At 43.2% G+C, this 71,775-nt stretch overlaps 1 protein-coding gene across 1 annotated transcript; it reads left to right on the top strand.

Annotated features, from left to right (window-relative positions):
* The first annotated feature begins 11,116 nt into the window (after positions 1-11,116).
* KDR (kinase insert domain receptor) lies at positions 11,117-59,430 on the top strand. The gene is made up of 30 exons (XM_082238022.1): positions 11,117-11,455; positions 18,229-18,319; positions 18,857-19,053; positions 20,232-20,374; positions 20,808-20,976; positions 23,209-23,363; positions 24,350-24,524; positions 25,672-25,783; positions 26,384-26,547; positions 28,668-28,824; positions 32,577-32,700; positions 33,997-34,105; positions 35,704-36,048; positions 36,393-36,539; positions 37,916-38,047; positions 41,043-41,149; positions 41,593-41,728; positions 43,327-43,431; positions 45,413-45,526; positions 46,651-46,739; positions 47,984-48,128; positions 48,545-48,645; positions 50,072-50,194; positions 50,313-50,424; positions 51,715-51,814; positions 52,664-52,769; positions 52,888-53,039; positions 56,855-56,954; positions 57,036-57,124; positions 57,921-59,430. Exons 1-30 carry the CDS (start codon positions 11,383-11,385, stop codon positions 58,132-58,134), a joined length of 4,086 nt encoding a protein of 1,361 aa, XP_082094148.1. The 5' UTR covers positions 11,117-11,382; the 3' UTR covers positions 58,135-59,430.
* Positions 59,431-71,775: the final 12,345 nt, after the last annotated feature.

Below are 71,775 nucleotides of genomic sequence, written 5' to 3'. Positions count from 1 at the left end.
GCTTCTGCGTACAGAAATATGTCACCCAAACCTTACAGGATATGAAGTAAGAGCTTTGGATGTTTCTCACACAAGCCCTAACTTCCTATATTGTATCCCTAGGGCGGAAACTCACAAAGCAATAGTTAGTTCCTTCTCTAGTGCATTCATGTGACCAGGTTAAGCAAATTTCTCAGCAACAAAAAATCCACTGTTTCATATTTCTTCTTAAAAATGGGAATATCTTGTGCTGAAGTATGAGTCTGTTCATAAAACTGTGATTATAAAAAGGGTACCAGCCCTAATGTACTTTGATTGGGAAGTCTAAATCCACTTTCTGTAGGTGCATCTCAGAAAGACCAGATTTCAAATAGTATTTCTCTGTGCAACTCTGCCTTGAGAGGCACATTTTAGACATTTTTTTAAAAAAAGATTGTCCTGAATTTTAACTGATTTTATATCTACTACTTTTTGAATTTTTTATGTTGCTATGATAATTGCTTTTGTTTCTCATGTTTTTGATCTGTTTTATATTTGTTTTTTTGATTCTCTTTTGTAGACTGCCTTGAAAATCTAGATTAATAAAACTATGTTCCAAAAAACCAACAACAACCCATTTATCTAAATAGCCTCTGGCCAATCCACAGTTTGTCTCAAGACAAAAATGTCTCAAAATGATTGCTGTTCAATCTAACCTAACACAGGGGTTGAGCTACCTTGACTCACCTCCTTTCTGTTTTCCTTAACACACTGCTCTTTGCTGCAAGGCAGTAGGAAAAAGCTACTCTTGGTTGGATAGAAAAACAACAACACAGTTTATGATCTTCTGAAAGTTTTCATTGATACTGAGGTCCACACACACACACACACACACACAGAGAGAGAGAGAGAAAGATAGAGATTTGTGAAAGCATTCCATGTTCTAGCAAACATCCCGGAGTCAACAAAAATTAACCATGCTGCTTTTGAACAACTGATATTCCAACCTTCAAGCGTTCATTGACGACAAAAGTTCTCTATGGGTTCTGAACATCCTAAAGTGGTTCTTTGATGTATTTTCATCCCTTAGTTCAACAGATCTATTTTTCCTCTCATGAAAGTAAACATAACCTTGTTTCCCTGCATTTGGAAAGTCAAGTCTTGTTTTTCTCTTAAGGAATCCTTTTAGAATACTAAAAGAATCAGAGTCACTAAATTCAAATGATAAATATAGGACTTCGTTTATAAGTTTCTTTCAGATGAACAAACGTTTACAATTTGGCAAATGATTTGTTGGTTGCAAACAGCTTTGGTGACCTTTCATTCACACAAAGCAAATACTTGGAGGCTACAGAGAACTACAAACAGAACATATATTATAAGTGGAAGAATGTGTTCTACCTTGCCACTTCAGGTTTGTTGTTGTTTTTAGCTGTAAAATTTTAGGCAGTTTTTTTCTTTCTTTCTTTTTGCTGGCCTCTGCTCCACTCCCCAATTTGCCAACAAAACGTGTGCCCCATTCCCAACTCCACCCTTTGATCTACTCCGGATCCCAGAATTTCTGGTTTTGTGATCTGGCAGCTGTAGGATCCACCTGGAAACAACAGTTCCACATCCTTAGCATGACACCATGTTGTATTTGGGGTGGTGGGGGAGTTTCATAGCAAAGTTTCCAGATTTTGTTGTGTCTGCAGGGACCTTTCGAAGTTCTACTGCTATGTTCTACTCGCTGTTTTCAGCAGCCTACCTGTTAAAGTTACCCTGACTCAGACCGCTGGAGTTCAAAATGATTGTGGTCAAAGAGCATCACACAGCACAGGATGACACCTTTAGAGTCAGTTCTCCAGCTGTTGCCTTCCCTTGGAAAAAAAAGGCCTCCATCAGCTCTTATAAACTTGCTGAGGTTACCGAATTTTCACTCAACAGGACAGGAAACACCCATACCATCCCCTCCTCTTCCTGTGTTCAAATATCTATTCAAAGGCTTTGCTGTGGTTTGGGCAGCACTGGCTATTCTCAGTTTCTCAGGTTTCTCAGTTCTCCACATCTCCACATCGGTTTGCTTTTTTAAAAAAAATGTCCTCATGAATATTCATCAATATTTTAGTGTGTTCTGATTTTGTGTGTAATTTGCTCTAAAGCAACATACCCTAATACAGTGGATTTTTGTATGCTGCTTCCTCTCATATATGCATTTCTACACATAATTTACATGTATGCATTCTTGGAGAACTGCACTGCAAAATTCAGAGAAGTGTGAATTTTGAAGGATGCTTGTGCTTCAGTTCTGATACTGTTTTACAAAATGTAAAACATGTGGATTTGCCTTTAAATGAGAGCTGAATAATGTTCCCTGCCCCGGTTTTGTATATTGTATTTCAAATTTCACAGGCAATTCAAGTACATTCTGATTTTATGAGTGTGAGAGAATGAGAGTAGCTTGCCAGGTTAAATCCTCATGTAACTTGTATTTGAGCTTTGTTGGGAAACAGAAATGTTCATTTGGGGGGTTATTCTTAAATACTGATCTACATTTTCTGCTCGGATTTTAGGATCATACAGATATACTTGCTCTAGCCACAATGATACTGTAGATTGCTTCATGGAGGTGCCTTTTAATGCAGCAGCTTTTATCACATTTGAGGTGGTCCCAAGTAAATTTGGGACGCGGGTGGCGCTGTGGGTTAAACCACAGAGCCTAGGACTTGCCAATCAGAAGGTCGGCGGTTCAAATCCCCATGACGAGGTGAGCTCCCGTTGCTCGGTCCCTGATCCTGCCAACCTAGCAGTTAGAAAGCACGTCAAAGTGTAAGTAGATAAATAGGTACTGCTCTGGCGGGAAGGTAAACGGCGTTTCCGTGTGCCGCTCTGGTTCACCAGAAGCAGCTTAGTCATGCTGGCCACATGACCCGGAAGCTGTATGCCGGCTCCCTTGGCCAATAAAGTGAGATGAGCGCTGCAACCGCAGAGTCGGTCACGACTGGACCTAATGGTCAGGGGTCCCTTTACCTTTAGTCCCTTTACCTTCCAATCGGCAAGTCCTAGGCTCTGTGGTTTAACCCACAGCGCCACCTGCGTCCCTCCCTTTACCTTTACCTTACAGGTAAATTTATCTTAACCTGGCGATACTCTACAGCTGTTCATCTCTTTAGTAACAGATCAGGATAGATTTCTACCTTTATCTCAGTATGGAGAAGTTAAATCAAATATTGTTTCTTTAAAAGATTGAAGACAGAATGCAGTTCAAAGTCTTCAGTCAATATGTTTGCAATTCTTCTCCCTGGGGTGAACAGCTAATAATGGTGTCCAAGAGAATGGGACTGGTTTTCTAATCAATGTTTTTGGTTTTGAAAAAGTACCCTTCCAACATTTCATTCAATATTAGTTGTTTTCAGTAGCTTCTCATTAAAGAGGAGGAGGAGAAGGGGAATCCAGGAAACAAAAGTGAAACAGAAATATCTTCAGATAAGCAGAAGGATTTAAGACTCCTTTGTCACAGGGTTTCTTTTATGCCTTGTGATATATTTATTAGACCTTGCCTGCTCACTGTGTGAAGGAGCCATTTGAATTGGCGCTCCCTTTAGGGAAATGAGAAAGAGGAGGGAAAGTCGTGTTTACAGAGAAAATGGTGCTTAATCTCTAGGAATGACAGGGAAAGATTATGCAAGCTATAGATAACTCACCTTATCATAAAAAGTAAACATGCTGAACGTAATGTAAAATAAATACACATTTGTCAATTAAACACTTTCTGCATCAAAGTCCCTTGGAATCCCCAGCGACAGGCATACAATTTTAAACTACATCCAAATTATTCTAGTCAAGGGGTGTGTGTGTGTGTCACTTACTCAATCAGGTGAATTTGTGTTTTCCTGGATTTTTTCCTGGTATTTTCAGTGTGGTTAAAGCAGAACCTTAAAGATCTCAATCTTCAAAATACTTTTGTGGATGTTTCTACAATGGAGTTGCGCACATGGGGCTGCCATGTGCAGTAAACTCTCATGCATTGGACAATGTTTGGATATGGTCTCCATACCCAGAGTTCAGCACATATAAGCCTGATCTTTGGAACTGTTGACTATAGTACAGACCCACACTACCATATCTATGTGCATATATATATATATGTTTTTAAACAAATACAAGAACCATGAAACACCTATCCACCAGTACAGCTAATGGAGTTTGTCCTATTCATTGACATTAGACATAAATTTGCATATTCAATGTTCAAACATATTACTTAATGTAACCTCTCCACTGAGAATATTGGTATAGCAAGGTCTTGATTTGTGTCATTAACATGGTTCAAGTGCACTGGCTTGCCCCTATGATTCAGGGGCTGGGGGGTGTCTGGCGCTGTGCGACACGTGTGTGTAAATAGCGCCCCTGACATAGTTAAAGTAAGAGGTCTATGTTTCTTGGAGGTTGTCTCTATTTGTTATGGCTTTATTTGCCCTCTTGTGTCTGGTGAGAAGCTCAGACACTGCTGTATCCCAGATACAATTTTGCCATATATTCATTTCCACACAACCACCCACTTCTTATAAAGTTCCAACTGGTATTCTTTCCTGCAGACATTGGCACATGAGGAAAGAACACTAATGGTTGTTCCACAATTATACAACTCTTCTCCTGGAGATTCCTGGGTTCATAAAGGTAAAGTGACCCCTGATCATTAGGTCCAGTCGTGACCGACTCTGGGGTTGTGGTGCTCATCTCGCTTTATTGGCCAAAGGAGCCGGCATACAGCTTCCGGGTCATGTGGCCAGCTTGACTAAGCTGCTTCTGGTGAACCAGAGCAGCACACAGAAAGGCCATTTACCTTCCCGCCAAAGCAGTACCTCTTTATCTACTTACACTTTGACATGCTTTCAAACAGCTAGGTTGGCAGGAGCAGGGACCGAGCAACGGGAGCTCACCCCGTCACGGGGATTCAAACTGCTGACCTTCTGATTGGCAAGTCCTAGGCTCTGTGGTTTAACCCACAGCGCCACCCGCGTCCCTCATGGGTTCATACCTGACCATATATGCAGTAGCCGTCAGTGGGGCAGGGCAGGTGATACCTATATAAACTGGCTAAGCTTTAGCACTACAGTGGTACTTCGGGTAAAGTACTTAATTCATTCCGGAGGTCCGTACTTAACCTGAAACTGTTCTTAACCTGAAGCACCACTTTAGCTAATGGGGCGTCCTCCTGCTGCTGCGCCGCCGGAGCACAATTTCTGTTCTCATCCTGAAGCAAAGTTCTTAACCTGAAGCACTATTTCTGGGTTAGCAGAGTCTGTAACCTGAAGCGTATGTAACATGAAGCGTATGTAACCCGACGTACCACTATATGCACCTTGTGTTTAGGGGTTGTTGCTGTTTTTGTTTTGAAGGAGGGGGATTCGTAGTTCAACATAAGGCAAAAGAAAAAAGGGATGATTCTAAACATGTGCTAGATTTGCTGAGAGAAGATCATTTTTTTCCAGGCCACTGAAAACCCCAATTGAACTACGTACTTTCAGTTTCTGGACCCTCCCCCCACTTTTTTTTCCTGGCTGCTGACCTTCCTATTTTAAGTCCCCCCCCCCCCCATTTCAACCATGAAGGCTAAATGTCTGTTGCTTCTGGGGGAAAAAATAAACTAAACCAAGGCACAAGATGCTGAAAAAGTCCACCAGATGCTGTGTTATAAAATGCAAGCGTATGATTTGTGACGTGCCCATAGACCTAGACCTGCAGATTACAGCTAATCCGCTATCTGGCTGTCTTATCTTAAACCTCTACTTTCTGCTACTGCTCTCCCTCTATGTAAACACAATTAGGGTTTTGCAGATTATATAGTTTTAAATAAATAAATAAATAAAGGGTTTGGGTTTTTTTTTACTGCAGAGCTGGTACGCTCTTGACGTAGAGGACATCCTTGGACCATACGCCATGTCTGGCCAACCTAATCATAATGGGCTTCCACCTATCGAGCTGTGCACATTGTACTTGGAAAGCAATAAATCAGTGTCAGTCTTCAAACAGGGGGTTTATTACAATTTCAGGGGATTTGTCATTTGCAGGCTAAGGAGTCTTGAGCATTAGGGTCTGCTGGGTGGCGGGAGACAGGCTTCTTACCAGATATGCACCCTCACCAAAGCTAGCAGGCAGCCGGCACCTTAGCGTCCGAGCTTTGTCTGAGATCCAGTTCTCACATTCAATCGCTTGTATGATAACGGGTTTCCTTCTGCAATACAGTGGATGCTGGCCCGAACTGTGTCTCCGCACATGCAAAAGCGTTTGTGTGCAAGAAAGCACACAATTATAGCTCAGCCGTTGTGTGCCCAGATTTTACACTTATTAAAGGTTATGAGTATGAGCTTGCAGCTCGATTACGTGTGGGCACAGGTAAAGATCCCTCACTCACAAAGTGGTTTGAGGAGGGTAGTGTAAAAAGGATGCCATGTGCCCTTTGACCCCAACCTTGCCCTCAATGGGCTGGGGTCAAAGGGCACATGGCTGTTGCGTGCTTCTCACACCACCCTCCACGAGCTGCTTTGCAAGGCTGGGATCGGATCAGATCCCCACCTCACAAAGCGGCAGCACCAAAGGCTGGGCTGTGTTCACCCTCTGCACCCGGCACCTTGCGCCCCCTCCGGTGCATGTGTGTGTGCCCCAGGCACTATGTAAACACACAATGCTGCTGGTTTCACATCTTACGCAGGGGTGGAGAACCTCAGTCTGGGTTAGGGGGCTAATTCCTCTCTATCTGGCTCTCAGAAGTCTTCCCCTCTCGGTCCCTGCTTCACAGCCCAAGTGTTTTTACCTAGCTGGAATGTGTCCTTGAACTCCGACCCTGACCCTTGCTTCCCTGGATGGTGGACAGAGAGGGGTGTGCAACTGTGTGTAGAAACTAAAAGTGGGACGTGGGTGGCGCTGTGGTCTGAACCACTGAGGCTCTTGGGCTTGCCGATTGGAGGGTCGGTGGTTCGATCCCCGTGACGGAGTGAGCTCCCGTTGCTCTGTCCTAGCTCCTGCCAACCTAGCAATTTGAAAGCACACCAATGCAAGTAGATAAACAGGTACTGCCATGGCGGGAAGGGAAACGGAATTTGCGTGTGCTCTGGTTTCCGTCACAGTGTCCCGTTGCACCAGTAGTGGTTTAGTCATGCTGGCCACATGACCCGGAAAGCTGTCTGCAGACAAACGCTGGCACCCTCAGCCTGAAAGCGAGATGAGCGCTCAGTGGCGTAGCGTGGGGGGTGCAGGGGGGCCGGCCGCACCTGGCGCAACATCTGGGGGTTAGGGTTAGGGGGCGCAAATCCACGGGTTAGGGGGCGCAAATCCACGGGTTAGGGGGCGCAAATTACTTGCCTTGCCCCGGGTGCTGACAACCCACGCTACGCCACTGTGAGCGCTTAACCCTCCAGGAGTCCTTCACCTTTTTATCTAGAAATTATGCTACTGCAGAAAGGTAGAATGCCCATTTTTTTTGCTCCTCCCCCCCTTTTCCCCTCTAGTCTCACCCACCAATTGGAAGGCTGTCAAGAGGGGAATGTGGTCTTCTGGGTGGAAAAGGTCTCCCACCTCTGTGCCAAGCCATTTGCATGAGAAGTTGCTTCACAGGAAAAGTTTGCCATGTGAGACTGCCTTCCTTACACTTCAGGTAGCTGCCACACCATTATTCACTTACATGAACGGACCTTAACTTTATTGTCACTTGTCCTGCCCAGCTTTCCCTAGTTATGGCACAGAGTTCACCTTTTGCCTGAGCCATGTCCTGTTGGTGCCAATGTTACTAGTCAGTGTGCCAAAAATGATTATGCAAATCGAGCTCCAGAACTCAATTTCACAGGGGCAATGAAAATTTGCACATACGAATGGAGACTGAAATAAAAATGTCCCTGGATTGAAAAAGAAGACCAGTCTGAAACTGCCGGATTCATTTTTTTATTCCTAAAACGCGAAAGCAAACTCATTTTTTTGGCCCGGATATTTAGTCCGTTTGCATGGGAAGGGCACCACGAGCATCGAGCCCAAGGTGAAGGAACCAGAAATCCAATAAATGCCCGCCTGCTGAATAACTAGAGTAGTCCTGCGTGGTCATTTTTGTTGAAATAACAATTTCTGGACATGTGACAGGTACAGGACGTTGTAGTGTTGACAGATTTGAAGCGCAGGTGGCAAGCTTCCCTGCTGAAAAAGCCAACAGGTCAGGACACATGTGGATCTGATGGGGAGGAAGTGAAAGGAGTGATTCCCAGCTCATTTTCCTGATGACAGGCCTGTTTAAAAGGGGCATTGGAAAATGACTTTCACTGGTTCTGGACATTACACAGCCAAGATGAAACTTTAGTTCATTCATGTTTCGGCAGCGGTGGTCTAACCTCAGTTTTCTTCTGTGGTTTATTTCTTTCCTCTCCTTTCCTCTAGAAACCCCGTGAGCCACTGATACATGTTAAATTCACAAAGCAAGGGAGTATACTCATGATCATTTAATTGTTAAAGCATAAGTAATCACTATTAAGTGATACTATATAATCTTAAGAGTGCATAAGCGGCAAGATGCTTGGGGAAATGTCTAAACTTACCTCATACAGTGTAATCCTAAACATGTTTACTCAGATGTAAGTCTTACTGTATTGAAAGGGGCTTACATTCAGGTCAGTGCATATAGAATTGTAGCCCCAATTGCCCCATAGCAAACAAACTGCTATCACATCCGAAGGTTACTTGCTATTATGTGAAACCCACCTGCTATATTTCCATTTAATAAACCTGTTTATCCATAGCAGTACAGAAATAACATTCCCCAAACAGTTTTTAGGGCTCATTCCCTTGGGTTGCATAAATTTGTTTTTATTTTTTGCACCATCCTCCAAAGTCAAAATATTTTTGCTGGTTGGACCAGGGGAAAAATAATTACAGTATCTCCCTTGAATATTATCGCTGGAGGTTGCAAAGCAGCAGAGAAAATATGCATATGTATACTTTAACCTACGAGCAGCACAGATGTAATCCAGGTGGAAGATATGTCAGCACCCGGATAGTGTATGAATCAAACATGTTTCATGTTCTTTTGCAACACCACTTCTCCCTATACAGTGGTACCTCGGGTTACATACGCTTCAGGTTACAGACTCTGCTAACCCAGAAATAGTACCTCGGGTTAAGAACTTTGCTTCAGGATGAGAACAGAAATCGTGTGGCGGTAGCGGGAGGCCTCATTAGATAAAGTGGTGGTTCAGGTTAAGAAGAGTTTCAGGTTAAGAACAGACCTCCGGAACGAATTAAGTACTTAACCCAAGGTACCACTGTATGTAGTTATCTGGAAGCTGAAGCAAGCAAGCCAAAGTCTTCAAGGCAAAGGGGGGGGGGGATGATCCTATTTCCTGGGGTGAGTGGATGACTAATATGGCCAAAAGCAAATCTCAAAGCCCAAGCAAAACTCAAGCCCTATTGAGTTCCAAGGGGTTTACCCCAAGGAAATGTAAGATGCCAGTTTCAGTGGCTTTCACGTTCCTCATGCCTCAACAGTTCTGTAACTTTATTAAGTAGGACAGTTATAAGCACAGTACAGAGGAAAGGGAATGGCTCTACCTTCTTTTCTGGGTTCAGAGGGCTAAACAGGAAGCTGTTCATGTTGCCCGCAGATGCCAGAAATGATAACGCAGACGGCAAGCTAGGATCTTCTCCGCCTGGATCTCACTTCTGAACTTGTTGTTTTCAACAATCAAGGAAACAAAAGTCAGCTTGTTGTCCTGGGCTCCTGCTGCCTCCTGTCCTGTCCAGACTCCTTCAACCAGACCCTCCTGCCTGTCTGCAGGAGGTGTTTGTGGCAGGTCTGAGGAAGAGAAATCGTGACTGATGCAGAGGAACAGCAGGAGCGGAAGAAGGGCACTGGGAATGGCTGGGAGGGGTCCACTCTCCCCTCATTCCCTACAGAGCCTTCAGAGCAGAGCTTTTGCAAGTTGCGTCTAATGAGATTTGGGCCACCAGAGTAGCAGAGATTGAGTTTCCAGTGTTAATGGGAGATGTGCAGGTCTTTCAATTCTTTTTTTTAAAACAGACTTAAGTCAAGCTAGAGATCTTGGAAATGAGTTTTACATAACAAATCTTAACGCACAGGAAGTCAATCCTGATTCTGAGAGCAGGATTGAGATGGTCTCCTCATGCTCAACCAGAGTACAACACGTCATGCATTTGATGAGCTGGGCTCTAGTCCACAAAACATTATTTATTATTTTTATTTATTCATTAAAATATTTGTATGCCACTATTTCATTTAAAATATCAAAGCAGGTTACAAGAATCCATACATATATGCAATAAAAAGCAGGCAAAACATTTAAGCCAGATGTCATCCACTGACTAATGTGCCACAATAATTCTGTTGGGCTCCTCTAGATGAGGAATGTTTATTTAGCATTCATCCTAATTCCCTTGCATAAAATGCGCTGGTTAGACTATGTCCGGTCTATATGGAACATTTGTTTTGATTTGCTTGTGGGTGTTTATACATCTTCCCATGAATTCATCCCGTACTTTTCAGAATGATTCCCCATCACTTTCTTAACTGCAAAGAGTCCTTTAAAAAATAATAATAATATGTGCGCTTTATAGGGTTACCATATTTCAAAAGTGAATATCTGGACACACAAAAGTTGTTGCAGGTTCCACTTGTAGTCATTCATATATAGAAACATGCTTTTACTGATACTAGTTTCAGTCTTACTCAGGAAGGTATCAAAACTGCCAGGGTACAACCTATCAACCAGACTTTGGCCACACAGTTGCTTGAAAACTTTTAAAATAGGTCCGTTTCACACCTCTCTATCCATCACAACGGGGCAGATGTTTGCAGAAACGTGGTTGAACTGCAAGCCAATAACTTTCGATTTAGTTAGAAAGCAGAACTTTGACACACGTGTAGTCCCAGTGGGAGCTAGAAAAGCGTGGAAGTGAACCTCAGAAGTACACCTCCCAAAAAGGATTTTTATTTTATTTTATTTTTGCCTCTGGGTTTTGTGACTGAAGCTCCAAGAAATGCACCCCAGAAGAAGAGTAGAAACATCAGGGTCGGAGGCGGGGCTAGCGTGTCAAGCCCCTCCTCCAAAGGAGCGCTGGGCCCGGGGATTGGTCGGCACGGATTTGCAAAACCCCGCCTGGCGGGGAAGACTCTTGCCAGGCCTGCTGGGGCATCGGAGCGCCTCGAGGAGAATCCGCAGAAATATTGTTTCTCTGCCCCGCCTAAGGAAGTGCGCTTGTCGCGCCTGCTCCGCGGATCTGCTGGCTAGCTGAAGCGGTCGGATCGAAGGCAAAGCGGCTGAGGCTTTGGCCCCGCAGCTGATGTCTGGGCTATAATAGAGATCACCCGGGGTTGGGCAGCTTCCCCTGGACTTGACCTGCTCTGCCACCCGCGTTTTGTTGTGGTTCTTGTTGCTCCGAGGAGACATGGAGCTGGCGGCGGGACTGGGACTGATCCTGGCGCTGTGGGCTGCCGCGGAGCCCGGGCTGGTTGAGGCGGGTAAGAGAAGCGCACGAGTGTGTGTGGGGTGTTGTTGTTGTTTATTGTTGGGTTGGTTGGTGGATAACTTAGCCGATCTCCTAGGGGCTCCCCTTCCCCAGGATCCAGGGAATCAGCTCAGCCAAGCTAGATTGGCACAGATCACACTCACACACACACCCCACCCGCCGCCTCCCCAGGTGCCGAGGAATTAGGAAGAAATAGCCTGTCGAAGGATAGATGAATTTGGCGCGCGCGGGTGGGGTGGGGTGGGCTTTTTGCACAAAGAAAGGTGGAAAGAACCAGCTGCAAGCGTAGCCCCTTTCACTGGAACGGAGCCCCACCGAATTCAGCTGCATTTACTTCCGAGTAGCCGTGGCCGGGATCGCTCTGCCGAGTGCCGATGTTCCGCGTTGTCTTGCGCAGCGCCTGGCGCACGGAGCGAGCCGCATCCAAAATGCGCAGGTGATCTTGGCGACGCGTGACCCTTCCGCAGCATGTTGGCTTCTCTGGTCATAGAATCATAGAATTGGAAGGGGTCCCGAGGATCATCTAGTCCAAGCCCCTGCAGTGCAGGGTATATGCCGCTGTCCCTGACGCGGGGATCGAACCTGCAACCTTGGCGTTGTCAGCACCGCGCTCTAGCCAGCGACGGCTAAGGCGGCGACGCCCGGTACCTGGGAATAAGCCCCACTGAATTCAGGACGAGTGATTTCCGAGCAGGCAAGGCTTAGCCTTGTGCCGTATGCACCAGGCTGAGAGAGCTGACCTGAAGCTACTTTGGTTATCTGGATGAGCTGGAGTGGCCCAGCCTTGGGGGCTTTCTCTGTCTCCTTCTCTCCCCGCTCCCCTCCGTATTTCAGCTGAGCAAGGATGTGGCTGGCTGAAGGGCTCAAACTTCTTGTTGGGTCTCTTTTAGCAGCAGGGAGAGAGGCTGAGGTTGGAGAGTAAGGAAGAGAGGATTTAGGGCTCTGGCTTCAAATCTCCTCCTCCCCCTCCAGAAGGATCACCATGGGTTCTCCAAGAAACCCACTTTCAGGTCCATTTCACACAAGCGCCCCCCCCAATCCATTTTTGTGTAAGGGTTAAAAAAAATTGTAATCGGTGCTTAGATTCTGTGAACCGCCCTGAGACGTGCAGTATTGGCCAGTATATAAATCCAACAGATAAATAAATCTATTTTAATATTTTTAATAGATTTTAACTTTTCTGGGACAGGAGCCCGCCCTCTTTGTCCTCCCTAAAGTACCACTCACACTGATGCTGCAATATTGACCATGGCACTATGCCATCATTTGCAAATAATGTGCATGTCTGCACATGTTCGTGTTGGTATGTTAAAAAAAAAAAGGACCACAAGGAACCACTCTGTCAATTACAGGGGCAGGGATGGACATGTGTGCAGTCTTCACATCATCCTTAGTAATACTACTATTGATGTTATTATCACAGGGTTGCCATAGTTCAAAAAGTGAAAATCCAGACACAAAAGTTGTTGACTGTTTTTTGGCTAAGTTGGTGAGCTTTTTCGTTGTTGTTATTATTATCATCATCAGTGTGTATGATGTGCTGCTTTTTATACATCTTTTCCCTGGCTCAGAGGTGACATTCATTTTGTGAAATACCCCCTAAAATCCTTGCCAGTCTTGCTTTACCTAACCCTTTGGGATTATTAACCCATTGACACTGCAACCAGTGATACCAGTAGTGATACCACTGGGACTGGGGGTGGGGAGCGTGCAAAAGGCAGGGAGCTCCTCTGTAGTAGAGTGAACGATGCAATGATAAATGGAGCCAGAACCAACGACAGGCTGAGACAATAAATTCTAGATTCACCACCATCCATCTCCCATCTTTAGTTCCACAAAGGGCATCACTGAGACTAAGGATGACAGCAACTGAAACTGATGGAATACGCAGAGATGGCGAAACTTGCCGGAGGAATAAGTGATCAAGTTGAGAAACTTTTTTAAAAAAACAGAAAATGTGTTGAATATATGAAGACAAATGGTAAACAATTAAAAGCATTAGCAGGATTGACATAAACCCAAGCAGTAAGAAATAACTTAAAGGAAGTACAAAGGATACATTTGTGAACAGGTTTGAATTGGTGATGCAGTAAAAAATAGGATATAAAATAAGAAACTGCAGAGAGGGAGGGAAGTCACAGAAAAGGTAAGGGAATAATTTCTATTGTTGAAACATTGTAAAATGCGAAAGCGCAAAATAAAATTTAAGAAGAGACTTAAGGATGAGGATGTTGACAGGTTGTGCCAGTCTCTGAGCTGGTAAGAAGGCAGGCAGGTGGGGCAGGCTCAGGGCAGGCTGAGGTTTGTGGCACAACACCCCATTTGCCCTAATGGGCCAGTCTCCACTGAGCGCTACATCCTATAGCAGAGCACTACAGCCCATGACAAAGGGCATGCACTTGCATGTTCTAAACCATTAGCGCCATGCACATGCAAAGGTGACAATGGTGTGAGTTAAAAAACAAAAGCGAATGCAACAAGGGGAAAATCCAGCCAAACAGCCGTACACTACCTGGGATAGCTCAGTCGGGAGAGCATGAGACTCTTAATTTGAAGATCGTGGGTTCGAGCCCCATGTTGAGTGAAAGATTCCTGCTTTGCAAGGGGGGTTGACTATAGAAGACCCTTGTGGTCAGGGCTGGATTTAGGTTTGATGAGGCCCTAAGCTACTGAAAGTAATGGGGCCCTTTATATAGCAGGTGGGGCCCATTACTTACATCATAGGAGCCTACGCAATAAAAAACATTGTTGCTGTATGTAGGTTTTATTTTGTTTTTATCTCTTTTTTTGGAAATGTACATCCAGTTCCCCCCCTTTAAATTTGTTGGGGGGGCCCAAGAGAGTGGGGCCCTAAGCTATAGCTTGTTTAGCTTATATGTAAATCGGGCACTGCTTTTGGTCCCTTCCAATTCTACAATACCACTGACCAAATGCTAACCCAGCAAGTTGGGTTGGCGGAAGGAGATTCTTGGGAGATTTGAACTAATCATTCATACTGCAACGTGGTTTGTACAACGACAAAGGAAAGCAGCAGCAAAACAGAAGGACTGTGATTATTTGAAGGAGGTCCCCAGGACACAGCTTCTGTGGCCATAGGTAGATTGAGGTCTACCAAGTGGCATCTAGTTTTATGTTGTTGGTGCTAATGATGAGGTGGTGAACATTGCAGTTAAGGAGCAAACCACTTGTGCTGCTAATGGTCTGAAGGGCTAAAGGCAGTGGCAGGCCTTGGCTCCTCAAATTACAGTGACACCTTGTGCAACACCAAAATCTAGCACCCCTGCCTCTCACCGGTGTCTGCTGCAAAGCCCCAAGAGTTCAACACTTGGTGCGAACCCACCAATCACGCTCCCCTTGATCTGCCTTTGCTAAAGGACTCTTTTGGCTTGCTTATGGTGCTTTCTTATTGAAAGCTGGATAACTAGAGTGTTATTGTTGCAGTGCTGTTCTATGTGCCGCATAAAGTATGGTATGTGCTGTGCATGAAATAGGTGCTTTCTCATATTGGTGAGTAGAGGATCAAGGCTCTGGGAATATCACCCCCCAATTTTCCCATTAAGCCTGTTTTAAGAAGAAAAGACCTGCAGGATCATACCAAAGGTCTATCTTAGGCATAGGCAAACTCAGCCCTCCAGCTGTTTTGGGACTACAATTCCCACCATCCCTGCCCACTGGTCCTGTTAGCTAGGGATCATGGGAATTGTAGTCCCAAAACAGCTGGAGGGCCGAGTTTGCCTATGCCTGGTCTATCTGGTCCAGGCTTCTGTTTCACACAGGAACCGATCAGATGCCTTTCAGAAGGCCACAAGCAAAACCATTGGGTCTCTCCTCATGGTCATTCACCAGTGACTGGTATTCAGAGTAAGATCAGAAAGGAAGAGCTAGACTTCTTGACTATTTTGAACAACTTTAGGTTTCATATAATTTACTTTTTCTTTTCAAAATCCCCCCTCCTCCTCCCACACCCATTATTGCTTGTTTGGCTTTCACTGGTGATACCCAACTGGGAAGATAAATCTATGCTTGGCACCATTCCTGTCTTCTCTGAGCTTCTGTGACCCACATAAATATGTGAATTTGGCAGGTTTGCTCCAAGGTTACCTGAGTTGAGGGATACACTGTGAGCACAATCTTAGCAAATGTTTTGTGGAAATCAATGGCAGATAGCAGTGCAGAGTCCTATGCCTGTTTACTCAGAAGTAAATCACAGTAAGTGGGCCTAGGGCTGCAGCTGTACAGTTCTTGCTGGATGGCTGCTGAGTTTTAGGCATCAGTGAAACAACAATTAAATAGTTAAGGTGATAGATGTAGTGCCAGCAGTCTTGGAGAAGAGAAATGCAAGCAGAATGTTTATTAATATATTTACTTTAATGCTAGCAAAAAATAAGTTAATATGAGAGAACTAATTTCATATTAATAATAAATTTAGGATGAAAGGACAATGTGAGGTTGCAATTCTAGTCGTACACTTACCTGGGAATAAGTCTTTCTGTGTAGACATGCTAACAATCCTATAGCTGTTTTCTAGCATTCATTTTCCCCTTTGAGCCAGTGGCTGCCAAAACGGATTATAAAATCTGTCCGAGTGACATACATTCAGATGAAAAGCAACTCATGATTGAAATATTACTGCCATAGCCTAATAATGATAGAATAATGGTTTGCCAGTGGACCTTATGACATTCCATTTTGTCTTTGAATTAGTCTTTCATAGCAGCGTATTTACATTGCATTTTCCCCTTCCTCTCCTTGTGTTTGAGTGTTTCTTTGGTATTGCTCATGGAACAGAGCTCCTGTTTCAAGTGACATATCAGATATGAATGACTAAAAGCATCGTTTTGGAATCTCAAGCGTATTTAGAAACCAGGGCTTCAGTTCTGGAAAGCCGTATTCTCGACTTCCATATGTAAGAATGTGAGTTCCATTATAGGAAGCTGTCTCATCCCTGAGTCAGAAAATTGGCCCGCCTAACTCAGTATTGTTTACAATGACTGGCAGTGCTCACCAGAGACTCAGGCAGGAGTCTTTCCTGGACCTACCTGGAGATGTTGAGGATTGAACTGGAGCAAATGAGGTCCTTGACCACTGAGCTATGGCCATCATTGAACTATGGATGCACTTTCATTCTTGTGAGGCACTAATCTGGCTTGCTGGACTTTGCCATTGCCATGAGAGCTGACTGCGTGCCCTAGAATGTGCCCAGTTATTTTCCACTTTATTGAATATTGTGGGAGAAGGATCAATAGTTGCCTTTTTAAAAAAGCTTGCCTGCCATTCCATTGAGGGGGCATCATTTGAAAACCACTTGTTATCTTAACCCACACAATTAGTGCAACGAATGCTTGGAACATCTTACCTAAACGCTTAGAACATCTTCCTTGAAATAGGTTTTATAGTAAGGTTGCCATATTTCCCGGACATAGCCGAAATACAGCATTCGGAACCAGTGACTGGGTGAAAATTGCTTCAATGTGTGGGAAAATCCAGACATATGGCAACACATGTTGGAAGTCTAGCTCAAAAAACGTCATTTGTTTTAGAGTTTTTGCAAAAAAATAAAAGGGAAACAAAGCTCAACTTTTGTGTATGGATTTTCACTTTTTGAAAGATGGCAACCCTATTTTATAGGAACAGATGAATTTTAAGCTCTGTGTAATTCTCAGCTCTTGGGTAGCAAAAGAAGCATCCTCTAAAAATCTGAGCAATAGGATTACGTTAACTTCAAGAGGAGTTACTACAGCTTCCATCAACTTCTGTTCTGGTCTGCAATCCCTACCAGCCCCCTGCCCATGCTAGCTGGGGCTGATAGGAGTTGCAATCCAAATCACATTCATATACAGTGGTACCTTGGGTTACATACACTTCAGGTTACATACGCTTCAGGTTACAGACTCCGCTAACCCAGAAATAGTGCTTCAGGCTAAGAACTTTGCTTCAGGATGAGAACAGAAATCGTGCTCTGGCAGCGTGGCAGCAACAGGAGGCCCCATTAGCTAAAGTCGTGCTTCAGGTTAAGAACAGTTTCAGGTAAAGTACGGACCTCCGGAATGAATTAAGTACTTAACCCGAGGTACCACTGTATGTTCATCTTCACATACACAAACTTTACGGTTAATAGCTGCAGTGGGATCAGTCAGCCATTTTGCACACCAGACTCCCAGTTTAAAGACCCCTTCTTTAAGTCAGTGGTCTAACGCTTATATTGATGTGTTCCTCAGAATAATGTCGAATGAGGCTAATTAATTGGAAGCACTGGCAAATGATGAATTTATAATTAATTGGTTGTTGTTGTTTTTTATTTAAAAAAGTAAGAAAAGAATTAAGTTGTTCCTGAGAGAATGAGATCATCATGTAGAGTCAAGTTCACTTTGTTTCAATGCCCCACATCCTTTAGTTAGACCTTGAAGTTAGCGGTGCAACAAAACAGGAACTCCACCCTTGCTGTATGAATTGCAGAGCTGAGTTGCTAGCCTCTGACCATCTGCCCATTCTTCCTGTTATGACAGAGCTCATGAATTTCTGTATGATGTGTGAAATCCTTCCTAATTTAACTCTTCAAATGCACAACCCCTATCCGATTGACCTGTGTGGATCAGGCATAGGCACAGAATTTTCATATGAGTGAGTTATGTATGACACATATAATCACATTTTTGTTGAGTGTGTGTAATTTGGCATGTTCTTTGGTCTGGGACTGGGGCAACCCAGTCAGATGGGCAGGGTGCAAATAATAAAACTGTTACTTTTATTGTTGTTATTTTGCAGGCTCATCTGTTTCATTGGATCCACCATCCCTTAGCATCCAAAAATCTGTTATTACTGTGACAGCCAATGATACGCTACAAATTAATTGCAGGTAAGGCTGGGGCATCACATTGATGGTTGCGTTTATAAAGTGTGTGTTTTTCTGAATCACTCCCCCCCTTTTTACTGTGACTTTCTTTGCTATCATTGCATAATAGATGATAACTGAAAGAGAAGGATGTAAACAAGGAACCAAGGGAAATTCAAGTGTATCTAAGCATTCCTGGTTCACCTGTTTAAAGCTTTAGGGCAGAGGTGGGGAACCAGAGGCCTGGGGGCTACATGTAGCCCTCTAGGCATCTCCTTGCAGGCTCTTGAGATTCTCACTTAGCCACACCCTTCCTTGGCCCTGATCTACCCCTTCCTTGAGCACCTTTGCATGGCTGGAATGTGTCTTTTAACTGACAATGTCTCTTGCTGATCCCCATATTGAGTAGGTCAACACACCTCCCTACAGTTTGGGACTCTTCTTTAGGGTGCGTGACTATGGACTCCCCTTGGGGGCATTGCTATGGGGTCTGCCATGATAAACTCCTGCATCATGTCAGAGTTTGCCATTACTCATACCTCTCATTTTTCCCCACCTTAGTGGTGAAAGAGCTTTGGAATGGCTTTGGCCTAACAACCAGACCAGTGCTGAAAACCGAGTGATGGTGACAGACTGTATAGACAATGTCTACTGTAAGATGCTCACTCTTACAAAAGTAACAGGCAATGACACGGGAGCCTACAAGTGCCTTTACCAAGACAACCATACAATGTCAAGTGTGTATGTTTATGTACAAGGTAGGTGCTGACTGTTTGGGAAATTGAAGATTAAAGCTGCAGTTCTATACCTTTGCTTGTCTTGTTGGAGAAATGGGACTTACATCTGAGTAAACATGTATAAAGTTTTAAGGGGCTTCATAGAGCCTCACATACCCACACTCTCTTGTGAGCAAAGAAACTTCTTTGTTGACCCTGGCATTTCCTATAGAGAGGACTACAGCTTCCATTCTCAAGGCAGATAATGGGTGCTTGGGGCTTTCTATATTTATGTTTATAATTGATGATCATAGAATTGTAGAGTTGGAAGGAGATCATCTAGTCTAATGCCCTGCAACGCAGAAATAGGCAGCCATTCCATACAGGGACCAAACCTTGGTGGTCTCAGCACCACACTCTAACCAACTGAGCTACCGAGGCTAAAAGTTTCTATATATTAAAATAATACCAAGATGGTGTACAATAAAACCACTCAGTAGAAAGCAACAATTCAAAAACGATTCCATACCCAATAAAAACAATTCAATAAAAGCTACATATCTCAATCGCAGGAATTATTCGGTATCAAAATAATTTGTTTCCTTGGTGCTTGTAATCAGCAGTTAACACGGTAAACTGGAAGAGCGGTAGCTGACCAAAATACTGTAGTTGGGTTTAGCAGCAGTGGGTAAACATTCTGGACCTGAAGGCTGCACCGCCATGTGCTGCAGCATGTGTGCTGCTGCAAAGGCCACACACATCACATGCACACACCAGAGCATGCAAACATGCTGGTGTCTGCATCAACCACACAGGCCAGACACAAGGCCTACCTAGGAGTTGGTGCAGGCCCAGTGGGGCACAAAAATCACACCTCTTCATTCTGTCTCAGCTCCTCTGGCAAGAGAGCAAGGACACCTCTGGCCAGACAGGATGTAGATCACTCTTTCTCCCATCCTCAGATCAATCATCCGGTTAGCAGGGGAATGAGGTAATCTCAGTCCTAATCATTGTGTTCAGCCGGGCAGAGAGTGCTATGATCAGGATACAGATTTGCTGGGGGTTCCACCTGCCATTAGCTCCCCTGTATTAGAACTCCAACCTCCTAACACGGAATCACTCGTTTACACTGTTGTATATCATTTTGCTTTTAAAATTAAGAAGTATTTGCAAACTGGTTGTACTGTATTTATCTGATCCCCACCCCCTACCCCCTGCAGATGTTACAGACCTTCCCGATGGCCGGTCTCCATTTGTGAATTCCGTTAGTGATCAGATTGGTGTGGTATATTTAACTGGAAACAAAACTGTGGTGGTACCGTGCCTTGGCTCCACGTCAAATCTGAACGTATCTCTGTATGCGGTAAGACAAAGGAATTGCTGCCTTTTGTCCATTGTTTTAGTAGTTCTCACTCATGGCATCTTGAAGGGTACCAGAGCCATTACCATCCTCCCATTGATGCTGAGCTCATTGGAGTGGGGATGGAGTAGGGCAAGGTGGCAGTAGCCCCACATGTTCACATGCACTGTCACCCAAGAGCTTTCCTGACCTAACCCCTTCCTCCTTGACCTGTCCCATCCTTGTTCCAACAAATGCAGTGCTGCCACCAGAAAAGCACCTGCTGTCCCCATGACTAATTGCTGCTGACACCTTCACACTTTCTTCACATTTGGAGGAGGGGTTGATGGCAAGAGACTATGTTGGTGGGTGGGATGAGAATGTGGTGGACAACTTGGACATCCTTTCAATTCTCTGAGACAGTTTAACCGATTGATATATCCTGGTGTCCATGCAGAAGTACCCGGAGAAAATATTTGTCCCTGATGGCAAATCGATTACATGGGACAGTCAGAAAGGCTTCACTATTCCCACCAACTTGATCAACGATGTGAGCATGGTCTACTGCAAAGCAAAGATAGATGGCAAAAGTTACCAATCTGTGATGTACATTGTGGTAGTTGTAGGTAAGCCATTCTGTGGCCATCTTATTTGTTATTTACATTATGTTTAGCTTAATGGAAGGGGGTTCAGCAGAACAGCATGAAGTTTTGTTGCTTAACGTAACCATCATCTTTCTAAAACTAAAATGGTATGGATTTCAACTAATGTGGCTGTCCAATACTGTCTGGGTGAAAGTCAGACGAAGAAACATGTCAGGGTACTGCCATCGGAACAGGGTAGGGAAGCAGAGGGGCAGTTGGGTTACAGGGAACTTCTGAAAATCTTGCGAAGCAGTTCCTCTTCCTGTGGTGAGGAAAGCTACACCTCTAGTGGGGAAGAGGGGAAAGGGCCAGAGGATGCTGCTGGGAGCCTCAGCACCGCTCCTGGTCAAGCTGGCCAGGAGGGAAGCATGCCTCTTCCACTGCCCACCCTGCACAGAGGTGTCAAACGCAAAGAAGGAAGGAAAAGCTGGGGTGACGAAGCTCTTATGTTGGGGGAGATCCTGGAAACAACCACTCCTGGATTCTGCTGGCGATTGAGGCAGACATGAACTTGTGGCTCTGCACTGTAAATAGTTTTGCACCAAAATAAAACTTGTAAAAGACAGGTCTGAGTCCTGACTGATTACTCACGAGCAACCACCACTGCCGTCTGACAAAACCCAACCAGTGGTGTGCAGTCAGTGGACTAGGCTAGTCCCCTAAATGTTCCTCTGGCACCTCATTCCCAAAACTTGGGAAGCTTCTGCCCGGCTTAGGGAGGGAGGTGCAATGCTCACATGTGAAACATCCCCCCCATCACCCTCTCAAGCTGGTGCCTCTAGCCCTAACTATTCCCCTATGGAAAATTTCACCGCATGTCACTGAACCCAATCACATTCCTTAAATTAATGCGAAAATCAGCAGAGGAGAATCTCTGGTCTGCCAGGTCTTCCGATTTGGCTGAGGCTGTTTTTTTCCAAGCGATGACCACCTGCTGTACGCCTGAGGATCAGCTGGTTGTCAGGGCTTGCAAAGGCCTAGGCACTGTTTGAGTGCCTCACTTGTAGTTCTATAAATCATTTAATGTGTCGACACGAATAGAAGTTATTAATGTTGCAGTTGTTGTATAAGGGATTATGTATTATGTTGCATAAGGGAATGTAATTGAAATAAATAAGATTTTGGAACACAGAAATAAAGAAAACATTCAAACCATCAATTCGGTATTTGAATGATTGGTATTAGTAATTGCATTATAATTTGGTACTGTTATAATGAGGCTATTATTGGATGGTAATTGAAAATTAATAAAAATTATTATCAAAGCAAAGGCCTATGCATTCTGCTTTGCAAGTGCTCTGTCAGGGCACATGGTTTTAAACCATGGAGGCAAAAATGAGTTCCTGGTGTAATTCTGACACCAGGTGTGTGGCAGGTGGGCAGAGTGGTAGCTTTGGGAAGTGAGCCTTGACAGATTTTATTTTTATTTTTTTAAAGAATTTTTTATTATTTTTCCAAAAACACCAAAAGAAAAAAGAAAAACAATACAATACATCACATCAAATTAACAAAACAAGACTAAGACAATAAAATAAATCATCCAATTTAATTATCCCTTCTTTCATTCACTTATTTCCACGACCTCCTCACACCTCCCTTTTTGTATTCCACTTCTGTTAATTATTTCAGCAATTCCTTTCCATCCTCCTCTGTTTTCTATCCTCTAATTATCTTAACTCATTCTAACCTTATTTTTCCCTTTAATATTCTATTAACCTATCTGTACTTTAATTCCTTATAATATTTCTCCTAAAGCCATATAACTTCATTTCAACATTTTTCTAACATTCATTAATTTTACAATATTTCTGTAAATAATCTTTAAACTTTTTCCAGTCTTCTTCCACCAACTCCTCTCCCTGGTCTCGGATTCTGCCAGTCATTTCCGCCAGTTCCATGTAGTCCATGTAGTCCAAGGTGGGGAGCCTTGACAGATTTTTATGGCCAATTGGATTTGCTGGGTGATATCAAACTTACCATACTCAAAGAAGACCCACTGAAATCCACAAACTTAGTCAAGTGCATTTATTTCAGTGTGTCCTCTCTGAGTGTAACTGAAAATAATCAGCAGTAAGATCAATCCAGGCCCCACTTCCCAAACCCCCTCATTTATCTGAAATTTCACTGTTTTGGTTGCCTCCCAAAATGGAGGCAGTTTTACAATGTGGCTTTGGTTCAACTTGTTATTCCTTCATTTCCCCCTTTTCTACTCAGGATATAAAATTCATGACCTTATTATGAGCCCTCCTCACCAAGTAGAGCTGGCTGCAGGGGAGAAGTTAACGCTAAACTGCACCGCAAGGACCGAGCTGAACGTGGCAATCGTGTTTGCATGGGCATACCCATCAAGCAAGACGACAGCAAGCAAGGTAGCTTCCCTTTAAAGATAAAACTCGTGGATAGAAGCCCAAAGGGTTGCCGGTCCTTTGCGTTGTTGCTGCCTAGCTCTCAGAAATGCATGGATAACAATGATACGCTTGGGATCATTAGAGCTCCCAACTTTGGGATGATTTGTGTGTAACTTAGCGGCAGTCACTGAAGCATTTTCTAGTAGGAATTGCCTTAGGATCGTGGTGGGAGGAATGACTGCCCTCCTCAGTGGAAGCTGCGGAGCACCTCAGCCAGCCCCATGCAACTGGCTAGCTGCTTTGTTGACATCATCAGCTGCTCTGTTGACATCATCAATCTGTACCCATGCCAGAGACAGCTAGACAGTCGGCAGCCACCACACACTCATACAGGGATGGCTGATTCACGTCCTTCCTCCATTGCTGCCTTCTCAGCGGCATCAGTAATGCTTGGAATTCCTTTCCTTCCTGAGGATAGACAATAATTCCTACTAACATAGTGTTCCATCATAGTGCTGGAGAAGATATATTCAGAAAAGCACATGGTGCTAAGAGTAAGGGCAACCAAATGCAAAAGAGGACATGTTTCATAGTTGTTTAATAGCTGTTGAGGCCATTTTCCACTCACAAGTGCAGATGTTCAAACATAGTACCTTCTGCAGAAATCTGATCTTCCTACACAGTTGTCAAATGGTGGTAGCAGTAAGTTCACAAAAATTACTGGTGTTGCTATTCCACCTGGATATGCATTTCCAATATAAATCATGAGCATCATGCCAACAGGAAACCCATTTTTATCCAGATTGCAAAAGCATCCGTACCTACTCCCCTGGGAACAATCTTTGTTCACCTAGGTGAGTAGCTGTTTGCAGATCTGTCTATCTGTAGACACTGTCATTCACCCTGTCTGTTCAAAGTAGAAAAAAGTCCTCTACATTTTATGTTACATGGGTGAGAGAAAGCTAAAGAGGTGATGCTGAAATCAGTCCCTTTGAACTCTGTTACAGAAAAGCCATGTTGTAATCAGGGATGCAAAGACTTCATCTGGTAGCGAAGTGAAGAAGACGTTTGTGAGCACTCTCACCATAGACCATGTGACCGTAAATGATGGCGGTCAATACAGCTGCACTGCCTCCAGCAGCAGTATGACTAAGGAAAACAGTATTTATGTCATCGTCCACGGTAAGGCATCCCCCTGGATTTGATACTTGTGCAAAGAAGATTCTGAGGGAGAAGAGACTCTGATTTAAATAAACCACAGTAAAATCAAGACCAGTAAAAAACAACATGTTGGGGTGACAACACTCGCCTGATCTCTAGCTGGCTGAGTCGCTGCTGGCAGGTAGAAGAGGAAGGGATGAGTTGACAGCAAGGTCGATGCAGTGAAAACACAGTAGCGGGAGACCAGATTGGCTCTGCTGGCGTGTTTGCACTGTGCTGAACTTGCTAGCCTCCCCTTCTGCCTCTTGGTAAACAGTAGGTGACACAGCTGACCTGAGGTGAGCAGGACCACTATGCTGATTGAGACAGCTATTAAACCAAAGTCCAAGGATTTCCTCAATCTTTTATAATTACGCTGCTTTGTTTTTGGAGGAGAATGAGCTGGAAACAATGGAGATGTAAAGTACAATCCTATAGGCTCAGCATGGAGAACCCCTGTCCACTGGGTCAAGTTAGTCCACCAGACCATCCCACTGACAGTCATGCACACCTAATGTGTGTCAGGCAAGGCCATAGTTGTAAAGGAACAATCGGGGGTTGTTTTCCAATTGAAGCCAATCCCTGTTTATTCACCTTTACTCAGCCAACTATTGTTGTCACCGCTGCCATGCATGGTTGAAATGAACAGGAGAAGCAGACCCAAATTTCTGGACGATACTGAGGGTTGTATTTAATAAAGATCAGAATAGCTCCATTAAAATTAATGGACCTCAATTAATTTAAGTGGACTTTCTTTGAGTAAGATTCTATTCTAAATGTTTAAATATCTTCAAAAACGCACAGTGGGATGATATGGAACCTTGCAAGATACACCTGGACAAATTCCTTAGTTCCTCCTTCTCTCCCCTGTGTAATGTAATAAGGAAATGCATGGTGTGATGTCATGGCACTCCCCCATGGCTGCCAATGATGCAGAGCAGGTGTTGAGAAAGGCATATTAGGACAATTGTGTTGGGCTTCCAGAGTACAGAAGGTTCCTCTTGTTCAATAGAGGTTGCCATTAGTCTCAATTTTTAAAAAAATCTACGTACAGTCAGAAAACCTCTACTTCAGGAAAAGAAGAAATCTGCTATCTAAAAACTCTTGCTGCCTTCTTAAATTCCGACAGAAAAACCTTTCATCGTTACGGGCAGAATGCAATCTTTGGTGGAGACAAGACTGAACGAGCCGGCTAAGATTCCTGTGATATTCAAAGGGTACCCACCTCCAGATGCAAAATGGTAAGAATTGGAGCAGGTTTTTCTATAACAAGAGAGCCAAAATTGGATAATGCCTCTGGATATACATTGTCCAAGAGAAGACACTGCTTTGAAGGTTTTTTGTTCGCTTTTACAATCAAGCAGTATATAATGTAAAGCTTTCCAAATAGAGGACTGCCTTCTATAAAGTAGGACACATGGATGTGAGAATCCCCATTGAGCCATGATGAATAATCCTACCTTGCAGGACTACTATAAGAATAAAGAGTTTCTTTGATACTTTATCCCTGAGATCTCCTGAAAAAAGTAGGTTATCAACAGAGGCTTTTAACCTGACCTTTGATAGTTAAGATATTTAGCTTTCTGGGATCCACCTCCTTTTGATGACTCTATACTGTTTGCTCATTATAATGGTTTTATGCAGCTTACTGGTTTTTATAATTGTAATTGTTTCATATGTTTTTATAACTCTATTTAATAATGTTGTAACTCAACCTTATGAAAGGTGGGCAAGTATTCTTACAATGAAATAATTCAGTAAATCTATTCTGCCTAATTACATTCTATTTTTAAAGCCCGCCAAGCAAACACTTACGTCTTTGTTTGCTTGTTTGTTTGCAGGTATAAAAACGGAAAACCCATAGCTGCAAATCGAACGCTTAAACTCGGTTACTCCTTGACAATCACCGAAGTGAGTGAGAGAGATGCTGGGAATTATACCATCATTCTGACCAATCCCATTAACAAAGAACAAGAGAAGCACACCTTTCATCTGGTTGTGAATGGTAAATTCATCTCTCCTAAATCTTTGTTTTCTTCAGAGAGAAATTCTGCGTCCACTGAAGTCAGTGACAAGCTGCCAATGTGTGGGCATGCTCTGTTTATATCAGGTGCTGTGGGGAGTGGCTTTTATGTGCATGTCTTGATAGGTCAAAAAGTTGGAATGGTGCCCCTCAGAATGCAGAGCTATGGCTACCAATCATTATTACCCTAAGGCAGAGATGGATGCAGCTCTTAATTTTGATTTCTCTCTGTTTCTCTCCCCCCCCCCCCGCAATCAATTGTTTGGCATGCATTTCCCTTAATATACAATTTTTGCATGCAATTTTGCCTAGTTCATTTTTTTCCTAAGCAATTTTCTCTAATGCAAATAATTTTTGTATGCTATTTTCCCAAATATGTGCATTTTTTGTGCATTAGTAATCCTAATAGGATTTTCCTACCTTTTTTGGGGGTGGGGGTGGGGGTGGAGAAATGTGAATTTCAAAGAATAGTGTTTCTTTGGTTCACACATTGTTTGGGGAAGCTTGAATTAGGTAGATTTGCATTAAAGTGCAGAGCGAACCAATTTTTTCCCCTCTTCCCCACCTGGGGTTTATTAAAATAACCATCCCATTAACACATTTTCTAGAGTGGTTCTAAACACAGCAATCCAGTTTCATTTATTTATTAAGCACATTTATAGCCCCACTTCACAGGCTAAAGCTACCAAAGCAGCGTACATGGTGTACGGAACAGAATAAAAACACAGAAACTTAAACTCTAATCTGTTAAACTCTGAAAGCAACAAAACAATTTTGTCAGATATAAAATTGAACTTCTATAAACTACACGGTTTGCACCTCAGAGAAAGCTCTCCTAAACAACAACAACAAAAGTCACCAATGGGTGCCTAAACATCATGCTAGGCACCTGTCTAATTTTGGCTGGTAACTGATTTCTGAGAGCTGGAACTGCTACACAAAATCCCAGGTTCTAGTACAAGCTAAAGCACACTTCTGGGGCATCTGGTACTCTCAGCAGTGCCCCATCTGATGAACACAGTTGCCAGAGATACAGTGGGCAAGTTGGGTTCCAAGTTGCTAAAAGCAGAACCTTGAACTGTGCCCAGTATCACATTGGCAGTAGTGTTGGGTGCCGAATCATTGACTCACTAAGCCTTCTGCTATTCTATTTTTTCACCACACCTCTTTTTGTGTTGCCTCAGACAGGCAACAAAAGCTGTTGGTCTCTCAAACCCCAGGTGGGCTGCCATCCATTGCGCTTATTTTGCTTGACTCCAACATCCACCTCAGTTTATTTATTTGGAAGACTTTTGATTATCCAGTTGTTTCACAAAAAGATTATTTTTTCCATCGCACTCTGTGTGTGTATGTAGGAGTTGCCTTTGTGTCCTGCTCTTTTCCTGTCTTCATTGCTCTCCCTGACTTCCGCACATCGCGTGTCCTTCCCCTGCTGTCCTCCTGCGTCTCGCCCATCCTTCCTGACACCCCCCAACTGCCCCGTTCAGCCTCACCTCCTCAAATTCCCCCTTCATTTGGCTGCACAGGGAATATTTCTCCCTGCTGCATCAAAAGTATCCTTTTTTTTTTTTTAGCACAATAGTATCCCTTGGGTTATAGGGACACGGGTGGTGCTGTGGTCTAAACCACAGAGCCTAGGGCTTGGAGATCAGAAGGTTGGTGGTTCGAATCCCCGCGATGGGGTGAGCTCCCTGCGCTCGGTCCCTGCTCCTGCCAACCTAGCAGTTCGAAAGCATGTCAAAGTGCAAGTAGATAAATAGGTACCGCTCCGGCGGGAAGGTAAACGCCGTTTTTGTGCACTGCTCTGGTTCGCCAGAAGTGGCTTAGTCATGCTGGCCACATGACCCGGAAGCTGTACGCCGGCTCCCTCGGCCAATAAAGTGAGATGAGTGCTGCAACCCCAGAGTCGGTCATGACTGAACCTAATATTCAGGGTTCCCTTTACCTTTACCTTTATCCCTTGGGTTACTGTCAAACAGTGATGGTAGTTTTGTGTCCTGTGTTTTGAAGAACACTCTTCCCTTCTTTTGTAACTGCTCGCTGCGAATCATTAGTGATTGCCAGAACCCACAAATGTAATTGTCTTTCTTTTCCTCCTGCAGTTCCACCTCAAATTGGGGAGAATGCCCTTCTAGCCCCTGTGGATTCATATAAGTATGGTTCCACCCAAGCCATAACATGTACGGTATACGCTGTTCCAGCCGTGGCCAGGATTCAGTGGTACTGGCAGTTTGAGGAAGAATGTACTTTCAACCCACAGTAAGTACAACACGACTTGCCATTGATTCAACCCTAAAGTTGGTATTACTTGGAGAAAAAGCAAAAGGGTCCAACTACTTTAGTATCTAAGGGTCACGGGTGGCGCTAACGGGGTGAGCTCCCGTTGCTCGGTCCCTGCTCCTGCCAGTTTGAAAGCACAAAGTGCAAGTAGATAAATAGGTACCACTCCGGCGGGAAGGTAAACGGCATTTCTGTGTGCTGCTCTGGTTCACCAGAAGCGGTTTAGTCATGCTGGCCACATGACTTGGAAGCTGTACGCCGGCTCCCTCGGCCAATAAAGCAAGATGAGCGCCGCAACCCCAGAGTCGGCCATGACTGGGCCTAGTGGTCAGGGGTCCCTTTACCTTACTTTAGTATCTATTTTTCCTGGTTTGGATCTAGTGTGCCAAAGAGGCTGCCTTATCCCTTTATAACAATCCATAAGATCAGCTGAGAGTGCTCTCTCTTGTAATGCTCTCTGTATGCCAAATCAGAAATCTCTGAGAAGCGCTGGCAGTGTTATCATGTTACCCATCTCTGGCTTCCCAAATTTCATTGGGCATTATTACCTGCATCAGCTGCCTAATTCAGACATGAGAGGATATCATGGTTTCTAGCTAGGTAAGCAAGTCACAGTGAGTGTTGGGTTGGTGCATTCTTCATTCCTCTTCTTTAGCGTGCCTCTTCTTTATCTTCTTCAGGTTTCACTCTAACCACAGTGTCTGGTGAAATCCAAACTCTCACCTCCTATTTATCCTCATCCCTAGAATGCACACAGCCCTGACTTCTGACCAAAGATGTTTCTTTCAATTTATTTTGCTGTACCTTATTCACTGAAATAGCTCTTTGGTGCAGTGAAGTGGGAAAGTAAAACCTAACTTTGGGCTAGACTGGAGGAAGAGCAGAGGCTGTATAAAAATATTCATTTCCACCCCTTCCTGGCAGTCGACACAACTTCCACCAGCTCCTTTATGACTCTGTGAATGTGAAGCACTTGGGAATTGGTTCCAGCAACACAGGCAGCTAAAGACCCAAATATTTTCACTCTCAAGGGCAAAACATGCATCATAGGAGTCTCTAAATGAGTATCTATCTATCACATGCTTCTCTGTTAAGTTTGGGAAGTATTATTTTTAACTGATGGCTTAGTGCACTGTTAGGATTATTTGTTTGCTTGTTTTAAGGTGAGCTATATATATCCCAGCCTTCTGTACAAAGTTGCTCAAGATGGCTGACAGTATAAAACCCGCAAAACAATTGTTTTAAAAAGATAAAAAGCTACTAAATATTTAGGAAAGTTGTTTGTTCCCTGTGTGTTTGGACACTTCTTACGATATCATAACCAAATTTTGCATGATGGTTCCTGAGATCAAGGCGTGGATTGTTGTCTGTTTGGATACAATGGAAAACCATTTTGAATCAAGATGGCAGGCTGAACCTTTCAAAACTCTACTATTGTTAAGCATTTATTTCCAAACTACACTGATTTCTGTATGTGGCTTCTTAGAGTTCCTGAGCAATGCTGTTAGCATTTAATAAGCAGAACACTTATGCTTTTACCCACAGTCCTCTTGGGCTACGGCAAACCCTCCAACATTTCTCTGATGAAAATAGGGTCGTCCCATTCCATAATGAAAATTTTAGTATTTATACCCCACACTTCTTACTGGGTTGCCCCAGCCACTCTGAGCCGCTTCCAACATATATATAAACATTTTAAAAAACCTTCCCTATACTGGATTGCCTTCAGACGGCTCAGAGGTTGGATAACTCCATATCCTCCAACATTTCTCCAATGAAAATAGGGACATCTTAAGGAAAAGTGGGACATTCTGGGATCAAATCATAAACCGGGACGGCTTCTGTAAATCTGGGACATCCCTGGAAAATAGGGACACTTGGAGGGTCTGGCTACAGTAATGCATTCTATTTAATAGTGTAATCACATATATATATATATATATATATATATATATATATATGCAGGTTTTGGTGTCTTCGGGTGTCTTCCCGTGTAAGAGTAGGGGTGTCTGGGCGAAAGCACCAGCCTGAAGCACCAGCCTGAAGCCGAAAGCACCAGCCTGAAGATGACGAGTGAGACCTCGTCGAAACGTCGCCCAGACACCCCTACTCTTACACCCCTACTCTTACACGGGAAGACACCCGAAGACACCAAAACCTGCATTCCTGTACCCGTGAAAATCTACGAAAGCATATATATATATATATATATATATATATATATATATATATATAAAATGTGTGTGTGTGTGTACTCTGAAGTAATTACGCTCCCTGGGACTTAGTCCCAGGTAAATGTCTATAGGATTACTGTCAATTGTATTTATGCAGTATAGGATTTTAACTCTGGACAACAGCTAACTCGCAATTTTGTTGTTGTTGTTTGTACTCGTGACAAATCTGTCTGTTTTCTTTCTCTGATTTCCCTTATGGCGACCCTCTGCTGAATTTGACACTGTGCCTTATCTCTGTGAAAGGGCATCTGAGAGGAAGTGCCTTGATTGATGTTGGGGATGATAGAAAGAGCTTCTGACCAAGGGCCACTCCACTTCCCTTATCTGAGCTTCACACAAGGCCAGACTTCCTTTCAGATTATTATTATTTTTTCAAGAAAGAAAGAAAAAGGAGTCAGCTTTCCTGTTGTTGTTTTAAAAAACGACTTCCACTATCTTCTTCCTTTGGTGCTAGTTATTTCCTGCACAAGGCCCAGAATCCGAAAGAAATACTTTTAAGGAATCCAGTAATTTCTCTGCTGCTCTCTGTCTGCCTTTAGAACGGAATCAACTCAAATTGTCAAAGTTATGAATCAACGTTTGTTTCCAGAATAGCTTCTTGCCGTCCCATCAGTATCCTGATTGAATTGACCTAGTTAGTGCTCTCATGTGGGACTTTACCTCTAGTCTAGGCCCTGGGAATTTCTATTCTTATACCAGCAGCAACATCTTGGGAGGTTGAGTATATAGTTTGAGATCTTCTTTATTACAAATAGGATCTGCAACAAAAAGTTGCAGTGTATCCTCTCCTCCTGAGTAGAAGAACTTCTGTTCAGGAGGCTGGTCAGCCAGCCTGGGCCCTCCTTCAAGACATTGTAAGTCAGGTATCTTCAACCTTTTAAGACCCAGGATGCACTTTTAACCCAAACATGCATTTGGGGACCCATTTCTTAATATTCTTCCATAGTAAACTAATGTTCCTGTAAACTAATGTTCCATAGTAAACTAATGTTCCTGCATCAGGCTGTGACTGGTTAATGGGTCCCAACCCACCACTTGAAGCTAGATGGGAATCACCCTTCCTCCAGTTTGGGGGGGGGTTCTTTTCAAATGGACACTCAACAGTCCATGGTCCTAGGAAGCCACTGGTCTAGCTAAGGCCTCAATTCACTGTTCTTTTTGAGTATGGTACCCCCTTTGTTGCTTACTCCAGAGTTCACCTGACCATGCTGATCCACCCCTCTTATTTCTTATCAGCTCCGTTATGGCTCCTGTCTTGTTGACACTCAGCCATCTGAGTTCAATATAAAAGGGACTGATGTTCATTTCTCACTCCTCCTTCACAGCTTTCATAGGGAGTCTAGTGGCCTGTATTCCAAGCCTGCAGTATCAGAAAGTTCTGGCCTGGTGCCCAATGTACCTGTCTCTACCTTAAGGGCATACATCTTGGGCATTTGTCGATACGAACGAACGGAAACTTGAAGGGTCATGTTTGTTTATGTGTTCTTTTCCACTCAGCCAAGCTGGACTGGGGAACAATCCTTACGCCTGTAAGAAGTGGAAAGACATAAACGACAGAAGAGGTGGAAATCGAATTGAAACAGAAAAAACACAGTTTGTCGCTATTGCTGGGAAAATGAAGGTGAGGCAGTCATTATCTAGCTCCTGTTTGAAACGCAGAATGTGAAGGAGTGTGGTCATGAAACTGAGAGCCGCGTGGTCCAGTGAGGGAGACTTGGACAATGGAGACTTGGTGTAAATCCCAGCCCTGTTATATGTCAAGGTGGCCTCAAGTTCTCTCTTTCAGCCTCAATTTTTCACCTGTAAAATGATAGTGGCATACCTCGTAATCTTGTGTGTATTTACGCCGAAGTACATCCCATTAAGTTCAGTGGAACTTGTTTGCAAGTAAGGATGCACCTGTAATATTTTAATATAAATCCCTAAAATGTGTCGACACAGACACATGCTCTGAAATGCACGATAAAAATGAGCAAACAAATTGGGGGAAGACAAGGTAAATACAATTACGAATTAGAATTAGAATTGCAAATTATAAAAGCCTTCAGAGGTGGAAATGTTTAAATCATGGCAGGAGGGATTTCAAAGTGATTTAACCGCAGCTTACTGCATGTGGAACTATGATAAACGGCATTTGACCCTTCCTTGGAAGACTTAACAGCACAATCCTAGGCCTCTTCCCATTACCAGGCTCACACATGTAATGCTAAGACGTAACGTGAAAGTGGTGGTTCCTGAATAGGAGATTGCAGCTGCTTTGCTCCTTTTCTTTTCCTTCTCTGTCTGTGCTCCTGTGAGTGAATTAAGAACCCTCAAGGAACATAGGAAGCTGCCATATACTGAGTTAGACCATTGGTCTATCTAGCACAGTATTGTCTACATTGATTGGCAGCGGCTCTCCAGGATTTCCCTGTCCTATCTGAAGATGCCGGGGATTCACCCTGGGACCTTTTGCATGCAAAGCAGATCCTCTACCAGTGAGCTTACAGACCTCCCCCTAAGTGTGTTTAGGGTTGGTGTTTATGGCTGAAATCCTAAGCAGGCAGTACATCCTGTTGAAGACTTTGGTATAAATAAGCTTAGTGATGACCATCATATTACAGAAAGAATGCTGGAGAAAGTTGTCTATTTTCAGTTTTTCTTGATTCAATATCTGTACTGACAACAAGATCTGGGTTGGCCATTGTAGGAAGATGGTTTAGGAAGGTTAAACAGTTTCACTTTTGTTTGCCAAAATGGGTAACCAGCTGGGCAAGGAAGCTTCAAAGACCTAAAACAATGGTTTGGCTGTGTTGCCTTGGGATTTACGATAGCCTATAGCTCCATGGTGATATATTCGGCTGACTTACTGTGTGAGATTTAACCAAATCCTTTAGTGCCTGTGAGGTATGTAACCGCTCGACTTGTTCTCTTGTAGACTGTAAGCACCCTCACAATTCAAGCAGCAAATGTATCTGCTTTGTACAGATGTGTGGCTAGTAACAAAGTTGGAGAAGGCGAGAGGGTCATTTCCTTTCATGTTACCAGTAAGTATAGCTCAATGATTGCGTTGCTATTGGCAAAACGGATATGTGTTTCATTAATGCTGCCAGTATATAAAAATGTCTCCTAAATATATGTAAGACTGCTAGGATATGTGCAGGGAAGTTCAACGTTCGCACTAGATTTTCTTTTGAAACTTGTGCTATTTACCATTTCCTTTAAAAATAATGATATCCTAGAATGGTTCTGTGGAAGTCCTGTTTGTCTTTAGGATCATTTTTACTCTTTTAAGATGGAAACCAAACTTTGAGCACTCACTTCCTATTCTGATTGTGAAATGTGAACCGTCAACTAAAATTATGATTTTGATGTAGCAAAACAGAAAACGGCACTTCTATATGAGCCATCATGTTAAAGCTGGCGTAACCTCAGTGAGAATAATCCGGGATTGGAAACAGACTTTTACTCCTAAATTATCCATGGTACAGATGCAGAGGTAGAGCAGGATTGGAACTGACCCAAGCAGTATCTCTGATATACTGCCAAGTCCAGGAATGCTCTAGTCAGTGCTGACCATGGATCCAGTTGCCCCTTTCTCCCCAAAGAGGAATTCAGTCTCTGCCCACTTTGGACAGAATGATAAGTCATAGTTTATTGTTATGGAAACAATCAGCAGCAAAACTCATGCTCATGCCATCCCCTTCTCCCCTTTACTCCTCTGGCGTGTCCAGGAAGAGGAGTTTGGAAGCATTTACCATCTGTTTTAAAACAGCCACAGTTAGGTATCATATCCTAACTCAGACAAACTGCAGTTAGTCTTAACTAACCATAGTTAAGGTTTAACACAGTTTAGAGTTCAGAGGTAGAGTGCTATTAACTGTGGTTCATTGAAATGGGAATCAAAAGCTTCCCATCTCCTCATGGGTTAAAGGAGGAGAGCAGGGTGGACGATCCCCAGACATTGCTTATTGTTGCATTCATACCAGGCCTTTGTGTGAGGTAGGAAAGATCTAGTGATTGGAGTTACCAAGGGGTGGAGCCTGATTAGAAGTATGTGGTTGTCTGTCTTTACATGTAGTCTTCTCACAAACACTGTGGTGGAAGGGCAAATCCATTTTGACTGTTTTGGGTGCTACACTATTCATTAGTGAGTACAGAGGAGAATGTTAGATTTCCTGAGCATTTGATTCAATCAATCAGTCTTTTCCGAATGACAATCAGTGGGCATTCTGTTAGCAGGGATTTTTTGTTTTGAGTTTGGATTGCTTTGTGTCAGCACCAATACAAACCGATCATATTAGGCAGATGCATTCACTGTATTGTTTTCACTGATTGCCATTTTATTTTATTATGCATATCCTTTAAAAACGGTTGATTTTACTTATATTTAGATTATTATTTTTTAGCTCAGCTTCTTTTTAGCACCTGATTTTATTGGTAGTTTAATGTCTATTTTATATTGCTTTAAGAAAACTGCTTAGAGGTTTGGATGATTAAGCAGTATAGACACAATTAAAATAAATATAGTAATGAGCTGAAAATTGAAGTCTAGCCACTTCCAGAATGAAAGCGTTAGCTGCACATCTCAATACAAAATGTATCTCGGCATGACTGATCCCAGTTCCTCCATTTGTGTTCGCAGGAGGACTTGAAATTAGCCTTCAGCCTAAGAGTCAGCCAACTGAGAAGCACAATGTCTCCTTGCAGTGTATGGCAGACAAGTTCACTTTTGAAAACCTGATTTGGTTTAAGCTGAGTCCTCGCGCTTCCATGGTGCGGCTTGGCAGGCTGCCTTTGCCTGTCTGCAAGAACCTGGACGCTCTGCAGAAGCTGAATGCCACAGTTGCGAGAGCCAATGGAGAGAACATCACCATGGAACTCATGCTCCGTGATGTTTCTCTCCAGGACAGCGGGGATTACGTGTGCATAGCCCAGGACAAAAAGACCAAGACACGGCACTGCCTTGTCAAACACCTCGCTATTCAAGGTAACCCATGGAAACTCTCTTCTGTCATGATTGTGACTAAACTCATAAAAACTCATTGTTTTGAGTTTAGTCATAATAGCTCAATTCCAGATTAATCTATAGGTTTTGAAATCCGCATAAAAATGTCTGTTTAAACATTCAAATGTATTTCCTCCCCCTCAAAATAATTCATTTTAAAATGTGTTTTGATAATAGTTGGGAAGTGCAAAAGTCCAATCTGCTATAGATGTTCATTTTGTAGCTCGTGCTCCAACAGCACCATGACTCACCAGCTGCTTCAGAATTGTAATTCAAAAGTTGCATTTTTAAATCCTGAATTTTTTTATCCCCCACCACCGCAACAGAACCAGTGGCACCTGCAATCACCCGAAACCCTGAGAATCAAACAACAAATATTGGTGAAACTATAGAAGTATCTTGTGTAGCAAATGGAATTCCTTCTCCACTCATCACATGGTTTAAAAACAACGTAACCCTTGTTGAAGATTCAGGTGAGGCCGAGTGTTCTGTCCTGTGGCTAACCCTTGTTGCCTACTTTTACATTTCTCTATTGATTTTGTAATTCCTAATTTATTCCTTGACCAAGAAGTACATTTTGCATAATGTGCTTTCTGTGCTCCTGATATTTGGTGGGACACACTATTCCTTTTATCAGCCTTTATTTTTACCATACCTGTTGCTTTGGTGAATGAGCATTGGCGTGGCTTTAGGCTCTGCCCCCAATCTACACATATGCGCTGAATGCCTGGGCAAGATCTCCATGCATACAGTTATGTGCACAGAGGGCTCTGTCTGTGTGCTCAGAGCCCAGCAGAGGAAGGGTTTCTGATTCTGCCAACAGACCCTTCAGTGTGTACAATGGAGGACCCTGTACATGCATTCAACTAACCTGCTTAGATTGGTTTTGAAACATCCTGCTTCAATCTGTGCACATTCGTTTCAATATTAGCCGCCCTGGCCCTATACTGTTTTGAGGATCAGATGCATCATGCCTCTGCATCCCAGAATAACAGTGGGAGAGGACCATTGCCCTCCTATTCTGATTTTGGGTTTCCCATGGGCATTTGGTTGGCCATCATAAGAAACAGAGCTGGGTTTGGTAGGTCCAGGAAGGCTTTTCTTTGGTTCTTAGAGAGCTTTATAAGTGCACTGGATATGAGGAATTCTGCAGGTAGATCAGGGCTGGCACAATACATTTGGCTGCCTGAGGCAGCCACCCCATTTCAGCTGCCTGGACTGTCAGTGGGATAATGCAATGGCATAATGTCCTCCAGCGCACTTGAGGACAGCAGGCTACTTTAGGGGCTGAATGCCTCTGATCAGGGGAATTCGGGAAAGCGGGGAGCTGCCACTGCTGGCCCCCAGCATCTGTCACCTGATGCAGTTGTCTCACTGTCTAATGGTAGGGCCGGCCTTGATAATCAAATTCCATCCAGTCATTGTAAAATTAACCAAAGGGAATATATAGAGAGATAGCTTTTGCCTGTGCTGAAGACATGCCCTTTGATCTGAAAGCCCTTTCCTAATGCCAAATGTGTGGTTAGGCTTTCCTTGCTCACATTGTCAGAGGAACTCCCCTCTTTATCATTGGGGTGTTTGGCTAATCCTTATCACTGAAAGCAGGTTCTGGGGCTTAATCCTGGTGAGCTCTGGTTGAGATTAAACCAGGCTCATGGCTGGATGGAAGAGTCAAAGTGGGGGTTTGGAGTGTATAAAATACAGAGCTTCTGTACAAGCCTCATGAAAGATAAGAAAACTCTTACAAAATTCCACATTTATCGGCGCCTTTGTCTGAACAACAAAGACCAAGTCAAATTAACAAAGGCAATGAAAGAAACGTTTGTATCTGTGTCTTTTTTTTTATAAGGTATTGTTTTGAAAGATGGGAACAGAACTCTCACTATACGGAGGGTGAGGAAGGAAGATGAAGGTCTTTACACTTGCCATGCTTGTAATATCCTGGGCTGTTCAAAAGCAGCTGCGTTTTTTGAAGTAGAAGGTTGGTATGAACCACGGGTCTCTGGGTTTGCAAAGTGTTACTTTCTGCTCCATTTATATTTTATTCTCATAGAAGCATAAAATTTGATAGTACCTCAGAGATCATCTAGTTGATGCAGAAAATCAATTACTGCAGGGTCTCGATAGTCCTTTCCCTCCCGGTTTAAATGTAAATATATGTTGCAAGCTCTTCTTGCAGAAAACCATTGAGCTCACTGAAACCTACATGGTTTGTTGAGTGGAATCAGGGCTGAAGGAAAATAAGTTTGTAAGAACTGTAGACCAGTCAGGGAGACTAGAAACTGTGTGGTAGCCAAGAAACAAATAAGCTGAAGTGTCAAAATCCAAATAGAAAAGACTAGGAGGATGCTAGGTAGACTGAATGGACCGCAACAAAATATCTGAGTGGCTCCTTTGACTTCATTGAAGTAAATTGTGGGAGCAGTCATATGTGTAAGTGGTCCCCCTAAAATAAATATTTCCACTGAATCACATTCACTCATCAAAGATCTCACCCTTCTGTTAAAATCTCTGATCAAATTTCTTGTTTTGCATATTAACAAGCCACCCCTAGACACATTTTTTTTTTTTAAAAAAAAGAGTTGTCAGCTAGTGAAAGAAACCTTGCCCCAGCATGATGACCTGCTGAGGGTTTTGTTTTTATTTTTATTTTAACCAAGCAATCCAAAGCTATATCCTGTTATTCTTACAGTCCGCAGCAGGATATTGAAGTGATGTGCCATGTGACATATTTTTTTTTGGGGGGGGGGATGGAAAGTGCCTGTAAATAGACCTCCATGTAAATACGTGCTTTCGGTTATCCAACAAACATGACTTGCTGGAGCGTAGCCTACTTTGGCTTGTAGAAATTGAAACGTGATTGTGAGAGAGTGATTTGAATGAGGGAATTTATCACCCGCCTCATCGCAGGCTGTCGATTGATGTTAAAACAATAAACCAACGTGAGGCACAGATTGCGTGATGGAAGAGCTGAAATATACAGCCATGGGGTGAAGAGTGAACTTCATGGTAAAAATGAGTTCTTTTGATGTTGATTGCAGAACCATTTTGGTGCTGATAAGCTTAATCAGTGTTTGCCAGAGTAAACTTCTACCCGGTAAGAAGCTGACTTAAATAAGACTGCTGGGCCATGCCATCTAGCTTAGTTTTGTGTACATTGATAGGCACCAGTTTTTAAGTGTTGCAGGCAGGAATCTTCTCAGCTCTACCTGAAGATAGTGGGAATTGGACCTACATCACCTTCCCTGAGCTATAGCACCTTGTCTATAACAAAATCAAGTTTAGGCACTTTGGCATCCTAAGAAAATATTAAGACGGAGTCTCACACTATATCAGATACTATAATTCCTTCCTGTAGCACCTTAAAGACCAACTAAGTTAGTTCTTGGTATGAGCTTTCGTGTGCATGCACACTTCTTCAGATACACTGAAACAGAAGTTGCCAGATCCTTCTATATAGTGAGAAGGTGGGGAGGGGTGTTACTCAGAAGGGTGGTGGGAATGGGAGATTGGCAGATAGCTGAGATGAGCCTGTTGAGATCTGCCAATCTCCCAATCTCCCATTCCCACCACCCTTCTGAGTTATACCCCTCCCCACCTTCTCACTATATAGAAGGATCTGGCAACTTCTGTTTCAGTGTATCTGAAGAAGTGTGCATGCACATGAAAGCTTATACCAAGAACTAACTTAGTTGGTCTTTAAGGTGCTACTGGAAGGAATTTTTTTATTTTGACTATGGCAGACCAACACGGCTACCTATCTGTAACTATATCAGATACTGAAACTCTTGGGCCTTCTAATATTTACACCTGGTCAAGTTCCTTTGTAATCTGTATAGAGCCTCCTACATCTGTTTCCTATGCTGGTGAGGTCACCCATCAACATTCTGGGATCTTGATTCATTTACTCCCAAGGAGCGCTGTCTTCCTCTAGCAATTGAGTCCTCATTTAACATAATCTCATGCCCAGGCGGGATTACCTTTCCCAATTGTTTCCACTGATCCCTTACTAGTAGGGATGGGAGATAAATTCACTTCAGTTTGCATTTAAAAAAGCAAACTTAGCCAATTTGCATTTTCCAAAACACAGCCGTCCTTCAATATTTGCATGTTTCTGAATTTTGCCATTCAGTTCTCCAGCCAAGTAATGGTGACAAAAACCACATGTATAAAGTGTACATTTAAATGCATGTGTTGGTGAAAGCAAATGCATTTTATTACAAGAGATCCCTTGCAAAAATGTGTGTATAATTGTCAAAAATGTGTTAGGAGAATTCACACTGAAATGTTGAGAAATTCATGGAGAATTTTTCAAAAAATAAAAAAGCAAATTGATGCAGAAGTGTGGAAAACTAAATTTTAAGATAATAAAAATGAGAAACTGAGAGACCCGAAACAAACAAATTTGTTCATCCCTGCTTATTAGTTACCCAACATTTCTTGATATAATACTGCTTGTTGGCTTCTATCCATTCAGAGCAGTGTAAATACTGGAAATACTGGAAATTTTGGAAAATTTATCTGGAGACAAAAGGCACAATCCAACAAAATTAAAGCACTTTTAAAATCCCAGGGCTTTCTGCAGGAACATATGATTACACCTAAAAGTGCTTAACTTTGACTGGATCTGCTCAGTTCTTTACTCCCTGCTGGGAGACCAATATTACCACATACCAGTGTGCACAACTTGGTTTATTTCATAGAGTGAGGAGATGAATCAATCAGAGAATGCCGTGACTGACCAGTATTATGGACTGCTCTTGGGTCAATTCACCTCGAGTTCCAGTGGAGGGATTTGTGCTGTGTACTGAAGTGCCCTACATACACTTTCCCTTTAACACATTTTTGTCTTCGTTGACTTGCTACGTGTTGGACTCCTAACATTTTTGTTCTCAGACAAGGAACGTCTTTCAGTACTTCAGCTGATGACCTGCTCTGGGCTACTATCAATGAACTGTTCGATTGTCTCTTCCCAGGCACTGATGAGAAAACGAACCTCGAGCTCATTATTCTGGTTGGAACGGCGGTAATTGCCATGTTCTTCTGGTTACTCCTCGTAATCATTCTCCGGACCGTTAAACGGGTAATGAAACCATTCTCCCACTGTCCCATCGGCATCAATCTTGCATGGCAAATGAAAACTGATGGGGACTCTTTTGTGTTGTTTCTTGCATTGTCTTTAAATCAACAGCCGCATTTTTTCCTCTTGGTACCATCACATTCTTTCCTGGAATTTGAGGGCACATAAATTGTGCTTTTTAATTGACCAGGCATTTGGTGGAGGGGAAAAAAGAAGAAGAAGACCTTTTCCAGAAATTAATAAAGCAAGTAATTAACAATGATTTGTGGGCACATGCCCTGCGATGTTTCTGGGGGGAAACTGCATACTTGCATTCCTGTGGACAAAAAAACAAAAAAAAAGTTCCAGACATCCATAATGCCAGTAAATGTGACCCACCGCTCATTGCCCAAGCAGTAAGGATAATTGTATTTAATTTGCACGACTACTGCTTTTATTTTTTTCAGGCCAATGGAGGAGAACTAAAGACTGGCTACCTATCTATCATCATGGATCCTGATGAAGTCCCTATGGATGAACAATGTGAACGTCTCCCTTACGATGCCAACACATGGGAATTCCCCAGAGATAGGCTAAAGCTAGGTGGGTCTCGTTACAAATGAGCAAGTGAAATGTCCCTCTAAACTTGAAATCAGAGGCTGCTTTAATTAAATGCTGGTTTTGGAAATGCATGATAGAATCATAGAATTGTATAGGAAGAGACCCTGAGCATCATTTAGTCCAACCCCTTGCAATTCAGGAATACAGAACTTGTCCTATACGGGGATCGAACCTGCAACCTTGGCACCACACTCTACATCTGAGCTATCCTAATATCTAATATGGAGGTCATTGTGTGCTCTGATTGGAGCTTGGAACTCCTGGTTCACTATCCACTGGAGAGCACCATGTATGCGCTGAAACTTTCAGGTTTGCAAGAAATACCTAGAGTGGAGTTGGAATTTCCCAGGAGATTCATTATTTAATTTCATAACCAGACCTCAGCACTGGATTCCAACCAATCTTGGGAACACAAGATTTTTTGTATTTTTTTAAGAAGGAGTAATCATAAGTGTATGCAAAGTAACACTCCATTGTCACAGAGTGTCTACATCATAGTGGCACACTTCCTGGGCAATGAAACAGTGCTTACAAATGAGAGGGCCTAGTTTCCCTGATTCTGTTGAACTGTGCTGCCTCCAGTTCAACAGCCTAGAGACAAAATCACTTGAGCCCAGTGGTGCCCAAACTTTTTTTTTTTAATCATAGTCTTGGCAGACCACATAATGATTTTTCTGCCTTTTGTAGCAGTTGCAATGCAATGCTGTTTGATTTTTTTAAAAAATGCATTCATATGTTTTGTATTATAATTTGAATTCCATGGATTTCAAGTTGTATGCCTTAAAATTCAAGAAATAAAAGAAGCGATAAAAAGACAATTAAAAATCAATAGGAGCAGTGCTTCACCCCTAGGGGGTACTCAAGGGTACGCAGTCTCTCTTTTCGATTAAAAAGTGTGACATTTACTGTAACAACTTCACAGTGAGTACCGGCACCTCCTTTTCTAGGAAACAAAGCACTGAATATGAGCATTTAATTTACTAGGTGTGCCATCTTCTCTCTATAACCGCAAAGCCCTAGACAGGTCAAGGGCCACCTCTAAATGAAGCTTGCAGACCATTGGTGGTGTAGTGGTTAAGAGCGGTAGATTCGTAATCTGGTGAACCGGGTTTGCGTCTCCTCTCCTCCACATGCAGCTGCTGGGTGACCTTGGGCTAGTCACACTTCTCTGAAGTCTCTCAGCCCCACTCACCTCACAGAGTGTTTGTTGTGGGGGAGGAAGGGAAAGGAGAATGTTAGCTGCTTTGAGACTCCCTAGGGTAGTGATAAAGCGGGATATCAAATCCAAACTCTTCTTGGTGGACCACAGACCACAATTAGGAACCCTGTGCTCTAGACTTCTTGTTTTGATGCCATTTTCACGTTGGTCGACACTGAGGTGTATGTTTTGCAGTAACACAACATGTGAGGAGGCAGGATTCTGCTTTTATGTTTGCTCCCTTTATAGCTGTGGTGCTCTCTGCCTTCATTGCGGTGCGATCCACCAGCCTTGTTTGCTAAATACGTAGCCAGCTCCCTTCAATTGCTTGGACAGTAGAAATATTTTAAAAAATTATCTTTTTGTTTAATTTTGTCTCCAGGTAAGCCTCTTGGTCGGGGAGCCTTTGGCCAAGTGATTGAAGCAGATGCATTTGGAATCGATAAAATGACTACCTGCCGGACTGTTGCAGTCAAAATGCTTAAAGGTGAGGCTCGAGAACTAAAATTCACCTATGAAGGATGTTCTGGGCAATCAGCATTTGTTGATGACATTGTAAGAAGAAGAAGAAGAAGAAGAAGAGTTTGGATTTGATATCCCGCCTTTCACTCCCCTTCAGGAGTCTCAAAGCGGCTAACATTCTCCTTTCCCTTCCTCCCCCACAACAAACACTCTGTGAGGTGAGTGGGGCTGAGAGACTTCACAGAAGTGTGACTGGCCCAAGGTCACCCAGCAGCTGCATGTGGAGGAGCGGAGACACGAACCCGGTTTCCCAGATTACGTGACTACCGCTCTTAACCACTACACCACACTGGCTCTTGTAAGACCTCAATTGGTTGTAGCTATTGGATATAGCTACAAGATATAAACTTGCCAATCTTTTCTCACTTAGCTCAACCTAGAGGGTGAGAAGCTTTCATAACAGTAATAGAATATTGGGAGAGTACAGTATATTCGTTTTTTATTGTATTAGTTGTTTCCATTAAGCAATGAGTTTCTTTTCCCAGTTTGTTAGATTGTTTTGAACTTGGTTAGATATTTTGAACTCCACACATGCTTTCTGCCCACTGTTTATGCCAGGCTTCCTCAGCCTGGGCCCTCCAGATGTTTTTGGCCTACAACTCCCATGATCCCTAGCTAGCAGGACCAGTGGTCAGGGATGATGGGAATTGTAGTCTCAAAACATCTGGAGGGCCAAAGTTGAGGAAGCCTGGTTTATGCCTATTCTCTATTAATTTTTCATTAAGCACATTAAATGCACTATGCTTTCTTTGTTAAACTAAGATGAAATACCATCTTGCTCCCTCTTGTGGCTTCCTTCAAGCAAGGAGCCGACCCTCACAGTAGCTCTGTCGAAGAGCATCTGCTTTGCATTCAGAAACAGTGGCACAGCATGAGGGAGGGGTAGGGGGGGTCATGGGCCCGGGTGCAAATTTCTGAGGGGGTACAACCAGGTGCCCTCATGACAGGGTCCCTCACCGAGACTGGAACTGTCCAGAGGCAAGCTGTGCCTGAGCTGGGTCTTTGGAGCTGGGGTGTCTTCTCCTCCTCCTCCTCGTGGCCAGAAAAGGGATGCCTGCATGTGACCCGCCCCATGGCTGGCTGAGAGGGAGTGAGGAAGGAAGAGGAAGGCGGGAAAGCACTGTCAGAGCCATGCGCATTGCCCAGAGCACCTTGTGGCAAGGCCAGGAGGGTAAAGCAACACAGCGACGCTCTTGTTTTCGCATTTCTTTGCCTTATCTCTGCTCCAGGTTGGGGCTAGTTTGGAAGGAGAAGCGCACTTGATTAGATGCTGGCTGGCAAAGGGACTGGCCACTGCCTAGTCCACCAGGGGGTGCAACACTTGCCCTGCCCTGAGGCGCTGGTAACCCTGTTCAGGAAGTCCCAGGTTCCGTCCCCTACATCTCCAGGTTGGGCTTTGAAAGACTCCTCTCTAAAATTATAGAGCCATTGTTGTTGTTTAGTCATTTAGTTGTGTCCGACTCTTCGTGACCCCATGGACCAGAGCACGCCAGGCCCTCCTGTCTTCCTCTGTCTCCTGCAGTTTGGTCAGACTCATGTTTGTAGCTTCGAGAACACTGTCCAACCATCTCACCCTCTGTCGTCCCCTTCTCCTTGTGCCCTCAATCTTTCCCAACATCAGGGTCTTTTCCAGGGAAAAGAGGGAATAGAGCCACTATTTTCCAGGGAAATAGAGCCACTAGCAGTCAATATATAAACAACACGGAGCTACATGGACCAGTGGTCTGATTTGATATAAGGCACCTTCTTAGGTTCATAGAAACGCTTTAATGAACATAGGCTTTAAGTTTGATCACGCAAGATTTTGCTCACTTGTAATAAAGAAGCCACACGGACCTGTTGGATTGTGTGCTCCCTTCCCATCCTACTTGGAAGGAAGATGGCAAGCGGACCTTTATTGCTACTCTATAGACAGGACAATATCTATCTTTCTTTTTCATTTATAGAAGGTGCAACACACAGTGAACATAGGGCACTGATGTCGGAGCTCAAAATCCTCATTCATATTGGGCATCATCTCAACGTGGTCAATTTACTTGGGGCCTGTACAAAGCCGGGAGGTAAGTGTTGCTTTTTGTTACTTTGTGGAGAGGGCATAGCTCAGTGGTGCTCACTGCTTTACCCCCCCCCCCGAGTCTGCCATTAATGGGTTTCAAGCAGCTAGGCCTGCAGAGACTTCTGTCTACAATCTGGAGATCAGCAATCAAGAAACACAAGCCACAAAAATAGGTGTAACAAAAATAGACACAGCGTTTCATAAAACAGCAATGCAAACAACAGCTAATCAGAGCTTTCCTTCCTTGGTTGCAATGTGTATGTGGGGTAGTGTTCCTTTCTGTGTATCCTTAGAAAGCCACTGCCGGCTGGGGGGAAAATGCATTCCCTCTGCCCATTCCTGGTCTGTTTTATGGCAAAGCTAGGCCTTATTGCAGCAAATGCATGAACCCAGTTTCTCATTGGCTGAAATAATGGGGAAAAGTGGAAGCCAAGGTTCAGGTTCAGGAGGGGAAGTTTCACTAGGCAAAGAACCTATTGATTCTTTGTGCCTTTGAGGTATTTAACTTTAAAAAGAAGCTCTAGGTTGAGCAAGATACAATGGGGATTTATAGAATCCTGCAGAATTATGCTTGGTCTATTGATTTACCCTCCCATTTTAATGCTGAATATTTTGCTACGGGGTTGTTGTTTTTTGCACTTTTATACCTTTTTCTCACTGTTTTATTATTATTATTAGTTTCTGGTAAGCTAATCAGTGTCTTTCCGGTGGGGATCAAATATTTAAAATACTTACAAAAACGTTGCATGGGAAAGTGAGAGCAGCTATATAATAAAACATGTACAGAGGAGGCCTGCACAATTTGACACCTACCAAACGAAATGAAAGGCAAGAACAGATATTTTCATTGATCCCTGGTGCGTTTTCAGTGATGGTAAGGAGGGCTTCATTCTGCTTGCTGGACCACACATTTTCCAGGCGTGATATGGAGCAGGGCTGAGGAACTCCAGATGTTGCAGGACTCCAACTCCCGTCTCTCTGAACATTGACCATCCTGCTTGGAGCCAATGGGATTTAGAGTTCAGCAACATCTGGAGGCTACAGGTTAACCACACCTGGTGTAGGCAGTTGCTAGAGGAAAGGCTGTGAGAAAGTCCTCTAAATCTTGTTCTCATTTTGTTCCTTTAGGGCCACTCATGGTGATTGTTGAATACTGCAAGTTTGGAAATCTGTCGGTGTACTTGAGAAGCAAGCGGAGTGATTTTGTTCCATACAAGGTGAGGCCTGCATAAAATGTAGGGGGAAGGATGCTCTGCTTTTCAGTTTTAAGATCCTTTTGACTTCTCTACTGTGAGATCTTTTGGATGTGAATAGGAGTGAAAATAACTGGATAAATGCAATGATATTTGGAATGCAGTTATGAAAAGACAATTATAAAAATTATAATGTCACATTAGTAATTTTTCATTAGTTGGAAAAACTATTACTTATATACCTATATTTTGTATTGTGTCACAATTTCAAGTATTCTTTTTGTTTGGTTTTGGTTTTTTGCTTTCATTTTTGTCTGTTGCTTTATTTTCTCATTGAAAATTTTCAATGAAATATAAATATTTAAAAAATAGGAGTTAAAATAACCATTTAACATTTCTAAGTGAAACCTACACTTCTGTAGGCTGTATCATGGCCAACATGGGTTTATACCTTCCTTAACACTTTATGTTTGCAATTACTGTGTGGACATTTCCAGTATTCTCATGGTAGATTACTAAATTATACTCTGTTATATCATTAGGAAACCCTGATGTATACTGTGTTCCAGGAGGCTTAGTTTGGTCAGAATCGAGTATACAGTTCCAGAGTTAACACTCAATACATTACTTCTGGTAAATGAGCTGCCATAGCTGCTAGAGGGCCTTGGAAATTAGTGCTTTGGGTTTTTAAGACTCGTCTACCCGTGTACTATCTGAAACCAAAGGGGCACGTTGGTTGCCAGATGTGAAATATATTGGCATTATTTTCAGCTCTCCTACATCACTGCTCATCCATAAAAGATAAAGGGACCCCTGACCATTAGGTCCAGTCGTGGCCGACTCTGGGGTTGCGGCGCTCATCTCGCTTTATTGGCCGAGGGAGCTGGCCAGCATGACTAAGTCGCTTCTGGCGAACCAGAGCAGCACACGGAAACACCTTTCCGCCGGAGCGGTTCCTATTTATCTACTTGCACTTTGACATGCTTTCAAACTGCTAGGTTGGCAGGAGCAGGGACCGAGCAACGGGAGCTCACCCCGTTGCGGCGATTTGAACTGCCGACCTTCTGATCGGCAAGTCCTAGGCTCTGTGGTTTAACCCACAGCGCCACCCACGTCCCTTCTGCTCATCCATATTCCCTTTCTAATAAGGTGTGAGTTTTCGCCCCTTTATTTTCTGTCATGATAGAATAATGCAAGTTCTGTTATCTCCCTCCTTTCTTTCTTTCTTTCTTTCTTTCTTTCTTTCTTTCTTTCTTTCTTAAAACTAGGCCGATCATGCTCGGTACAGGCAGGGAAATGGTGAAGTCTCTGCAGACCCAAAGAAACGCCTGGACAGCATTGCAAGCAGCCAGAGCTCAGCCAGTTCCGGCTTTGGAGAGGAGCGATCTCTCTGCGATTTAGAAGAGGGGGATGGTGGGTTTTCGTCTTACGTCATTATCTTTAGAATATTGAGATCAAAGTGTGTTTCCTTGGCTTCCCCATTCTTATAGGATTAGGTGTTCCTGTACCATTCGCTGATAATTCGCTGACAATTTATGAATGTATTTTAAAATAAAATATGTATTTTGTATCTAAAATACACATGTTATATCCTTCATTGTGCAGCTGTTGGTGCAGTATGGAAGTTTCCTTCAACAATATGACATTCTAACTTGCTTTTCCATGCTGAATCACTGAGGGTAACTACCACTGCACAGCTCCAAGCATCCCTATACCTGGAAGCCAGAAATGAAGGAAGGATGGGGTTTCTGTATACTAAGTGTTACCTAGTGCTAATCAGGATGTGCAGTGTATTGTGCATTTATATACCTTGACCTTTCTCTTTGCAGCAACATCTGAAGATCCTTGCAAGAACCCACTAAGCCTGGAGGACCTCATCTGCTATAGCTTCCAGGTGGCCCGGGGGATGGAATTCCTGGCCTCGCGGAAAGTAAGGCATTCCTCTTGGGGGGAAATGACATTTGTCGGATGACTGCATGGCACTGGAAACGATTGTGATAAGGATAGTGCCAGAGTTCACTCAACATTGCTATACACTCTGATTTAAAGCAGTTGCTATTGCAAAGTTCTTTGGTAAAGATGTCAGCACTTGTAAATTCACCTGTCACCAGGCATACACTGGCTTTTAATTCATTTTAATGCACATTTCCCTTTTTGACTAGAGTTTTTTAAGTGCCTTACAACAGGGGTTTCCAAACCGTTGTCTGAGGACGTGGTCCATGAGCTTCGTTCATCAGCTCTACAGCATGTCTGTGGATTTATGGTTAAAGATGGGGAGATGGCAAATCCCTCGCTTCAAATACTCATATTGATTTTTTTGTTGCTGCTGCTTTTATTTCTTTGTGTTTTATTGTATTGTGGTTTGAATCCTACGGAATTCAAATTGTAATACAATAAAATACAGTATATAAGAAATAAAAGAAGCTATAAAATTCAGTTTTTAAAAAATCGTACAGCATCTAATGCAGAACATTACAATTGCTAAAACAGTCAGAAAAAATCATTAAGTTGGACCACCAAGACTCTCCACAATTTTCAAGTGGTCAGTGGGGTGGGGTGATGTAAGCCATGGTTCTCAAACACACATCATCTGTAAAATACAGTGGCACCTTGGTTTAAGAACAGCTTAGTTTATGAACAACTTGGATGAAGAATGCTGCAAACCCGGAAGTAGGTGTTTTGCTTTGTGAACTTTGCCTTGGAAGCAGAACATGTTCTGCTTCCTGTTGAGTGTAAATTGAGTTCCCTCTACTATGGGAAAGCACGCCTTGGTTTAAGAACACTTTGGTTTAAGAACGGACTTCCAGAATGGATTAAGTTCGCAAATCAAGGTACCACTGTATACTGGATTCACCAAGAAACACACCTTCAAAACAAAACAATTGGCTCCACTGCAGCGAGAGCCAGCATCTAATGTTCTACTCCACAGAGAAGTTGTTGGTAGATGTCTCTGTATGTGTGAAGAAGGGAGAGTCCAGGTGGAGCAGGCTCTGAAGTCTTCTTGGTCTGTCTCTCTTGCCATGCCTACCCCATAATTTCGACCTGTTTGTGTTGCATGTACTATACCTCCACAGTTGGCACTGCTTGTTTGAAAGCGTTCTCATGTCAAGTCTTCCCACACATGGAAGGTCTATGGATGTGTTTTCAAATATTTATCTTCTCTCATTTATCTTCTAAGGCAGTGCAAAAGACTGTGTCTCAGCATGAACTCTGAGTTTCATTTAAGCCTTATTGGGACATTCATTTTAATAACCCACAAAGTGCTGAGCCTTGCAAGGAAGATACCAATTAAGACAAGGTTAACAAAGCTCTTTGGAACAACCCAAATAACAGGCCCATTGTTCCTCTCCTTGCAGTGTATCCACAGAGATCTGGCAGCTCGCAATATCCTCTTATCGGAGAACAACGTGGTCAAAATTTGTGATTTTGGATTGGCCCGAGATATCTACAAAGATCCAGATTATGTCAGGAAGGGAGATGTAAGTTTCCGAAGTCTCCGAAATAGTGGGACGTTTACTTGGAAAAGATATTAACAATGACATTGAGGCATATATTTAATGTTTCCTTTTGTCTATTGCTTTGCTAATAAACATTTAGGCTAGACTACCCCTAAAGTGGATGGCACCGGAAACCATATTTGACAGAGTATACACCATTCAAAGTGATGTTTGGTCCTTTGGTGTACTGCTGTGGGAGATATTTTCCTTAGGTAAGTCACATTACTTTGGGTACCCAGGGTGAAATCCCATGGGCCTTGGGAGGGCATCTCATGGGCCATAGGATGTTCCCAACATCAGAGGCAGAACCCTGACTTCTGAGAGGGAGATCCTGCAAACCAGGTGTCAGAACTCCATTGTTGGAAGTGCAAAAAAATGTTTGTTGAGGTGGTTCAGGTTCATTCGAAGGAGAGCACATGAAAATGCTTGGATTCAGAGCCATTTCAGTTCCCCAACAGGCCAGGGAGACATTTAAACCAGCTTAGCAGCTAAGTCTTTTCTGGTAATTTTTCTACCATTGTTCCCAGCGGGAGAGAAACTGCTCAAAGAAAAACAAAGCAAAAACAGAGCAACATTGGCAAGGCTTTAGATGGCTGGTTAAACTACCTTTGCATCCCTTCCCTCCTTTCCCATAGGATTTCATGGTATACTTCTCACATTTTGATAACAGAGTTAATGAATGCAATCTCCTTTAGATGCCTGTCCATGTCTCCATAACTTGCAGGCAAACTAGTTCATGTTTTTCAGCTACAGAATAGAAAATGTATTTGTAGTCTGCACTCTGTTAGTCCTCAGTGAGAAAGCAAGATGGGGATATAGAGTGGGCTTTAAATGAGCTTTACCAATATTCCATATTCTTTTTAATCAAGATAAATAATTGCTTATAATCTTGCTCTAATAAAACATAAATGTATTCTCTATGGATAAGCAGTTGTATAATTTTCTTGATGTGCCCAATCTATCTCAAGGAAACTTTGCCACTGCAGTTCTTAACAGGTCTCACTTCTGGCAATAAGCATCCTTTTCCTGGTTGGAAATTGGATAGTTTTCATTGATGGTGATTTACTGTTGTTATTAGTAATATGATGAGGATGATGATTGGTTGAATTTATATACCACTCTATATCCGGAGGTCTCAGGACGGTTCTCTGTTTGATGATGATAAGGATGGTGACACTCCTCAAATTTTACTTAATCTCACCCCCCTTCTTTTCCTTTTAAATTAAAATTTACAAATTAATAATAATAATAATGAAAAATGAGAGCTTGGCAATATGAAACTCAGATCAAATATCTGCACATCTCAGGAACATTCTATGACTGTTGTTCATGCAAAAAGTCAATTTATTTCCCTGTCCAATGTAAGTGAGTCTCTCTAGATCCAGTCTAATTGAGCTTCTATCATTTTAGTTAGCTCTTATTTCAGTGAATTGACATATATTCCGCTGAAAATCAACAGCAGCATCTTAAGCACCTTACTAAAAGGAAATCTGTCATTTCAGGAGCCTCGCCATACCCTGGTGTCAAAATTGATGAGGAGTTCTGCAGAAGACTGAAAGAGGGAACAAGGATGAGGGCGCCAGACTATACAACACCTGAAATGTAAGAATTTTTACTGGTGCAAACATGCCTTGTCTCAGAAATGGAAAATTTACTTAGGAGAGGGTCAGAAAAAAAATATCTCATTCTAATTCAGCCACTAGTGGTCAGTGGACTTTTTTACTAATGGCAGGGAGGAAGCGCAATAAGTCAAATATTTGGTCACAGTCAGCTCATACATTTAAAGAACATTCAGGGCATATTTATAGCACATGTCTTTGCCCAAAGCATCCTGGGAACTGCAGTTTACTCCTCACAGACCTACAATTCCTAGCACCCTCAACAAACTACAGTTCCCAGGATTCTTCGCGGGAGGCCGTGTCCTTTAAATGTGCTTTAATAGTGTAAATGTGACTTTTCTCTTGTTCTGGCAGTACAGTATTGACCAGCTTGTTGCTCTTAGCTATTACCTACCACTATGGGACGCATGTGGCGCTGTGGGTTAGACCACAGAGCCTAGGACTTGCTGATCAGAAGCTCAGCGGTACGAATCCCTGCGACGGGGTGAGCTGCCATTGCTTGGTCCCAGCTCCTGCCAACCTAGCACTTCGAAAGCATGTCAAAGTGCAAGTAGATAAATAGGTACCACTCCAGCGGGAAGGTAAACGGCGTTTCCGTGCACTGCTCTGGTTTGCCAGAAGTGGCTTAGTTATGCTGGCCACATGACCCGGAAGCTGTACGCTGGCTCCCTCAGCCAATAAAGTGAGATGAGCACCACAACGCCAGAGTCGGTCACGACTGGACCTAATGGTCAGGGGTCCCTTTACCTTTACCACTAAGAAGCAGAATATGATCTTGTCCTGGGGCATATTTTGCTTTGTAACACTGCTACCGTTCTCTTATATCTCTCAGGTATCAGACAATGTTGGACTGCTGGCATGGGGAACCCAAACAAAGACCCACCTTTTCAGATTTGGTGGAACATCTGGGAAATGTATTGCAAGCAAATGTCCGCCAGGTAAAGTCATGCTCCAAAAACTACTGTAAACTCCCGGGGGGGGGGGGGGACATGCCTCCAGCCGCAAATCCTATATATATCTTTAAAAACCCTATTTTTGTCTGTCTTTCTACATCAGGATGGTAAGGACTATATTGTCCTTCCACAAACTCCCCTGCTGAACATAGAAGAGGATTCTGGGTTGTCCCTGCCAACCTCACCTGTTTCCTGCAGGGAAGAAGAGGAAGCGTGCGATTCTCAATTCCATTATGACAGCACGTTAGAACTGAGGTTTGTAGCCTAATGAGCATCCCATAGGGACTGCTAGGCATTTCCCTCTCTGCCAGATTTTTCTTTGAAAGTGGGGATCGTGGTGAGCAAGAGGAAGGAGTTTGTGCTGCTGTGTCTTTATATTTAGCCATGTTCACTAGGCTGCAATATTTGTAGAGTAATTCCATACTCTGATTTCGCTGGGACCAGAGGGGTGTGTTGCCGCTACGCCAACGGGGGATGGTCACTGCATCCGGCTCAGGAGGTGAGGAAGGAAGCACCCAAATTGAAAATGTAAAAATGACAGGCATCCACAGAAATGCTGCCCGTGGCTCACCAGTCCGGAAATGTGCTCGTGAGGCCACTCGCATGTCACTAACACAGAGAAGTCAAGAAGTCAAGGAGAGCCCTGTGATTAGTTTTGGACTAGTACCCCTTCATTGCCAGCCGACAATGATCCCAGGCAGAGGTTCAGATCCCTTAATGCCTCTCAAAAGGAAAGCTTTTGGAGCAAAACTAGGAAGGAAGAAGGGACACAACAAGGCAGCCATATAGCTCCCCGAGTCTTGCAACCTCCACAGGCAGTCATCATGCTCAGCGCGGTAGGTGTCTGGAAGAGTATATGTTCTACAAAATGGACGCCCCTGGCTCAAACTCCTTACTAGAAAAAAGGGGAAGTTCTGCACCTGTGTACCATGCACAGCCTGAGCTAATCAGGATGAGTGCTGCATGGACCTGGTGCTTGTACTGAGGAATCAGATCTTTAGGTCCATCTTCTTGCCCTCATGTGGGATCTAGGGTGGGCCAGCCCCCTGGTGATGATGATGATTAACAATTATGCAAAAATAGCATCAATATTTATTATTACGGCTAAACAACCAGCATACAAAAACCAGAATTTCAGCGTAATTTTCACATAAACATTAAAACGGCCAATGTGGAATTTAACAATCAATATACTAATTCAATAGACTTAAAATATATATCCAAGGAAATGTAAACTTCATTAAAAGTTTTCAGAAATGAAAGAATTTGACCCTGCTGCATAAGATCCCAGCAAGCCAAAATAGCCCCCTTAAACAAACAAACAAACAAACAAGGAACTTCAGGGTGCTTTTTTTATTCATGTGAGAGAAATAACCAGTAAGCATTTGCTAGACTTACTATTCATCTGTAAAGCACCAAAAATTGGCCACACGCTGGACCAACTATTGCCTTAAGTGATGTCCGGTAGAGTATATGAACCATCCTTGCTTTTGAAGGCATTTATTCCCCCCACCCTGCCATCAAGGCCCCAAAATAATATTTTAGCAACGTAAATATGCCATTTGTTCAAATGTTCTGCCTCCTAGAAAGAGCTTTTCTGGTTTATCTGTCAGCGGTGCCATTCTCAGATCACCACCAAATCTGCCATGGGCAACTTCCATTTTAGGCTACCTATCAGCGTTCAATTTCAGTGCCTTACTTTGGCGATGGAGGTAGCTATTGAGGCCCTCTGCAAGGAGAATATGGAGCGCTGGTTGTCAGAGCATTGGGAATGCTTCCAGCTCAGATGGTTTTCTTTGGCGAAGGGGAGTTGTGGAATGTTCGGTGCCAACTTCAACAATTCGCTTGGAGGGCGGAGGGTGTGTGCGTGAGTTTGCTGAGTCAGCCGCTGCTGCCGTCTCCAGCAGAGTCAGTCCAAATGAAAAGAATTATGAGCGTGACCCAGACTTCTTTGTTAGTTTGCATCTTAAAAATGAGAAAAGATGCTGAAAAACAGTAAGCCACTGAAGTTTATTTATTTATTTTTAGATAAGATTGTCTCTTGGGTTTTCTTCAGAAGAACTGCCTTCAGAATCAAAAGTAAAAAAAGAGGCTGTTTCATATAGACACTTTGTCCTGTAATCAGCCATGCCCCCCTCCCCGGCCTGGATTTGCACATGATTGTGGCAGATGGATCACCTGAAATTATTACAGTGGTACCTCTGGATACGAATGCTTATGGTTATGAACTCCGCTAACCTGGAAATAACTGTTCCTGCTTGCGAACTTTGTCCCAGGATGTGAATGGAAATCGTGCGCCAGAGGCTCGCGTGTAGTGGGAGGCCCCATTAGCGAAAACGCGCCTCAGGATAAGAACGGTTTCAGCTTAAGAGCGGACCTCCGGCATGAATTAAGTTCGTAACCAGTGGTACCACTGTATGATTATGTTTAGGGAAGCTTTTAATGTTTGATGTATTATAGTATTTTAATATTTTTTTGGAAGCCGCCCAGAGTGGCTGGGGAAGCCCAGCCAGATGGGCGGGGTATAAATAATAAATTATTATTATTATTAAGCGTCTGCCATAAACATAAGCCAGAAGCCTGCCAGCCTCTGCTCAAATCTTACTTACAGACTTGAAGTGGGATGAAAAAAGTTTGAGTTTCTATTCACTACAAATGACTCAAGATCAGTTCAAGTTACCAAAAGCATGGTCAAAGCCATGGGTTGGAGAGAAATACCTCATCAGAACCAAATGCATAGTGCTTTCCCTGAACTCATGGATACAGTATTTGGGAGTTCAGGACAACGGCCATTTGTGATCCACCAAATAAAACTGGGAAACGAATTGTTGCCTCACTACTCTCTATCTTTGCATCCTGGGCAGGTAGGCAGGTAGCTGCTGGTGAGCTGCATTTGGCTCAGTGGGTCACAGGTTGTGCTGCCCTGATCTTGGATGATGATATTGAAAAGCTTGAGCAGAGCACTCTTATCAGCTATATCAAAGGTCACCACCATGGTGCCCACAGGCACCAGTGTACCCCACCAATACCTTCTATGGTGCCTGTTATGTATTCAGTGGTTTGTGTTTGCCTGAGCTTGAGTCTGGACTAAGGATTCTGAGCCCCTGTGTTCTGATTCGATACATGATATCCAATCACAGAACATTTCAGAATTTGGGCCTCTGCCATTGGCCCTTAAACACTAAGTCATGATTCGCTGCTTGGAAGTTGAGACAGCCAATAGCGTTGGGAGTGGGAGTGGCCCAGACCTTCAGAAATCTATATAAGCTGTGGCTTTGCCCCTGTTGTCCAGTTCTGTTAGTTCAATAAAGGTTCTTGCTATTATCACTGTGTCTTGCCTCGTGGGAACCCACCTACACTTCAGTGCCTGCAAGGGTCTCAGTAAAGTCTCAGTAAATAACCCCTTAGAATCCACAATGTGTGAGATATTGTTTGCTCTTCCTCCTCAGTTCCTGTTTGCATTGGTTGGGCCTATGCTCCACCGAACACCCCTTCTTAAACATGCCCACATTTCATTAGATTGCAGGAATTGGCACCCTCCCTTCTATTTTGAACAGAACAGAGGTGCCAAGAGTTGCTTCCTGGGAATGAATGTGATGGTGGCTGATGTCAGTGCCTTTTTCCTGTTGATGGGCAAGTGGGGAGGGATGTCTCCCTCATTTTGTGATTGGTGGAGGTTGGTTGGTCTACTCGGGTGAATGGGGTACTGCCCCACCAACTTCAGTCTGCCCTCAGTTGGCCTCCAACTTACCGCCATCTTCTTTACAATAACTCAGGGGATGACTCTGCCTATTATTGACTCTGGCTCCACCTGATACTGATCTCCCTGCCTTCCACTCTACCAGGGCCTTTGGCCACCAGCCAACACTGTTTGTGATACTCTTAGGCATGGCAGCCATTTTGTGTTACTTCATGCCCCATGGCAGCTGTTCCATTAGGCCACTCCACCATGGCAGCCATTTTGTAATATGCTCTCATAATTACAAAAAGTGCCCATTGGCGCCCCCCTAAACATTAGCAACCCCTGAACTTACAGGAACACTGACAAAGGCAATATATTTGTTTTCCAGTCAGCACCGCAAAGGAAGTAAAAGAAAAAGCCGTCCTGTGAGCGTAAAGACCTTTGAAGACGTTCCTGTAGAACCAACAGTAACAACAGTGGTTCATGACGTAAGTCTTTGATTTTGCTTGTGCTCTTCAGTCCTCATTGCACTTTGCCATCGATTGATCAATTTGACACATGTCTTTCAGGATAATCAGACAGACAGTGGGATGATTCTTGCCTCGGAAGAGCTAAAGGCACTAGAAGATAAATCTAAACAGCTGATGTTGCCCTTTAGGTAAGAAGGGGCAAGTGAGCAATATGTGTTTGTTTCAGAATGGTTTAGAACAGGAGTGGCCACTTGAAGATTTTATTTTTTGAAAGACTGAAGACAGTACCTACCCACAGACTTACAATCCACAAGACATGGCCCAGAAGGAAAGAGGGATGAATAGGGAGGAGGTAAACAAGGGAACTCAGGTACCCATACTTAAAAGTTACCTATAGTGACAAACTTCATGTCGGGGAGAAGAGGAGCCAACTGGGAACAGGTATCTCAGCAGGGTCAATGGAGCCTCCCACCCCTCCCAGTGCCTGATGCAATGGTGGTGGGACGCGGGTGGCGCTGTGGTCTAAACCACTGAGCCTCTTGAGCTTGCCAATCAGAAGGTCGGCGGTTCGAATCCCCTCGACGGGGTGAGTTCCTGTTGCTCTGTCCCAGCTCCTGCCAACCTAGCAGTTTGAAAGCACACCAGTGCAAGTAGAGAAATAGGTATCACTGTGGCGGGAAGGTAAATGGTGTTTCCGTGTGCTCTAGCTTCCGTCACAGTGTTCCACTGCGCCAGAAGCGGTTTAATCATGCTGGCCACATGACCCAGAAAGCTGTTTGTGGACAAACGCCGGCTACCTTGGCCTGAAAGCGAGATGAGCGCCACAACCCCATAGTCGCCTTTGTCTAGATTTAACCGTCCAGGGGTCTTTTACCATTACCATTGGTGGTATATGCTTATCTGCAAAACAAAACAAAAATCAAACTGGGGGGGGAATTGCAGAGCGTGTTGTGCAATTGCTAATTCTGTATTTTTATTTTGCAGTGGCCTGGTCTCCAGTAAAAGTAATGAGTCTGTTATGTCTGAAGCTTCAGATCCAACAAGTGGCTACCAGTCAGGATATCATTCAGACGATACAGACACCACGGCGTACTGTGGTGAAGAAACAGAACTTTTAACTCTCAGGAAAGATGCTTCTCAGACTTGCAGTGCACTGGCCTATGGCGCTGGGATGCCTCTTAGCTCACCTCCCGCTTAAGAAACCCTCCAAAAGAAGGAATAACTGGAACTTGCACCAAACATGGCCTTTTTCTTGAGCCAGTGGCATGTGATGCCCAAAACATCTACATTCACCAGACTGGAAAGTGTATGTGTTCTTTTACTGCATCTTATTTGATGAGAAGGACCCAAAGTGCTCTGTGGAATACTGGATCCAAACTCATTCCTCAAGAAGCCTATCAGTCACCACCAAGCACTGCCAGGGCGATGCCTGTTTTAGAGTGCCTGGTTACAGTGTTGTGAACTGTGAGGTGTACATGAAGTGGAATATTGATACACTACATTTCTATGCAATGATGTGAACATGGAATAGTGTTTGGCCAGAACCATTTGGATTTTCCATTTCACCAGTGCCTTTCTTGTCTTTGGGCATCTGTCTTGCAGGAAGGTGCTATTGCTACTTTGCTGGGCTCGTTGAACTATTTCCATTTATTTCTCTTCAATTAAAGGGGCCTTCAGTCTAAATCTTCCTGGTGGATACTGGCAAAAAGCAGAGGGACTATCCCTCTTACTGAAAGAGGTCCTGTTTTGCTGTGTGGTCCTTGATCAGCTGAGGTTCTATCAGTGAATGGTTCACACTGAAATAGACAATTCTGTCTTGGCTTGGTCAGTACATATAGGCTCAGCTAACTGACCCTGGAGTTTTACCTTATGTTTTTGTGATCCTTGTTTATTTGGTCGCTCTTGATTTACAGAACTGTGATTCTTGCTGGGGAGAGGGGAAATCCTGATGTAGTGCCAATGTAACCCAGCAAATAGCATTATCAGTAAGCTCACATGTATCACAGACATGTTGCATAACTAGCTGCTCAGATTTTGACTACTGCTTTTCAACCTAGGAGCTGTTAGAAAGTTTTCTGTGTGTTTGTATGCCAGAGTTTTTAACACGTGCTGTAAATTACAATATTCCTTTTTTTTAAAAAAAAGACATTGTGAAACTATTTTGACTGCGCTTACCTTTTGTATTTTTTTAATTCAATACTTGTATAAAATTTCAAAACTTGGGAAGCTATGAGTTATCAGAAGTGGCACATAGAGTATTTATAGCCTGGTTGCGTAGAAAGAAATGTAATATATTGTTGAAATAAATATATGTTATATATAATGAAAAATGTGCTGTTGGCTTCAAGCATATTCTGAAAACTTGTTGTGAATATATATGTGTTAGGGCTGATTCCCAGGTTTCTGTTTGTCTTGCCTCATCTTCTTGGTAAATGCTGTAAAATTTGAGAAGACCTGAATTAAAATGCGTGAGAGGCTCACTTTTACATCAGAATCATGGCTGCCTCCAGTGGAGGATAACCATAGAAATATAGAGTTATATGTATTTATACAGTTATATAACCTTATACAGAGTTAGAATATTGGTCCATCTTGCTCTCTACAATGACTGGCATTGGCTCTTCAGGGTTTCAAGATGGAGACATCTACTTGGAGACGCCAGGAAATGAAACAAAGACCTTCTACATGCAAACAAGTGTTCTACCACTGAGTTATAGTCCTTCTGCAAGTTTGGGTATGTGCCAAGCCTCCCAGAAAAAGAGAGGGCCCACTGCTGTAACAGTGCTGTCATTCTCATTTTGGGCAGAGTATTCAGTAAGATTAAGGGATGCGGGTGGCACTGTGGGTTAAACCACAGAGCCTAGGACTTGCTGAACCGAAGATTGGCGGTTCAAATCCCCGTTGCTCGGTCCCTGCTCCTGCCAATTTAGCAGTTCGAAAGCATGTCAATGTGCAAGTAGATAATTAGGTACCGCTCCGGCGGGAAGGTAAATGGCGTTTCCGTGCACTTCTCTGGTTCGCCAGAAGCGGCTTAGTCATGCTGGCCACATGACCCGGAAGCTGTATGCCGACTCCCTCGGCCAGTAAAGCGAGCTGAGTGTCGCAACCCCAGAGTCGGTGACGACTGGACCTAATGGTCAGGGCTCTCTTTACCTTTATTCAGTAAGATTAGATACAGCCTGAGGATTCTCAGTTTGATTGTCCATCTTCTTCCACTGAAGGTGCTGTAGCTGAGAACCAGCACTGAAATAACCTAACACCTGGTTTTGAAAGGAAGTTGGTCTTACTAATCCACATCAGGAACAAGTCAGAAAATGTGTTGATCTATTTAGCACTCATCTGCAGTTCTTTTCTTAGGCATTTTCATGGAAAGGCACCTGGCCTTTGAATAAAAACATATATATTCTCAATGCAATATTTTTGGCAAAGCATCTGTTGGGTCACATCTGGCTCAGCAGATGTCAGATTATACAATATTTTATTATGAAATGTAAAGCAACTTCAACTCAGTCCAAAGAATTTTGACTCATGATAGACTAGCCCTCTGTCACATAATTTAAACATTTAACTATGGGGATTTAGGTCATATGATACACTCTTTTAGAGCTTTGGGAGGGGAGGATTGTTGACTCTCACAGCTCCAGTTTACGTATGTTTACTTAGGTGTGTAATATGATATAATCAGTTCGAAATATACCTCGGCAACCATAGCTTGGGAAATGGAAGTGTGCATCATGTGGTACTATAGTTATGCACACACATTTACATTTGTGTGCATTATAGACAAAATGCAGATACTCACACCTAGTTAGAGACTTCACTTCTAGAGCAGGGGTAACTAATGTGGTAGCCTCCAGATGTGTTGGGCCACAACCACTGTTATCCCTGACAATTGGTCATGGTTGTAGGAGTTGATAAGAGTTGTAGACTGATGTCAACAGGAGGGGACCATGGTATTTACTCCTGTTCTAGATCGTCACATAAGAACATAGGAAGGTGTCTCATATGGAGTCCATGTAACCCAGTATTAATACAGGCAAGAACCGATTTATGCGTGTCCTATAGATACGCAATCATGCACTTGCTCACAGTGCCAAACCCGGATGTGACCTCAAAACATCACAAAATCATCACTAAAAGGGTGAAATAGGGGCTGCCCTAGTTATTTGTTCTATTGTTACCTGATGTATTGCATTCATCAACCTGCTAATGACTGTTATTGACTAAAAAATGACAAATACCTCTACTGCTGAGGACATTTTTATTCTTCTGTATCTAGATATTATTCTTGACAATAAATAAAAATATACAAAAAGAAAAAACAGCCCCCTCCCCCAACAACTTAAACAAAGTGCTGAACACGGAAACTTTGCCCAGCTGGTTAGAGAAAACCTCTGACAAAACACCCTCATAATATTATTCTCAGTTTTAGGCTTGGGTTTTTGCTGGGCTGGGAACTGTGATTTAAATCTCACAGCATCCAGCATCTTAGACTGATTGAGTCCTGGGAATACCTCCATGGGGTCATTTTGGAAACTAGCAGGAGCTCTTTAACAAATGGTTCTGATAAACATCTCAGCATCTCTGAGATAAGAAGTTGTTTAATGGGATTATGGGAAGTTTGGCTTTTGTAACCACAAAGCTGTGCAGTGTAAAGCATAATCCTCACACAGATGTAATGAGCTGTTAACCCTATCAGGATCACGATGAGATATATTCTGCTAACTCACAAGTTACAGGTCAGATGGGCCCCAAACTTAAATGATTACAACCTAGCATCTTATTTAGGCAGTCATGTGACACACAATGCAAAGTGGATTACTTGAAAATGTTTTGTTTGCTTTTTAAAATATTCTTTTATTGAGTTTTACATTGCAAATTTGAATTCAAACATTAATCCTCTAGGATTCTCTGAACCCTTTGACTCCCCTCCACCCTTCCATGGTTACCATTTTTAATCTTTTTCAACTGCTTCACTTATTTTCTCTATTTTTCTTAAATAATCCATTTCCCCCCTTTATTTTTAGTACATTACAAGCGTTACTCAAATCCTGCCAAAGTTTTTAGTTGTTTACAGTGTTCTCTTAAATACATTGTAAATTTTCCCCATTCCTTGTTAAGGTTCCTGGTTTCTGATTTTCCCAGTCAATTTTGCCATTTCGGCATAGTCCATCATCTTCATCAGCCATTTGTCTCTGGGCGGGACTTTATCTTCTTTCCATCTCTGGGCCAGTAGTATCCGCGCTGCTGTCATTGCACACATAAATAACACTGGGCAACAATTTTTTACTTTTTGTATGTTGTCTAGATTTCTACAATTGATTTAGGGTATTTTTGCACTGCTGAATCAGGAAATGGCATCCATTTCTCTCCATCAGGTCAGGTTTTTGTGCTATGTTGATTTGAAAAAAATCAGATCTTGTGACAAAATTGATTACATTTTTGTGGCATTATCAGCTGATTTTTGTCAACATATACCATCCTAAATACGTTTTTAAGAGAAAAAAATGTTTTTCCAACAACATATATTGATTACCTGATAGAAACATCAATTACTGTAAACTGAATGGTGGGCATTGATAAATGTAAGTACACGTAAATTGCATGTTGCTTCACCATTTTTCAAACTTCAGGGCTTGAACTTCCGTTTCTTGGAACTCCTGGAATGCTCAGTGGCAGGGAGGTCTCTCTTCAGAGTCCAACAGTAGTCAGCCATCATGACTACGTCCCAGCAACCCTGATACCTGGTCTCCATCTCTTTCATGTCCTGATGGAATCTCTCCCCCTGCTTGTCACTCATTGAACCCAGGTTCTCAGGAAACCGATCCATATATGAAAATAGGTAGTGCATCTTGACGCTCATGCTGCAGCCCAGGTTTCTGGAAGCAGTCAGCATGTTGTTGACAAGTTCTGCGTAGTTTCTGGCCTTATTGTTGCCCAGAAAGTTCTTCACTACCAGAACAAATGCCTTCCACGCTTCCTGTTCCACTTCGTTCATTGAGTTTCCGAACTCTGGATCTCTGATGAGCTGACGGATCTGAGGACCGCCAAAGATGCCATCTTTCAACTTCTCCATGGTCAATCCTGGAAAAGCCTGGCACAAGTAAGTGAAGCAGTCACCATCCTTGTCCAGAGCCTTGGTGAACTGCTTGATTAAGCCAAGCTTGATGTGCAGCGGTCGGAAGAGTATTCTGTCTCTGTCCACCACAGGGTCGTTGATGACGTTCCCTTCTTTGCAAGGCACCAATTCCTCCCGCACAGGCCAGTCCTTCTTCGTGTAATGCTGAGCACGGTCCCTACTATCCCACATGCACAGAAAACATGGGTACTTGGTGAAGCCAGACTGTTGTCCCAACAAAAAGTTCACCATCTTCAGGTCAACACAAATAAGCCACTTATGCTGATCATAACCAATTTTCTCCAGCACATACTTCACCGCTTCATAGTTCTCCTTCAGTGTAGTCGAGTGAGCCAGGGGTATAGAGGCAAACTGGTTGCCGTTGTGTAGCAGAACACATTTCAGTGATCGCTTGCTGCTGTCAATGAACAGTCTCCAATCTTTGGGTTCGTACTGTGGCACTCCAAGCTTGAGCAGAAGCTGCGCAATACCTGCACAGTATACCAAGTCCTTCTCTTCCGAGAAAAAACGGAGGTACTCTTGATGCCTGTTGTGGAAGAAGCTGATGCGAGCACTGTCAGAGAGGAGGTTTTTTTCCTTCAATCTGGATGCCAACAGTTCGGCAGAGTCCTTTGACAAGCTGAGGTTGCAAACTAGATCATTCAACTCCTTTTGGGAAAATGGATGTGGAGCATCATCTTCAAGAACCACTTCTTCTTCTTCATGTCCTTCAAAACGGGAGGTATCTTCGTCACTAATGTCAGGAAGTTCTCCGAAGATAGGCACTGGAATTTCATCACAATGAGCTACAGGACAATGTGCTGATTGAAGATCAGGATACTTAAGGCTGCTCCGGTTCTTTCTGTTGACCCCAGTCACATCAACAGCGCATAAGTAGCAGTCAGTGACATGGTTTGTCGGCTCCCTCCAAACCATGGGAATTCCAAAGTTCAGACTCCTCTTGCCATTGGTCCACCCACGTAGAGTCTCGGTGCATGCCTTGCACACCATGTGTGGCGCCCAAGCTTTATCCTGGTCACCAAGTTTAGTACCAAAATAAGCATGGTAAGCAACTTCCAATTTATGGAAGATTTCAAGGTTTTATGACTTCAAACTGATCCCTTTTCGACATAATCACCCAGAACTATCGGACCTGAATACTTCTTGTCATTAAAATAATCATTTCCAATCAAAACAATTATTCGACATGGCATTTTACCCCCACCAACTTCTTCTAATATGCTCCACACAAGTGTACATGTGAACAAAAACGTAAAAAAATGACATGTGGCCATAGCTCAAAAACTTGACCCGATTGAGCAAAACCAATGTGATTTTTGGATTCAGCGCATCAGATTCGTCCTAAATCAACTGAAAAAACGCAGACAACAAATTTGTTGTTGACCAGTGTAATCGTTTCTGCTCCTTTGGTATCTCTGCACCTAAAATTCCCAATTAAAAAGCCTCTGGTTTTTCCACAAACAATATTTTAAACATTTTTCCCAACTCATTATATATCATTTCCCAGAACGCTTTTGTTATCTTGCACGTCCACCACATGTGGTAGAACGTGCCTTACTACTCCTTACATTCCCATTTGAAGCAGTTCTATACATCTTTGCTAAGGTATTAAATACCTTTGATACATCATTTTCATACTTGAAAATGTTTTGAACCATGAACATTGACTCATGAGTGTGTGTGTGTCAGTGCTTCCCCCAGTTGATGCACCAGACGTCCTCAGTTCCCCCTCGACAGTGGCGGCAGCGGCAGTCTCAGCAGCCTGGAGCCAGCCTAGTAGCACAGTTGGCTCTGGTTGGTTTCAGGAGCTGCTCACTGCTGTGATGCCCGCCATTTTGCCTTGCTGGAAGTCCCCATATGATGTGTTCTGCGCCGTTGAACCAATCATGCCACATTCATTCCCTACTAATAAATCTACATCACTTAAAATATAAATCCGGGGACATTAAATGAAATCCGGGGACATTCCCGGGACGGATTTTGTCCAGAGACAAATTTGTAAATCCGGGGACTGTCCCCAGGAAACGGGGACGTCTGGTAACCACACACTAGGTAGCACTGGACTTGTTGTGTCTGGGTGGAGCCAGGAGTCTTCTGTCACTCTTCAGTACTTGTTTCAAGAGAGACAATAAAAGTTCTTCTCTGGTTTCCTGACTGGTGAGTTGTTTCTGCATTGCATGATAATAGGATAAAGCACAAACCACCCGAATGCTAGCAGGCCTTGATAAATCCCCACCTTACGATGGGCCAAAGTGGGAAGCACAAACCATTAGGATGGGGAAATGCAGCTATTAGTCTGCACTAAAGCTTGTTCAATGAGCTTTGTTTTGCGGCATAAAACTTAATGCACTGGCTACATGGGAGCCTTCAGGAGATAATTTTACAATAACAGCTCTTGGGGAGCACTTAAATGTTTAGTTTTAAATTACAGTCGCCAAGATTCCTATACATTTTCTGATAAAACTATTAAACTGCCAGTGACTGTTTAGTGTCACAGCTTGGTTAAGTACTAAACCAGCATGGCGTATGCAGATAAGGCAAATGCAATTATAAACACAAAGACCGGTCATATTATTAAATCAATGGCCTTTCCAACCACCTCCTCACATTAACTCTGCTATTTCCTTGATGAAGATAATTAGGTCTTATTAGCAATTTGCAGCTCACATTAATTTTATGGATATTGCATCTGTATAATAACGTTGATTTGCCACAACGATTATAACCTGGCTGACGCCATCTTAAACGTGAAGATTTACGCTGAGAAATATTGATGCTCTGGAAGAGAAGAGGTGGAACTGCAGGCTGAATAGCCGTCTCAAAAAGTTACGGATCACTTCAAAAATAGATGCTCCCTCTCAATTTCCTTTGGTGCCATCATGTTGTGATGCTCTGCTGCACTTCATAGCGTGATGTACTTAATGATATGTACAATGTTATGTTATGTACTTAACTGATAGACATGAAGGGCCATTGCTCAGTGGCAGGGCAGCTGCCTTGAATGCAAAAGGTCCCAACTTCAATTCCCAGCATTTCAAAGTAGGGCTGGGAATATCCCTGCCTGAAACCCTGAAGACTGGCTTCTAGTCAGTGTTGGCATTGCTGAGCTAGAAGGACCAACAGTCTGACTCAGTTTTGGGAAGCCTCCTCTGTTCCTATGATAATAATTTATTATTTACCGTATACCCTGCCCATCTGGCTGGGTTTCCCTATGAACTGGTTCAGATACCCAGCCCTGCCTGTAGAAGTTGGACTGGAAGTTTAATCTGACTTCAACACTGGAAGCAACCTGCTTCCAATAAACCTGAAGGAGCATCTCCACCCCCATCGTTCTGCCTGGACACTGAGGTCCAGCTCCGAGGGCTTCTGGCAGTTCCCTCACTGTGAGAAGTGAGGTTACAAGGAACCACTAAGTTTTCCATGCAAAACGAACCATGGAAAGAGAAGAAGGGAAGCCATTGATATTTTAAGGATGTAAAAATGAGTATTCTAAAATGTAAAACAGAAAACCTTGGAACTGGACATAGAAATGAAAAAAATGTCTACAAGATTCCATTAGGTGGCTACCAAGTACCCAATGATATCTTTCTCTTTCTTTGACTGGGGTGTATCTAGTACATCTGGAAAAGAATTTAGCCCATGGTTTTCAATCTTTTATTTGTGAATGAACAATGCATTCTTAACATTTCAGAGATATGGCAAGGACATCAGGACATCAACAACCTTCAACAACTGATGTAAAAGGAAATCTACTACAGATACAGGAACCACTAAGTTTCCCATGCATTCTAAACAGAGCGGGAAGAAAGCAATTGTTCTAACTATAGATATCCTGTAAATTTCTACTGTCTTGGCAATGTTATTATATAGATAGATATATATATATATATTAAAAGGTTGGAGAGGGAGCAACAAAACCATTATTTAATGAATTTGGTAGACAAATTGCTCTGCTACTCATTCCACATTTTCATTTGTTGATTTTAAACACCAGAAATATTGGCACAATTCTTTGTGTGAAGTACAGTATTGCTAGAAAATGTACAATTCTGTTGCATGACATAAAATTCCACTTCCCCAAAGGTGAATGACACAGATGCATTCTAACTCTAGCAAACTCCCATTTCTTTCAAAGTCTCATTCCTTGCAACTGATTAATATAAGAATTAGCATTTATAAAATGTTTTTCCTGGATGCTCAAGATTACCCAAATGCACTTACCTCAATAAGCCTATAATGCAGCCTGTATCATCATAATCTCCATATTAAATATGAAAAGATGAGGCTCAGATCTAACAGCCTTCCTAAGACCAATCAGTCACTTCACAGCTGAGTAAAAAGTTAAGCCAGGGAGCTCAAAACTCACGTTTTTAATCAATAAGCTTATTTATAATGTCAATTCTCCTCATTTCCAGGTCTTTTCTTTCCAATAATATCTAATTTAGGTCTTCTGTAGGCAGGAGTTTTTCTCCCACCCCCATTTCTAAGAGAGTTCTAAGAGAGTGTGGGACACCCCTAACCAAACATTTCACCTTGGAGCCAATCCTAGGCTCACCATTTCCCCCATCTGCTCTGTAGCAGGGCTAGCAACCTGCTCAGGTCCTGACAGAGATGAGAACACTAAGGATCAAAATTGCCCAGAATGAGCAAACAAAATGCCCCAAAGAAAGTCTTATGCTCAGGGGCGAATGAAGGCTAACTGACATCCAGGGCAGGGCAAACCACCTGCTGTGCAGACGTTGCGCCACTATGTATGATGCATGCGCAGCGTTGCTACGTACGATGCATGCATGGCATCGCTAAGTAAGGTGCATATGCAGTGTCACTACGTACAGCGCATGCGTGCGACACCGCGCATGCGTTGTAAGTAGTGGTTTGCCGCCTGCGCCATCCAAGCACCGTGCGGAAGGTGGCAGGATCCTCTGCTTGCCGCTCCAGTGGCAAACGGAGGATCCTTCACATGTGGCTGTGGCGGCGCGATGGCTGCTTGCACCGCCATTCCCGGGGGCGACTAGGAGAGCACCCCATGGGGTGCCCCCCAGACATGGCATCCAGGGCGCACCGCCCCCCTTGTGATGCCACTGCTTATGCTTTCATGTCCCACAGAGCAGTTCACACATACACATGAGCAAGTCAATGACTACAACGGATGACTTGTGTGCAAAACACCACCACAGATTAAACACCAGTTCCCTTCAGCTGTAACACCGTTCAATGGAAGTAGTTGACACATTCAGCAATCGGTGGTGAGATATGGAGTCTTGCATATATGCCTATGCACCAGTGCTGGCTCCTGCCCATTGGGACTGGTAGGGCAGCAGGCAGAGAAGTCAACAGGAGGTGGAGCCTGGGGCAATGACAGGCAGAGCCACCTGACTCTAGTTTTGCCCCCATCCTCCTCCCTGCAGCCTTGAGGATAAGGGGCAACCTTGAGACTTAGAAGGAGAAAGCTGATGAGCGCTCACTGCCATCCCTTGGGCTAGATGGGAGGAAGAAATCAGGCAAGTGAGGCTAGCTGAGGACAAACTGAGGTTCGTGGAGCAGTGCCTCATCCATCCTCATGGACCAGCCTCCACTGCAATGCTTATTGGTGGTGGTGGGCAACCATAGAGAACATGCTTCATGTGCAGAAGGTCCCAGGTGTTGACAGCTCCAGTTTAAAAGGGCCAGGTGATGAGAAAGCTCTGTGTCAGAGACGTTGCCAATCAGAGCTTCCGGTGCTAGGCTGGATGGACCAATAGTCCGGCTTCATATTCCTTGGAGTTATTCATTCCGATGAAGGTCATTTGTGGCATATTTTTATCTGTCAGATGTGGACAGATTTTCCCTACTGGGTTATTGGGTAGAGTTGTTTTCTTTTTGTTTGCAGCGGAATCCCACTGGGGATCTTCAGTGGAAAAAACAACAATGTGGGCTGGAAAACAATACACTAAGTGCTCTTGCTCCCAAACAGCCCTGCACTTCCCTATCTAGTTAAAGGAAGCAACACAAACAAGACGACGAAGGTGAACTAAGGAACTAGAGGAAAAGGCTCCTGGTATTTATAAAAGGCCGAGGTTCACACGGAAACCAAATTACAACATTGAACCACCCAAGTCTATTTGAGGATGCAGAGCAGCTTGCTGGTTTTCACGTAGCAGTTCCTGAGGCAGTTTTATAATATCTCTGCTTTCTCGTCATTTAGTTTTTTTAAAAATGGTCATCAATAACCTCTTTATTGCTTTCTATAGTAAATAGCTAAGGGGTTTACTAAATGGGAAAAGTGTATGGAGCTGGAATTTTACACATGCACATAGAAAAGCAGATATAAATCTCATATAAGCTGCCAACTCACAACTTCCTGAAGAGAGTGGTTGCTTAACATTTTCAGTTTAAGCCTGAGAAAACAACCACTGAGAAGTTTTGGAGTGGTCTTCAAGTTGGAAGGATTTGCCCCGCTGAAAGGCTTTGTTTTTGAGCCTGCTGTTAGTGGCTGCACCCCCTTTGTCATCTTCTGAAATAAGAGCATCACAGCCCCCTTTGCAGTTTGTTTGGTTTATTTGTTGGACATTTAGCCTCTGTACTGCACAAGTCTCAAGAGACTTATTCCCCCCCCTTCAGAAACCCAATTCGTGGCCTCTGATTGTTTGTTTTGAAAACAAAACTGTCAGTACAGTCCTCCAATGACAGAACAGTGCATTTTAATTGGGTTGTTGCAGTGCTCTTACTCAATATCACGGCCAAAATGAGCGTGCTTATCGGTTTTAATTGAGGTTGGCTTTAAATGTACTTTAATGGCGTCTGGGTGCTACCATTACAACCATTCGTACTACCAGAGCAGAGCAAAGTTGTTACCTTTGCCACAGTAGCTGTGCCTTTCAGCAGAATTGTAATAAGCTGGTGTTAGCAAGTGGAAAGTCCATATCTCCTTTAAAGAGCCGCGTAATAGATGCAAAATAAGCAAGTGGATTATTTGATTATTTTTCACAGCAAGTCAAGCAGGCAAGGCTCTTTTCTTCTGGGCAGCTGTCAACCCTGTTGGCTATCTATTTTGCTGTAGCAAGAAGTGGACAATGTGGTAATGTGTGCTGCACACCTGATCTCTGGCTGGCTGAGCCTCTGCAGCATACCAAGATGGAGAGAAGGTCAACACAGTACAGAGGCGTCAGCAAAAGTGCTGGGCTGGCTCTGCCGGCGTGTTTGCACCACACTGACCTTACCATTACTGTACTCCTCCTTCTCCCAGTGTGCCACTGCCAGACAGGGGCCAGTTGAGCAGCACCGCTTTGCCATTCCTTCTACTGCTTCCTGGAACCTTCTCAAATTTCACTCCACTCTCCATTATGACAATGGGCGATCTACCATCTTGTTTTCTCCTATGGCCTTTGTCTTTTTACCCAATCTGCAGATGTGAATTAGCTTACCAAGATGCTTACATTGTCATCAACGCTGCTTCGTGAAGGCTCGCTGTAATGGTTTTATAAACATTTAAGCTTTAAATCACTGCAGTTTGTTTGCATTTCCTTTCCTTCTGACCTCATTGGCTTACGTTTTTCTGCCTCTGCACCCAAGTGCCAACTGAGGGCAACACTTCTGGCAAAATGAACTCTAGCGCATGAAAACCTAGGCCATAATAAATGCATTAGTCTCTAGGTGCCGCAAGACCCTTGGTTGACCCTTGGTTGCAGAATAACACACATTTTCCTAAGGAGATGCACAATATAATTTTGTGCTTGCTGCTGCGTAATTCTTACATCTAGCCTTGAATCTGGAAATGGCACCCTACCATCTCATTCTTCTTCTTTGTCCTAAATCCCCAATGACACAAGCCTAGGATCCTGTTTGCTAGGATCCTGTAATTCACTGGTGAAGATAATACAGACTTGTCCACACTGGAATTTAATGTGGACTTGAAGTTGGTAATCTCTCTAGATTTATTTTTGCGGCATCCATACAAGCTCCATTCAAGTGGCAGACCACACTTTCCCCTGGCTAAATTAAGATTTTTCCATTCTGTCAATAATCCAATAAGGGAAGAAGATCCAGTATAAAACTGCTTGTTACCTGACTGCAGAAATACAGGTGCACATTGTTTGGGCAGTATTCCTTTCACCAGGTGTCATCTATTGCTAAACCCCTGACTTCCATTTTGTTTTCAACAACCCAAAGGAAAAGATGCAGCCTGCCTTCTTTGACTAGTTGTTGCTGAAGGCACACTCATGAGATTTTTATTTTGAAAACAGCGCTTTTGTGCAGAGTGGCTTTTACACAAAATAGCTGTATTAAAAGTAAAAGTAAAAATTGCCCTTGCAGGTACAGGAGGCAGGAAAGAATAAAGAAAGGAACAGAAACAGCAGACTTTCATGTGCCCAGTTTGGAATGATGCCGTTTTGGGTAGTTGTGTGTGTTTTTTTACTGCTCCTTTGTGCAAATCTAGTATTTTGAAAAATTAGACTTTCGTTTTTTTAAAAAGGGGCACATGAACAGGTAAGCAAATACCCTGTGCAAGCCCATAATAGACCTCCAGCATCTGGAGGGGAACCACCCATGCTTTATGGGGCAAAGCACTCAAAATAATCTGGGGCAAACTCTACTAAATGATGAAGACCCCCTAAGATCACTCACGGTTGCCAGATTCTTGATCAGCGTCCTGTCCCTAAAGAAGAAAAACGGACTCCTGTGCGGCTCGGATAACCCTTTTAAACCATGATATATGTTTTA

Source organism: Podarcis vaucheri, assembly GCF_965113315.1.
Source record: "Podarcis vaucheri genome assembly, chromosome: 9".
NCBI lineage: Eukaryota > Metazoa > Chordata > Lepidosauria > Squamata > Lacertidae > Podarcis > Podarcis vaucheri.
This window is presented reverse-complemented; position numbering and strand designations above follow the sequence as displayed.

Excerpts from the sequence above, each read along its gene's own strand:
- KDR (XM_082238022.1), top strand. The coding sequence starts at position 11,383 with ATGGAGCTGGCGGCGGGACTGGGACTGATCCTGGCGCTGTGGGCTGCC. Across the intron at positions 11,456-18,228 it reads GCCCGGGCTGGTTGAGGCGG|GCTCATCTGTTTCATTGGAT; the intron begins GTAAGAGAAGCG and ends GTTATTTTGCAG. Across the intron at positions 20,977-23,208 it reads GTACATTGTGGTAGTTGTAG|GATATAAAATTCATGACCTT; the intron begins GTAAGCCATTCT and ends TTTTCTACTCAG.